The sequence below is a fragment of the Punica granatum genome, chromosome 8 (assembly GCF_007655135.1).
Source record: "Punica granatum isolate Tunisia-2019 chromosome 8, ASM765513v2, whole genome shotgun sequence".
NCBI lineage: Eukaryota > Viridiplantae > Streptophyta > Magnoliopsida > Myrtales > Lythraceae > Punica > Punica granatum.
This window is the reverse complement of record NC_045134.1, coordinates 19,738,256-19,795,367: the sequence shown is the minus strand read 5'-3', so window position 1 is coordinate 19,795,367 and position 57,112 is coordinate 19,738,256. Positions and strand designations below refer to the sequence as shown.

Here is a 57,112-nt window from a genome sequence, read left to right as displayed (position 1 = left end):
ATGCATAGCTAATTTGATTTGCCGATGTTCCGTCAGACCAGTCTCCGGATATGATTATAATTTGAAATGTATGCTTGTTTGCCGCTCGGGAGTCGTTTGAGGGGTCGGTGTGACTTCCGATGAGCAATCTGAAGCAATGCTCATACTCTGTATAATTGTTAGATGTGACTGCATCTGACATCGGGCACTAACTTTTCTCTGGTGAACCGGTGTTTTTGGACTCCCACTGAAAAATTGTCTGTATATAGAAAATTGCTCTGTTTAGAGCCAATGATATGCGAAATGTGTTTGAAAACACTTTTCATCTGTTTGGCACCACAAGGGATTTTTAGAGTCCAATATTGACTATCTTCTGATGGTTAAGCGAACCAGCGAAAAATAGCACTGTCGGCGATGTATTATGAAAACACCGGTTTGGCAGTTGTCTAAGCTCCCTGTTTGCTCTGTATGTTGTTAGATGATTATGTATGTTCTTCAGTCATGTGCATGAATCATATGCCTATCTCTGTTGACTTGAAAATGAATAACAATTTGCTGCTCTGTCGAGCCTTCTTCCGTATCAATGCAAAAAGTCATGGTCTGGATTATTGTTGATAGGCATTGCCTGAACTGGTGAGTTAAAATGGAGTGCCGACAGTCCATAATATTGTTGACTTATTTAAGTTCTATAAGTAACAATTCCTATTTAAGTACTTAATCAGCCAATAAGATTTAACTAAGAACAATTATATTATATTATATTATATTATATTATATCAAATCATATTATATCATATTGTATTATTTTAAATTTTATTACTATTATTATTATTATTACTTACTTCATATTTAAGTAATGACTATATTTATGTTAATTTATTTGCAGTTCTTTTAAATAGAAGAGAAACTTCATAGTATGAAAAATAAACGTACCCTCCACGAAAACTTCCGAAATGCTTTCGGTCTATACATATAAATTATATTTTATATATGTTATATTATTATTATTATTGTTATTATTATTACTACTACTACTACTACTACTACTACTACTACTACTACTACTACTACTACTTACTTACTTACTTACTTACTTACTTCATGTTTAAGCAATATCTATATTTACATTAATTTATTCCAATGTCTTAAAAAATACAAGAGAAACTCGAGAGTATGAAAAACGAACGTACTCTCCGCGAGAACTTCCGAAATACTTCTGGTTTATGTACATATATAGATAGATATAGACTTGTATCGAATCTTTAGGAAGGGAGATGCAATTTTTAAATGGGAAAGTTTAGAATGGTACATTAAAGAATAATTTTTATTTCACAGGACGTTAAAAAGAAAATAATAGTACTTTTTTTTCTCAGCAATCAATGATTGTCCATTAATAACAAAAACGAGTACAAGGCAAAACATTCAAGAGAAGATTATAAAGACAGAAAAATACAACAAATCACCGATACAATTGTAGAAATCCTTCCAGTTGTTGTACGTCTGTTTCCAACCACTTAGAACTAGACTCTATATGGTCCCTCTACTAGAATTGTCGGATTTTCTGACGGAAAATTTCGACAAATTGGCCCCATTAGAAAGCCGTCAGAATTTTGTGGGAAAACTTTTCTGACAAAAGAAATACGTTGGCACTTTCTGATAGAATATTCCATCAAAAAGCCATCGGAGAAGAAAATGTTGTTGACCGTTCAACCGACAATAACCTTTCTTCTCCATTTAATTTTCTTATTCTTTCTCTGCGCTCTCTCTGTAGTCTACAGCTCCCTACCTCGCATCTCAGCTCTCAGCTCTCTCCCTCTCTGCTCTCAACTCGCTGCTATTTCCCTTTCTCCTATATCCTCGCTTGCAATGTACTCTAATCCACTTGTCATCTCCCTGCGCAGCAGCCCACCTTTGATTTAATCGTTTCCAGCTCTCTCCAATCGGCTCAGTGCTATGCATAGTGCTCTTGCAAGCCTCCAGCTAGCGCACGACCCCCTGTCTAGCTCGATCCAGCTTGCAACCCCGAGCCTTGCTCAGTCGACACAGGAAGCTAGCTCCTACACAGCTAGCTCCAAGATCCAATGATCGATCCCGTGCCTCCTCGCTCATGCAAATCCAACCACACCATGCACCCCTAGCTCCAACTCTAGCACGGCCCAGCTCCAGCTCTTGTCACCTAGCTCCAGCTCCAGCTAGCTCCTAAGTCAGCCACCACATGTCTAAGCAAGGCCCGGAGGTACACCCAGCTCCACCTCCGCCGCGTGCGCCAGCGCTGCTCGCCGCCACGTCCGAACCTGCCCCTTCTTTCCCCGACATTGAGTCGACCGTCCATATCTGTAATTATTTTGAAATTACATATAATTTTAATTTATAATAGTTAATTTCAATTTTTTAAAGTAGTTTTCTGAATTTATAATTTTGTAAAAAATAATTCTTGAATTAATTACATATATCAACTGCTGTAATTAATTAGAATGTGTACTGTGCGCACCCGAATTTTATCTCGTCGGGGCACGCATGCGCGAAGCCTATGCAACGCGGCTCGGGAGTGTCCACCTTCCCGGGGACGCGCGACGGACGCACGTGAGAAGGAGTCGCCACTTACTATTTACGACCCGTAGATCGAGGGCCGTTGAGTCGCCCAGGTCTAAGGGTACGGGGTACACCTAAATACTAAGGCAATGGTCATACGGAACCGGAAATTCTGAATTCGGGGGTTCTGTTATATGCGGGCCTATATCCCGCACGCCCTTTCGATACTCTAGTTTACTAGGCTTGCCATTTTGTTTATTTACCGCGTGATTTAGGGTTGCACTTGACTCACCCATTTTGACACCGTAAAGTCGATGAATTGATCAAGTTGAGCCAATAATCCGAAGGATGAGTAGGCTTGTGCGTCAAGGAATCGGTTCACTATCTTAGCGTTACAGTTCATCGAACCGTGATGGTCGATTCCCAGCGCGAATCGAAACCACGAGTATTCAAGCTTACTCATCTCTTGGTAACAATAGGTCGACTTGACAGGTTCGACACTCGGACCTCTCGCTCGCCGATCGGGGATCCTTACAAATGAATAAGTGAATGTACAAATAAAATCCTCGCAATGTTCTCTCGAATAATTATAAAGTACGACTGAATAAGTAAATGGATCCCGATCGGTTTGCATTGGGCCAATATTCCACTCCAGCTCTCCGTGTGTTTTGAATAACCGATAAATAAATTAAGGCAACGCGGGTTTGAAGAGCCGGGGGTCGGGTCCAATCGAACCGACGGTTTGCAGGAGAACCGATTAGTTCCCACTGTAACTGTTGGACCGATCGAGCTCCCGGGTGATATCTAAACACGTTTCACACATCCAATCTAAATTGCCTTCCACATAGGCCACATTTGGAGTGTGATAGTTACTCGAGGCTAGATCCCATTCCACACTCGGGTTGCACGCGCTCAATGAGTCAGGAGGCGTTGGACCTCGTGTTCGGTGATTTGGGGCGTTGGGCCCCGTGCAACACGTAACCTATGGGCTCGGACCCGAACCGCAACAAATTAGCAAAAGCAAAGGGAAAACAGAAGAAAACTAATAAAACTGATGAAAAACAGACGACAACTGACAAATATAGGTAAATACAGACAAGTTGTATATTAAGTCGAATGTACGTGACTTAATCAGTTATTAACCGGGGTTGATTAGCAAACAATGTATCTAACCTAAGCCAACAAAGAGGTGGGCTGGGATGTGGTTCTAGGCCAATTAAATGTGTGAATTTGTTTTAGAACTCTATTTTGTGAGGTGTCACTGCGGTTTCACCGAATTCGCCAAACCCGTATTTTGACTCTAGATTGGAATCTAGCATTACGCCTATCCATTATCTAATGTTTGATTAAGCCAAATGCATGATTAATCCGGTTTTTCGTGTTTTGCAACATAAATAAAATGCTCACCACCGAATCTACAATAGGGAGATAGAAACACTGAAAGTGAACGGAATGGGCCGTGCGAGTGAAACTCGCACCCGAATGGGTCGTCCTTTTCCGTCCATAGATCGAGGTGTTTCCGACTCCCTAATGCCTAGGATATTTGTGAATCACAGAATGACGATTATGCCCTTGATCGGTAAAACGTGTGTAGTTCACATATAAATTAAAGATCGCGTGACATGAAGAGGTCTAAAATGAACTCGCGCGTCTCGACTCGAGCCGCCTCAAATTGGGACCGGACTCGAGTCATAGTACGCGAGTACTCGCTAGGCACCGATTCTATTCGTGTTACACGTCTCGGTGCTTTGAAATTGTGAGCTTTTAAAGAAATGGGCATTTTCGCCGTTCCGTGAACCATCGATGCGCTTACGGATTAGCAATCAATTTATCCAATTATTTAATCCAAGTGATTTAATTAACCGAATGATACGTCCCGTTTCTCCCATTTGCGAAATTATTCGGTGGTAGTGATCTTATATCGAGGAATTGTGGACTTGACGGATAATCTTCCAAAACTAACTCTCCTAGGAGGCGGTTTGCACATGATCAACGATAAAAACGCAAAATATGAATACACTCAATTCCAAGGGACGATTCCGAAGCAACGAAGGAGACCGTCCTAAACACGGGAAGGGTCAAAGGGCACTCGGCTACCTCTCCAAGGGTTAGGCCGAGAGCTCTCCTTGACCCGACTTGGGTTATGGAGAGTCTCCTACGTCGATTCTAGCCGTACCTTGCTTACATAATACATCGAGCACAATAATAACACATATTTCAGTGAAAATGGAAGGAAACCGACGCCACCAAGATCTCGAAACACAACCAAACACACAAACGAACACATACAATATATATATATAAAGGAATCGGTAAAACGGCGTCGATTCATGCAGTGGTAAAACGCGAAAACACGGGAACCGATCTATTTCGAAATGAAAAAGGTCTCCTTGGACCCGTGTGGTCCAAAGGAACTCTCGGCCACATCCCCTCAAGAGTGGCCGTGAGTTTCCATGGCTCACATGGGTCAAGACGCGCTCTTCAATTCCGATCTAAATCATTTTCCGTCATACTAATACATTACATGCGATAAACGACGAAAAAAAAAACACGGGAACCAACTAACTTCGGGGAAGGAGAGGCCGCCCTAGCCTCGGGTGAGCCAAGAGAGCTCACAGGTCCCTTCCTTGGGACTAGGCCGTGGGTTCCCTTGGTTCGACCGCAGCTTAGACGTCTCTCCTACCTCGATCCTAGCCATTTCCCATCACGGTACATACGTTATATGGACGTGCAACGTGATAAACGACGTACATTTGCATGGGAATATATAAAAACTTGAACTTGCATGCATTTCGGTTTGTTAACCACCCTAACCCCCATAACAAACAAGTATTGAAGATCCTAGCTTCTCTAAGTCGTAGAGGAGTTTTACCTAACCTCGGAACACAAGGAAAGAGTCGGAGAAGTGGCAAAGGGAGTCGGGAGACTCGGCTGGAACGAACAGACCCGAACCGGTGCAGTTGGATCGACAGGCAGACCCGACTGGCAGTCTGGCTTGTCGGGGTTGTACCGGTTGATCGGGATGGAATTTTCGCACGGGGCCAGTTGCGTTGGATTCCCAAGAGACTAAGGATCGTGCCTGTGGTGGTTTCGGGAGGAGAGCATGCGTATATTTTCCGGAAATCAAAAACAAAGCCGGTTCAGTAAAAAAGGACAGACCCAGTCGGGTCAAAACAGACCCGACTGGCACCCGATGAAGAAACAGCTCCACAGGAGGAGGCTCCCGGTGGTCTTTTGATGCAAGGTCGGTGGCATTAGACTCATAACTGACTGAGGATCACGGTGATAGGTGGCTCGTAGCGAGATTCAACCCGAGCTGACCTGTACGTTCCTGCAAAGTTCGGGTCAGAAAAGAAAACCAGAGGAACAAACCCGACTGGCACCCGATGAAGAAACGACTCTACGGGAGGCTCCCGGTGGTCTTTTGATGCAAGGTCGGTGGTATTGGACTTCTAACTGAGTGAGGATCATGCCTGCAGTGGTTTCATGAGGATTGGACATGTCAATTTTCCTGAAAGATGCAATGACAACCGGGAAAAAACTAGAAAAATCTGTGAAGGGAGAAAGGAGAGAAAAGGCGGTGGTACACGGTTGAACGGCTCTCGGCACGCGACCACCTTGTCACGAGGAAGAGTGAGGGTCGTGAGGAACCCCTAGGAAGTGATGGCACGACTCGCCATGGTCGTGGAAAGAAATGGCATGCCGAGGATCCCGGGGTGGCTATGGAAACCCGTTTCTGTACTGTTTCTTTTACCTGCTGAAACGGTGTGTTGGAGGCTTCAAATGCTAAAACTAAGTTCGAAAATGGATTTAGAAGGTCGAAAACATGTGGGGTAAGAAGTTTGGTCAAGGCTCGGGCAAAGTCGGGGGACGGGACTCGCCTAGGAACCGGGAAAGTATCTAGAGACCCTATTCTGGACTGTTCTAGATCTGCATCCTGGAAGCTTCAAATGCCGAAACTAACACCTGAAATGGACTCGGGAGGTCAAGTACGTGTGGGATATGAAGTTTGGTCAAGTTTGGTTCGGGTTGAGTGGCGGTCGCCGAAAAACGGTTGAGTTTTCCGGCAATTTTGGCCTTGAACCGGGCTGTGCTTGGGCTGAACGAAGTGTTGAAGTTTGAGAGGAATTTGAGAGAGTTTTTGAGTGAGAAAGCTAGAGAGAGAGTGCAAGAGGAGTAGTGATTAACTTAATGACCCAAGAGGCTTATATGGGAAGGCTAATTATGCAAAATTAGTGAAATTAAGTGTAATTAGAGGGGGGTGCTTAGGGCATCCGAATTTTTAAGAGGGATTAGGGAGGGGAAGTTGTCTTGAAAAGTTGATGGGAGGTGATGGATGGAAGAAGAGAAGTGATGGGGTGTAAGAGATATTTTGAAATGGGTGGATGGGGGAGACTTGGCTTGCTTTTAGCCACCCCTAGAGAGAAGCCATGGCTTGTGGCTTGGCTTGGCTCGGCTTGGCTTGGCTAGCTCAAGGGTCCCACTTGACTAGGAAGAAAGCAAGAAGAAGCTTGGGGCTCGATTGGTCACGCGTTTGATTTTCGTGGCTCGTTTGAACGACGAATTATCGATGTACGTGCGAATGCGATTTTAACGAGCCTAATATTGACATGCTCCGTGTAAGTAAATGCTCGGGTAGCCCAGGGACTCAAAAGCCAGTTTTGCTCCGTTTGGATGATCGGAGCGAAATTGTCCGTTTCTGTCGCATGTTCGCGCCTCTACGTGTTGTATTGCTCGTGTCGGTGTGCTTTGTGCTTTGGGCAGAACAGTTTACTCGTCAACGCCGGCTAGAGATCGATAACCGGAGACATCCTAGGAATCCGCGAACGAGGCTCTCTTAGTGTTTCCCAAGTGTTTTGATGTGTTTGGAGACCACTGCGATCTCCGTTTGTCCAAAGCGAATCCCGAAAGTTCGCCGGAAGGCGTTTGGGACCATTAAAACCTCACTCGAGAAATCATATATGCGTTGCTTGGTCCGAGCCAATATGATTTCCTGGGCCCTAGGGTTTGCTGGGAGTGGGTGGTGCAAAGCTCGGACGTCAACATTTCCTCGAATGAGCTCTAAGCGCAAGATTCCGCTTGAAAGGGGCCCTTTTGTTGCCGGAATGGTACTCGGGAAACCTAAATGGATTGTGCAATGCGATCAGGGTTCATTTTCCCAGGCCTTGAGGTCCTCGGGATTGGTTGGTGCGGATTTCGTGCACTGACAGTTCATTAAAAGGGTCTCTGGCCACGTTTCTGTGCAAAAAGGGGCCCTTTCTCCAGGTCAGGATCCACTCGGGAGACCAAGACGAACTCCGAAAGGCAGTCTGAAACCTGTTCCTTGGTCCCGGTGGTCCTTGGGTGTGTGCAGGCCTGTTTCCGGGTGCCGTTTATCTGTTTGTGAATCGGGCCTCTCGGGGGCCCCGTTAGGAAGGTGTCTGTGAATGTTCGGGAGTGCCCCGACTTAAACAGGGCGCTTTTGAAGTGTGCCCGGATGTGCCATTGGTCATTTTGGCACCAAGAGTGATTTTTAGAGTCCCATATTGGATACATTCTAACGCTCCAGTAATCCGGTAATGAATAGTGCCACAGTGCCGACCCCTGCTATTTTCGGGGTTCGCTGTTCATTCGTTCTCCTTATTGCCCTTCTGTGCTTCTCTAGCGATTTCTGCTTCTCTTCCGTAGTCAGTGCCCCCATGTCCGTTCATTAGCCTCCAATTGCCGAGTCACGAATAGTAACCTGAGCTTCAGTCAAGAGTCCTTGTGTCGGGAGCCAATGGGCCAAAATGGGGTGCTGACATGTACAATAAGTTTAGAAATTGGAATGTAATTATAGTTTATTTGATGAAAATTACATTCTGACATAAAAATGTAATTAGATCAATATAATATAATATTATTTGATTAATATTAAATCCGTACATAACAAATGTAATTAGAATGTAATTATAAAGTATTTAACGAAAATTATGGAGTTGTTAATTATGTTTGTGAAAATTATGATATGTAATTAAAAATTCGATGATGAATTAATTTCACAAAAAAATATAATTATAATATATGATGAAAATTAAAAATAATTAATTTAACTGTGAATCCATTTAATTTGAAGAAAATTTATAAGTTTATTTGATGAAAATTAGAATCTAATTAATATGAATATATGTATATATATATGTACATATGTGAAATTGTCTAATTATATTGTTGTTTGTTGTATAGATTAGTCGATTGTCTAAAGGAGTCCGACCCCTTACACTTGTTACTAAGCCGCATTGAAGGTATAGTCGAATAATTACATTATATTTATAATTAATGTTAATCTATAGTTAAAACTTTAATGTTTAAATTGATTGTATATGCCCCTAGGTTAGTCACTAGTTTAGAATTGTGGAAAAAGACAGGATTTAGGGAAGTGGTTGAGTCTTCCCGTTATGGATTTGGTTATGTTTGTATTGTTTTCTACGGAGTAATAAGGAGATGTGAATATAAGTTATCATTTATGCTTATGCAATTGATTGATTAATTGATGTGTTGTCTATTGTTTGAATTTTTTAATCAATGTATTTAGATCAATATCCCTCCGAATCAGGAATGGATGTACAATAGGAATAATCCAAATGGTGGAGGAATTATGCAAGAGTTCATTGATAGAGTGAGGATATTCTTGGAGCATGCTTTTAGTTTAGCGAATTGCGTAAGCGGGAAAATACAATGTCCATGCCCAAAGTGCTGAAAGCAAGGGTGCTTTGTACCACTTCTTAATGTTCAAGAACATTTGTATCGATACGATTTCAAGTCTAACTATTGGTATTGGACTAATCATGGGGAAGACAATCCTTATGCAGCATCTAGTTCTACTAGAGTAGTAGAAGATTCGAATGCAATTGGGATTGATGAGAATCCATTTGATAGGTGTGGGAACTTGGATTATGGGAACGAAATGCATGAAGGATCTCCGATGTCTGCTATTGATGAGGGGCCAAATATGGAGGAACATGACATTGCATTGAATTCTACCACAGGATTACTCAAAAGTGATTACAATGTGGCCCAATGTGCAATAAATGAGCTTCTGGCCATGATACACAGTCATTTTCGATGAACGACAACATTCATAAGAACTTTTACAAGGCGAAGAAGTTAGTATCAAATCTTGGATTGAGCACTGTAATTTTTTATTGTTGTCCAAAAGGTTGCATGTTATACTATAAAGATGACGCCGCTTTTATTAGGTGCAAATTTTGTGGTGATGAGAGGTACAAAGAACGTTATTATGCTAAAGGCAATATGAAGGTTGTGGCGAGAAAGAAATTTCAGTGCTCACCTCTCATCCCTAGATTGAAAAGGTTTTATGCTTTTTCGACCTCCACAAGCAATATGAGATGGCACTATGAGAACTGATGGCCTGAAAATGTAAAGTGTCATCCATCCGATGAGAGATCTTGGAAACACTTTGACGAGGTGCACTCGGATTTCTAATAAGACCCTTCGTAATGTTCGGCTTAAATTATGTTAAGATGGTTTGGTGCTTTCAAAAGAGGGTATAAAGCTTACTCATGCTGGTCTGTTGTTATTGTTCCATACAACTTGTCTCCGAAATAGTGCATGACATCGGAGTATATGTTTTTGACATGTATCATACCTAGGCCCATAAATCTGAAGACAATGATAGATGCATACTTGCAGCCATTTATCAATGAGCTGAAGGAGCTGTGGCATATTGGGTTTACAACTTATGATGCTTCGATGAGATAAAACTTCAACATGAGGGCTGCTTTGATGTGGACTATAAATAATTTCCCCGCTTATGGTATGTTATCGGGTTGGATGACTACGAGGAAATTGGCATGTCCGCATTGTATGAGTTACAGCAAAGCACTCACACTTAAATATGGCCACAAGAATAGTTTGTTTGATTGCCACAAAATGGTCTTGCTACAAGATCATCGGTACGGGAAAGATAGAAGGAACTCCATGGCAGAGGCGGAGTCCTTCGAATGCCCAAGGCCCAATATATGTTCTCGTATGATCAGAAACACAAGATTTGTGCATGGGTGAGCAAACTTGAGACACCGGATGGATATTCGTCCAATATAGCAAGATCTGTTGATGTTGATCGATATACTTTTCAAGGATGGAAGAGTTATGATTGTCACATCTTCATGGAGCAGTTATTGTCTATCGCATTAGAGGACCTGCACTATCATATATGGAAACCCCTGGCAAAGCTCAGTAAGTTTTTTAAAGATTTGTGTTCCGCGACCTTAAGGTACGAAGACTTGGACATGATAGAGCAGAACATTCCCATAATAATATGCAAATTGGAGAGATCTCTCCTCCCCCATTTTTCGATTGTATGGAGCATTTGCCAATACATTTGGTAGATGAGGCACAGGACGAAAAGGTTGATGTATCCATTCGAGAGGTATCTTGGCAAATTGAAGCGGACCATTAAGCAGAAAGCTCGTGTTGAAGGGTTAATATGCACGACATATTTAAACATAGAGACAGTTAATTTCTATTCATATTATTTCTCATTTGACGTTCATACTGTAAGGATGCGAGTCCCTCGTAATGATGATGGTGGATCATCCAGTACTTCGCCTCAAATGTGTGGGGTTTTTAATCAACTGGGACGTTATTCGGGAACTAGTGACAAGAGATACTTGAATGATGTGGAGTTTGAAGCCGCATGCTTGACGGTGTTGCTCAATTGCCCCGAGGTTAAGTCATACCTTGAGTTAGGATCCCTTAAACAGTGACATTATATGTGGACAGAACCTTATGATGTATGGGTTTAATCTAACTAATTTGAACCTATTTGATAATGTAGTATATTCACCGCTAGTTTGAACGTTCCTCAACGTCAAGTATGACAAATGACTAAGGATGATTTCATCAAGTGGTTTGAGCAAGTGGTAAGTACATGGTCATTATGTATTCACCACCGTCTTCAACTGATGTATATTTCCAAGCCTATGTAAACCTAAGAATTGGAATGTTATCCTTTTGAAGATACTTAATCCGACTAATGAAATTAGTGATGAAACACTACACGCTCTTGCATGGGATCCAGCAGACGTGTGAAGACATACCGGATGTATTTCGTCAATGGGTATAAGTTCCAAACTGCTCAACTCGGCCAACATAGGACGACCATGAAATCCTAGAGTATCGACTGGATGAAGAACATTCTTATTATGGCCTATTAAAAGAGGTGATACGGTTGAAATATCATTGAATTACCTGTGAAGAAGGTTGTCCTATTCTTTTGTGAATGGTTTGATCCTACTCCTGAGAGGGGGATGAGAATGGATCCTCAAACGGGGATTGCTGAGGTTAAGCGGAAGTGCAAGATTCAGGATTACAACCCCTTTGTTATTGCACAACGAGCAATACAGATTTATTATGCGTCATACTCGAGTTGAGAGAGAAGTAGATCTCAATGGCGAGTTGTTATAAAAACAAATCTGCGAGGGAAAATAGAAGTTCATGAGTCGTTGGAACTTGCTTATCAAATGAAGAGTCGTCGCACGTTGGATTGATAACCGACAATAACCTTATTTACTCCTTAGTCGACATTGATAATCCAATGGAGTATGTTCGACAAGAAAATATGGCTAAAGATTGCCGTAACGAAGTTCAAGAGAATGAGGATGATGATGCAGATTCAAATGATGATGAAGATGAACCTAACGAGTATCGGTATTAGGATTCGGAATGAATGATTCATGAGAAAGCTTGCTTTTTTGTATATTATTTCTAACTTGATGTTTTATACATTAGGTAATTTCATTATACAATCATTCATTCATAAGACTCATAAATACGATTGCTCTTCACTTTATTAGGCATTAATCAAATAAATTTAATGTTTCTACTAATGCAGATGAGTCACAAACGCGGCAAGAAGAAAAGCACCAACTGTAGGGGTACTGAATCGCAGAATCTTGATGGAGAGACAGCCGGTCGAAACTATCCAATCCTGAGGATATCACCAAGCAACCATCCCCGATGTCCTACAATTAATCACTGAACCACCCGTCACCTGCTCATGGATCTCCAATACGTTTATATGGTCGTCCAGATGTAAATCAAATTTTATTGTGTACATTATAAGTGCGTTTTATGACGGAGGGATTAGAGCACCATCGAACGGGACCTTATCAGCCTCAGGTTTCGCCTCTTTAGCAAGCCCATTGCCCATACTTTGTTGATCCAAACGGTACAATCATTTGCCATACTGAGCCGTGCATGATTAATGGCCTCCCCTTTCTTATAGCAGACTTCAAAAGAGGGTAAGCCTTAAGTTTGCTTTGTAGAAATATTTACTGTACGCATACCCGACAATTATCTTTCTTAATACGAATAACATAAACTTTGATGACTACAGATGGATTGATTCCGTCTAAGGCACCCACATGGTTTCAACCGTTCTAAGGCAGTATATCGACCACTTTTATAAGCCAGGGGAGTCGATAGTTAAGTTTCATAAGGATGTCCCAGACGAGGGGACGGAGTTCTTGTTCAAAGAGTGGAAGGTATGATTACTTCGAATACTGAATCATAGTTATTTTGTTGTTCATTTCGTAACTAATCGGTTGTTTATATGCAAAATTTGGTTTATTACGACCCACAATATGAGATTTACATGAGGCAAGCGTTCATGAGCAAGTGCACGTCCCGACTACGAGGGATGTACTATGAGCACAGAATTGGGAAAAAAAAAAGACCGACATCATTAGAACAGCTCATTTGTCTGAGTTGGAAAGAGAATAGCCGAAAGACACATTCGCTAGAGAAGGTCAACAAAACAAGGCCAGTTGACTATCCAATGCCAGAGCTTCAGTACACTATGGAGGGAGTGGATCATACGGTACGCACGCTTATCGAGAGGTGCATCTTGTAAAATACTCAACCTGGTTTTTTTTTGTTATGATAGAAATAATCGTGTTAAGTCATCCATCCATCCTTGGCAAAAGAAATCCACAGGTGAAGAACCTACAATGCCCCACGTGTTTGAAAAATTACATAAGAACAATAAAACTAGGATTGGATTAGTCCTTTTGTGAAGGAGATAGCTGTAAATTAATACATGAAACAATGATTAATTTATATCTCTTGCAGAGAATTGCATATACCATCATGCATAATGGTTTGCTATTAATTCTTTCTATAGGAAAAGGCCGATAAGGTTGCTTCTCAATAGACGAACACCTCATTCACCGACTAATCCTACCCAAGCAGAGACTTGGTGAAAGGTCATGGGGACGAGCAAGAATGGATGGACTTATGGACTCATTTCAGCTCCTCGCCCTAATTGCCATGAGCAGGGCCCTCTGGGACAACACATGTCAGACCAGACCCCTTGGCCCATGTGCATGATGAGATTGAGATATTGAAGGGTATGATCCCCAAGCTGTTAAAGAAGATCGACAAACAGAGCAAAAAATTTAATAAGGGCAGCAAGAAAAATCAATCGAAGAAAAAAGGTAAATCTGGGTCCAGAAGGGAAGACATGTTGTCGAAGAGTCCGACGAGGATGACGATGAGGGTGAGGATGAGATTGACGAGGAGAGTCCTGAGGAGTCTAGCGACCCATCCTCGTCCGATAATTAGTTTGTGATGTTTCTGCTCGTTTTAAGATATTTGTGACATCGGATTTATGCATTTCTCAACTTTACTGCCTATCTTGTTAAATTTATGCATGTTGAACCTGTTGAACATATTTAATTGTTCTGAATGAATGTTAGATAATGTGTGAACATATTCAAATGTGATAATGGGATCTTTTAATATTTTATGGGGAAGCTCTGTCGAAATTTTATTTTTTAAACCCCCACGACATATTTAATTGTTGTACTATTTTTGTTGTTATACATGTTGTTATAAAACTATTGATATGAATACGGTATCAATTTTATTATATAATTGTGTTAGGGAAAAAAAATCAAATATCTAAAAAAAGATGTTTTATTTAATAAATTGGATCAGTAAATAGACCATATATACAATTAGATGTTAGCAGATGACAGGCTGAGACGGCGATAGCTTGGTGGATAAGGAGACAGACATGGATTGGAACAGGTCGGGTGAAAGGTCTCGAGTTCGAAACGTGGAGGCAACTCAAATAAATTGAAATAAATGGAGTGAAGCTGGCCCTGGTCGCGGACAAAAAGATTAAAAAAAAAAATTCTAGGCATTTTTTACGGATTTCCAATGGATCCGTTAGAAAAATTGTAGGAAAAGGGCGTGAGGTTGCACAGGGTCATAGCGGAAAAACCCTAAAATCCCTTCGGGAAACTGTCAGAGATTCCGTCGGGTTTTCCAACCACATCCGTCGAAGATTCAACGGCCACGCAATTGACGGCTTTTCCTACACTCCTTTTCCCGATGGCCTTCTTCAGTCCAAAATTCCGTCGGAAATTACTTTTCCGATGGATCCTCCCATCAAAAAATCCACAGTTTCTAGTAGTGTCCCAAACAATGTCGGGAAGCAGAGCCAACTGCAAACCATATAGAGGTGTTACTGTATAGAAACAAAGGAGCAGAGCCAAGAGGGGTCTGAAATTGATACTCGGCATGGGAACCCTTCACAAGTTAGAATTCTAAATGTAATCAATCAGACTAATTCCTAAACGAGCCCCATCCCTAAATGGTCAAACCAAGCAACCAGACTTCTTTGATCGGTTAAAAAATTAATATACTATGGTAATACATCTCCACGTTAAATCTATGCGATGAAATTTTGTCCATTTATTTTGTAAGTTCTTAATTAATTGGAAACATCCAACAAAATCAAATTTAGGTCCTTTCAGTATTTATATATCAGATTCGTCCACTTATATTTCAGTCATGTCTCATTTTCATCACAAATTCAATTTGATGTTTTGTCCAAATTTAACGTTTTGTCACGTGTATTTATGGCTTGATCCGTTTAATAGGTTGAATTGGTTAAACTATATAACCCCTTGGTTTAGAAAGCTATGCATAATACTGAACCCGTTTAAGTCAGTTAAGTTGGCAGTTAGTTCTGTTGACGGCATATGTTGATGCCGGTGAAAGGAATAGCAGCTGATGGCAAGCTATCGACGAGAATGTCCAATGTCGACCATAGGTTACCACCATCCTATCATTACCGTGGTGGCCACCAGCAGCCGGCATGTCTAGTCCAATATTGGTGAAGGTGATGGCTGACGAATTATGACGTCAATGAAAAAAAAGGGTGTAGTATTGTAACAAGTTCTCGCCTGATAAAATTATAGATTCGATTTTTATATGTGGAACTACTTTTTTAATGAGCTTTCTTAGTTTATTTGGGTCGATAGATTTATAACCAGCAAAAGTTATAACGTCAAACAAACGGACGGCGGATTATACTTTTCCAAATTTAATTCCCTAAAATTAAGAGGTGTAATTCTTTGTTTATAAAACACTCACGATAGTAAGCTAGAGTTCCCCTTTCTCTTGCGTGGATTCTGCCTTTTTTTTTTAATGAGAACTATCTAGATATACTTTAATGGGTAGGTTTCGATTTTTTTTTTCAGTTACAAAAAAAGTTTATAAATCTAATACAATGAAATGATTTTGATTGATTTTCATTATGCTCTTTAATCATGTATGCCCCTATTGAAAATTCAAGTTCGAGTTGCCATGAATTCATACACAAAAGTACTTGTTCAACCACTTGTACCGTCTGTATCAACGTGAGTTGGTTTAAGAAGTTTGGTATTTATTTTGCTTAAGTAAGATCTTGAGTTCAAGTCCTTGTAAATGAAGAAAAGCCACGCTCTAAGAGTTTTACCCATTAGTGTGCCGATCCGGCCCCAATTGGCCAAATTAGGTTTTCGGATACCAGAATTCAAAAAAAAAAAAAAGCAGCCCTGAATGAACTTACAAGTAATTCAATATGAGCCTTGAAAATTAATTGGGTAAATCTTGGATATATACCCTCCTAAAACAAAAGTTCACATCACCAAAATAGAAAAAAGAAAAATACAACAAAATGGTTAAAAGGAAAATCGGAAACTTAATGGGGAAAAGGGATAAGAAATGTCCGAGCGACCGACTAAACATAGACACCATCCTCTTCCTCCCATGAATTTTGCCCCATAAAAAACGTTTGAACAAGTTTGGTCCTTCAATGGGCCGTAACTTCAGCACAACCCTTGGCATAGGAAACCATCCAAAGCCCCCAATTTTTAAGGATCTAACAACTCATATAAATAGCCTCCCAACACAACTCATCCCCATCACCCCCTGCAAAGAGTTCTTGAACACTCAAACAAGCCAAATAAATAAATAAAATAAAATAAAGGCCAGCCCTTTTCAAGATCCAAAGATGGCATTCAACAAGCTTGTTGCGGTGTTCCTCGTCTGCATCGTCTTCGGTGCCGCCCTCAACGCAGAGAAGGCCGCTGCCGTCGATGAGAAGTTCAAGTCGTGCTTCGACAACTGCCTCTCGGAGTGCTTGGCAGACAACCGCGGCTACACCTTCTGCGAGATGAGGTGCGACGCTGACTGCTCCGAGAAGGAATTCATGGGTAAGTCCGACAAGCCTCGATGTTTCCCTACATCATATGACGACGCCATTGATGAGTTATTTCTTACAATAATCTTCCTTGTAATTTTCTTTTTGAGCAGACAAATTGAAGAGCAGGTTCAACTAGAAGGACTCAACATCGGAATTGAAGAGCGCAAACCGAAAGAGGGCAGGGCAGTGTGATGCGTAATAAAAGTCGGAAGAGTCGAAAGACTCTTTCGATGTTTATGTGATCTTGATCACGAAAAAAAAAAGTTGCAATAAAATTGAATTTATAGTATATTCCTCGTGTCGAGTTTAGCTTTTTTGACATATTTCTTTTGAAATTGTTGATGACTCTAAGATGAATCTCGACTATATATCTCACCGATATTAATCGGGTTCCATGTGCAAGCAAGAATAAACATAATAAGCAATTATCTCATAATCCGTTGGTGTACAGATTAACGTTAATATAACCAATTAGTTTTTTTTTATCAACGTTCATATAATTAGTTTTAAATCAAGGGGCTTTTACCAGAGAGCATTTGTTATGAAGCAATTTATATTACCAGTAATCTTGAATTAAATTGCTTGGGCCCACTACATTAACATGTTTGGTTAGGTCAGATTAGCCGCAAAGCACATTGCCTTGATAATCTATATTACACCAAACTAGCAACGTAAAAAGGCTCCATGAGGAGAGGTGTCTAAGTAGATTGTCAAGATTGAGAATGGTATTCAACATTCTATCTATTAACATTCAAGAGATTACAAGATATAGAAGTCCTTCCTACTGTATAAGAGGAAACAAAAAACTAATTCTAGACAAATATCAAAAGATGTCTAATCTAGAGAGTCACAGTAACAAAATATGTTACAAGGTATATCTCGAGATATTATCGACTTATTTGCAATATATAGCTATCTCATAATACTCCTCTTCAAGTTGGAGCATGAGATGGTCGAATGCCTAACTTGCCAAGAAGAAACGTAAAACAATCTCGACCCAATGCCTTTGTGAATATATCTGCGAGCTGCAGCTTGGTAGAGATGTGTGCAGTGGCAATGAGTCCAGACTGAATGTGTTCACGAATGAAGTGGTAGTCGATCTCTATATGCTTAGTCCTCTCGTGAAACACTGGATTAGCTGCAATGTGTAAAGCAGCCTGATTGTCACAGAATAATCGTGTCGGTTGATCCATTTCCACCCCAAGAGAACTCAACAAACTCCGTAGCCAAATGATTTTGCTCACAGTAGCAGCCATCAAGGTTGTCAAAATCGCGATTCTACTTATAATTGGTCGATGGTCGTGGAATCGTGAATCGTAAAATCGAATCGTGAATTGTAAGATTCTACTTGTAATTAAAAAAACAACATATATATATATACACACCAAATCCCATGTCAGAAATAGTTAAAGTAAACATTAACAGTACGTTTGGTTTCAGAGTTAAAAGCAACTTTTTATCATGGAAAATGACAAAATGTTGTGTAGTGTGTTGAGTTAAAGTTAAAGTTAAAATTTTTGACTTGGAAAATGTGTATTTTTGTTATGTAGTGGGTTGAGTTAAAGTTAAAGTTAAAATTTTTGTGATTTTAACCCTGAAAACAAACGAGCCATTAAATGATAAATCTTGCTACCTCTTACTTCGTTTATTAAAATCAAATGATGCTTAGTCTTCACAAGAGAGTGCTCCCACTATAACAATCTCCAATGAAATTTGATATAATACCGTCATTACAGATCCTGTAGGTGAAACTGCTTTCTTCCCTAATTTCTTCTTGGCCTATCCCTTTTGGAATCATATTTCTCTGCACTTAAAAAAGTCGAAAAAAATTACAGCCTAAATCATCTCAAACCATACGGCAATCAGGAATCGGTTAGAACCCAATTCGAAGCAGTTGCAGAAAATTTTCAAGTCCCTATCACTTACAGCCAAGATACAAGTTTCAAACTTTTCATAAAATAAGAAAATCAAAGAACAACATTGTCGCACAATGAGAGAGATGAGGAGGGAGAGAGGGAGGGCATATAACTTTGGGTTGAAACTAGAATCGTAGAATCGGTAGGATTCTATGATTCTACGATTCGAATCCGATATATCGACAATTCTACCTTTCCGATTCATGTCATAGAATCGGAATTGCTAGTTACAAATTAAATCGTAGAATCGTAAGATTCTATGATTCGAATCACGATTCTAATAACGATGGCAGCCATAGCTCTATATTCAGCCTCTGCAGACGAACGAGAAACCGTGGTCTGTTTCTTGGTCTTCCATGAAACTGGCGATCCTCCAAGTGTGACAAAGTATCCCGTAACTGATTTCTAGTCATAGGGCAACTAGCCCAATTCGAATCACAATAAGTTACAAAATCCAGAGAGTTGGGCTGTATAAAAAATCCTTGTCCAGCAGACTGCTTCAAATATCGTACAACCCTCATGGCTGCATCCCAATGATGTTGACGTGGATCCTGCATGAATTGCGCTAATACGTGAACCAAATAGCTCAGGTTAGGTCTTGTAATAGTCAGATAAATTAATTGACCGATTAAACGTCTGTATCTATTGGCATCCTCAAGTCGTGGACCCAAGGTGGCAGATAATCCGTGATTCTGTTCCATAGGAATATAAGAGGGTCGAGATCCCAGCAGACCGCATTCAGTGAGAATATCAAGTGCATACTTCCTCTGGCATAAAAAGAGACATGAATCAGTACGAGTCACCTCAATTCCCAAAAAATACTTCAATGGGCCAAGATCCTTAATTCGGAAGCACTAATGAAGATATTTCTTAAAAGAGGCGCAATGAGCAGTGCTGTTACCGACCACAATGAGATCATCCACGTAGACAAGAACATCCACGCACGAACATCCTGGTGATTCGAGATGATTTTCGAGTTCATCCCACAGTCTCTTGATGCCCGAGTAATATTTCTGAATTGTCTTCCCATCCTACCTGTATGTACTGATATCGGACTTCAATTGATAAATCCTCATCTCATTCCCTTGTGAATATCTTTCCTTGAGGTCATCCCAAAGAGTTTCGCTTCAATGGCGTAGGCAGCACTCAGCTGAAGTTCTTTCTCTAACCCATTGAATATCCACGCCAACACGAGGGAGTTGCACATCTCCCAGCTCTCCAGATTTGGGTCTTCTGTTGGTGGCTTTGGGACTCTACCTTCCACGAACCCCAATTTTCCTTTGGCCGTGAGCGCAATTCTCATCGCTCTCGACCATGTCAGATAGGTATCCCCATTAAGAAGACAGGAAGTGATTTGCAAACCTGTTGAATCCAAAGCTCCAATCTTGTATATCGCTGAAGTCTGCATCCCTTTCCCAGTGTCTGCAGCTTTGTCTTCATTCCTTGTCATCCTGTCTCAAACAAATTTCCGATCTCAATGGTTTTCTTGAAAACCTTGCTCTGATACCATGTCAAGATTGAGAATGGTATTCAACATTCCATCTATTAACGTTCAAGAGATTACAAGATATAAAAGTCCTCCCTACTGTATAAGAGGAAACAAAAAACTAATTCTAGACAAATATCAAAAGATACCTAATCTAGAGAGTCACAGTAACAAAATGTTACAAGGTATATCTCAAGATATTATCGACTTATTTGCAATATATAGCGTATCTCATAATATAGATTACCAACCAAGTGGTAATCTGAGAAAAATGACAATTCCAAAACGACCCTCATGTCTTCTGTCTTCACCCTCGCTTCAAACCCTACCGTAGATGGCCGGAGAAAGGGCGGCAACAGCAGGCACCATTTTCGTCAGCAACAGGACCCTCCTTTTCGTCATAGCTGCCACTCTCTTCTTCCACTCTCGATTTTATGCTTCGACTTCGAGTCGAAGCATCTAGGCCTCGATTCTGAAGCGACTTTGGAGAAGCCCAATTGCTTCGAAAGGAAGCATTATTTTGGTTCGAGGAAGGCAGACAGAGGAAGACGACACCTCGGTTTGAATTCTATCGAGACAGGGGAACACGAGAACGAGAGAGAGAGACGGAGGAATATAAGCAATGGCGGCCTTAGCATTCAAGGGAGGTGAAGAACAGAGAGACAAGGGTTGAGAAATAAACAATTCTTTTAATTAATTTCAGTTATTAAAAAGAAGGGTATAATACGAATTGGGTATGGATTTCTTACATTGCCACTCATATTATTGTGATACCAAACGTGATAATATAGATACCGGCTAATCCGATTGTTATATGCTAAACATTGTAATTTCACATTACTGGTAATTTAATTGAGAGCAATCTATGTTGGTGGTAATCTAGATTGCTAGCAATGTTATTTGGCAATGCACCAAATGCCACCTAATGAAAGTGAAAATCGAGATTATCTCAATTTGGTAACGGAAAATTCACTTAAATAGTTTAATCATAAAAAGAAAATTCACTATGGGTTTGAGGGGCGAAAATCACTTGTTTAACGATAAGTTGTCGCTGTTCATGTGGTCTGGTGATCGTCGAACTCATAGTTCGCCATCTCGCCGCAATACCGTGAATCAAAAACATTGAGAGACAATTCAAACTTTTCAAAACTTGTGGCTAGCACGAAATAAAGGAAAACGCCTAGAAAATTTGTACCATAACATCATCGTTGAGTGCTCTCACATTTTATTTTATTCTATCAGTCATGTGGTGTCTGATTCAACTTTTTTTTTTCTTTTTGGCGAATGGCACCACATAGCTTTATAATTTTGTTGAATTGAACTATCCAAGATGGTCATCCTTTTCAAACCCCCTATCGTGGGTAACTTTTCTTATTTCGAAATTGTCTGTTTAAAGGAAAGTAATTACAAATTTAAAGTACTTAAATTAAGAGGAAGTTAAAAGGATAAAATAATAATTTTAATATTGCCTTTAACCATCTTTTTTTTCTGAATAAAAGGCTAAATCGGATTATTAGTCTGCTGTAGCTGTCATAAGTAAGGAACCTAATCGCCACGGAATGTTCATTTTACCATAACTCGCTAAGACTTAGCGTAACTTGAATGCCGCAGCCTCACCAACACACTAGTGAATTAAGTCTAAGGCCTACTGAATCAAATATTATGGACTCATATTGGCGAGCTCTACGTCCTCAGTGAGGTTCGAACTCGTGATATTCACATGGAACGCTTGAAATTTAATCACTCAACTACGGTAGTTACTTTAACCAACCATTTAACCACCAGATTCGAGCTTCCATCTTTCTATTTTCGCTTTTCTCTGTCTCTCTCTCTCTCCTTCCTCACGTCATCTCATTCTCTCTTTTCTCCATTCTTTTTAAAAAAAATTATTTAATTACATTAATTATTAATTTATACTACTTAGAAAAGAAGAAGGAAGTCTTTTGGTCTAACATTTGTTTTCCAAAAAAACCCATAGTGCACAAATGGTAGTTGATCTGAGCCATTAATTGGAGGTTAAAATGGTAAATTTCAATTAAAAAAACTTCCACCCCATTTATGCCCTTTCCTCTTACACGTCCGCGCCCTCCTCCAGTGTATTTTTCTTCTCCCACCCCACGTTCCCTTTTTCATTTTTGTTTTTATTTTTTGCATTTTTGATTGAAAATGAATTAATATAATTGTTTTAATTAATGTGAAGTTGAATCAATGTAAATTTTCATATACCCCAATATTAATTTAGGTCCTATCCAATAAAAATATTAAATCAGGAATAAAACTATACGTGAATAAATATAATTTACACATAGTATAATTCATTTTTTATCTTAAAATTCTAGACGTTGGGTGAGTTTTTTTTCTAGTCATTATAAAAATTAAAAAGAAAATTACATTCTATCGAGAAAATTCAATAAAAAAACAATTATAATAGACCGCGCATTGTATGCGTCTTGTAATAATAAAGCAAATGCCCATATTTTCGATCCAATAAATGCAATGCCCCTCGAGAGAATGACAGGGTTTGCCATTAATCGGTAGAGCCAATTCTGCTTCATTCAGCTCCTCTTCACTCAATATGTTCATTATGGATCTGACGACATGCTTTCATGCATGGCTTCTAAAAACTTCTCTTCAACCCATACAATCAATCCGGTGTTCGAATTAGCGTATATGCGTGCGCTTGAACTAATCTTTCTCACCGAAGAAGATAAAGGCAGGCTATAGTCCACATTTGGAACTCGATAATTCTCCACAACCGTTCACTTAACCATCAAGCCAAATCCTTCGGCTTAAGAACAGTCGCATTTACATTGTGTAATACTTCAACCGAGAGAGGGTACCCGACCCACCAAACGGCGGCGTTTCTGTTAGTCAAATTGAAGCTCCGCTGGGGACCACAGTAGCGTATAAATACCCGCCCCCGCATCATTCTCGCCAGCAGCAGCAGCAGCAGCAGCAGCGAAGCAACTAACCGAACTTCTCGCCTCGCCCCGCTCTCTCTCCCCTTGCGAGCAATCCCCAGTCGTCCGTACACTTCCGATCGAAACCCTCATCTCTCTCTCTCTCTCTCTCTCTCTCTCTCTCTCTCTCTCTCTCTCACTCTCTCACCCACGCATTTCTTTCTCAAAACCCTAGCCATGTCAGTGAAGCGCTCCCGCATTTCGCGATCCTCGAGCTCCACCGACGTCGTGCTCAGCCGCCGCTCTTCCCCGGCCGCCGACCCGCCGGAGCTCCGGTGGGCCGCGTTCTACGGAAGCTTGAGCACCGCTGCCGCTGCTGCAAGGGCCGCGAGATTGGAGGCCGGTCGCCCTCGCCCGGGGATCCTGTCTGTCTCGTCGCCGCCGGTGGTTGAGGAGGAGCTCACGTGCGAGCCGCCGAACGGGAATTTCCTGGAGAAATGCTACTACTGCAAGAAGATGATCGGGGAGGACGATGAGGTTTTCATGTACGGGTAAGTAACGATTTGTCCTGGCTGCTTCTTTGTTATTTTCTCCATGAAATGAGATGAATTAATCTTTGAGGAGGATTAGATAGGTACTCTGGTTTGTTGCTGATGCCGTTGTCCTGTCCTTGTTCTTGTCCGCCTCTTATCATCTGCGTTCATCGATAGCATCTTGATTTACTTCGTGATCGGAATTTTTAGCTCTCGTCTGATGGCTTTCTCTAGCTAATATTTATCGTATTATGCCTTCAAACATGCATAATGTATCGGTGATCCTCAAATGCTTCTGTACCTGTGAAGGTGGAAGCTGCCGATAATCGAGCGAGTTATGTCGGAAAGAACAGTTTGGAGCTTTGGTGTCCTTTGAGAGATCATTCTGATCATAATTGCAGTACACTGTTGTATGCCTATACATCTTTGCCATCTGTGCATCAGAGCTAATTATTTTTATCATTTGATTGATGCAATTGCAGCCACTTGCGGGCGTTCTGCACATCTGATTGCCGTGATAAACAGATTGCCATGGACAGCTTGCGGGGAATATCGTCTGGTAGATCAAGCGTAACCCGGAGTGACTGCTGCAAGAACAAGAAGAATTAAGATCAGTGAGGCTCTTACTTGTGAGCTCGCTATTATGTGCTCCTCCGAAGTATATTTTAGGTAGTCTATTCTAATGATTCCGATGGTGCAGCTTTCTGGTTTTTGTTATAAGCATGCACTTCTACATAGGATGACAACTTTTGCATCACTGGCATAGCCTCTTGGTCCGTACAGTTAACAACCTAACCAAGAGTTTGAATTTTTTGGTCTTGATCCCATATCTTGGTGATGATTCTCTAATCTGATACAGTTGCAAGAAAGTTCGATATGTCGTCTAGTTTTTGGATATTTCGGTATAGTTTGCTTGCTCTCCTTTAAGGCCGTCTTAGGTGAATTATGCAGGAGCATGTTAGCTTTGCTTCCAGCAGACAGGAAAGGATAACTTAAAGATACTTCACTGCTGTCTATTTTTTCATGCCCTGCTTTGTCCAGTGATGTTTGCCAATAGTACAATCATTAGATCTGATAACATTTGCAGTTTGAATGATAATTGAGTATCCTCATTCATCTTCACTTGCCTTATCTGGCGAACATTCTTAGTGTCAAATTTGCAATTTGCCCAGCAATTTTTTCATTGGCTGAGAAAAGCAATCAGGGGTAGTTCTAAGAATTATCACTTGGTGGCTTCTTAACTTTTGTATCCTCTAACTTAGTGTACGAGTTTATTATGGCTGCCCTTAGTTAAGAAACAGCTGTTTTAGTTTTTCCCATGTTTCTCCTCGATATGTTCAGTCTAAGGGAAACATTTTGCCAGTTAGAGAATTACTTAGAAGCTGTATAGCGATCTCCTCGCTACCAACACATTTTGTTACATCACAAAAGATCCACAATGTTTTCATCCCATTTCTCTGTTTGCTCGTATGCAGTCTCATGCTTTCCCACTAGAATGAAGGTTCAGTAATCCCGCCCTTAGATCCTGCACTATACTGTATTAAGTTGGTGATTCATTTTAGGGAAAAGATAGCAGGTTGATTTGAAACTGTTCAAAGTTACAATTTTAGACGGAACTGTTCATCCTACGGTTGTCTCTGAACCTACTATCCCTTTTTTTCTCACTTTAAAGAGACTAGTGCGACACCTGAGTTATCGTTATGATTTGGCCAATAATTAGTCCAGGAAGTACAGGCTAATCTTGAAGGTAAATTGAAGTAAATCGCGCGTCAACTTTTGTCAGAGTCCTTAGTTTTATTTCTGACAATGGTTAGATAGACCGATATGTAAAATAAGTACTATTCTGATAATTCCACGCATATTGTCTGCTGTTGTGCACAAACTCAACATTGGATGAAGTTGTTATGTGAACTATCTCAATAAGATGTCAATTCATTTGGAAAGAGCTGTTACGCATTATAGAATTTCTATTCCAGTTCATAGCAGCTCTCCGTGTATGTCTGTCCTCCTTTTCGGTTCTTGCAATACATCTAAAGATCTTGTTCCGGATGTTCATACCATTCTAAATTGTTGGAAGTTAAACCATTCATATTCAATAGGATAGAATTCCTTCATCCACTTTGCTAGTTCATGATCTTTTCATTACTATCTACGAGTCTGCATCTTCTGAGAGAAGCCATGCCATATTAAGACCAGCTGATTGGAGGAACTTCATATGATTTGGGGTGCGTGATATGTTTCTATAATGTTGATAAGAAGTAAAAACCCTTTCCGTGAGCCGATTACGCACGCATCTATACTAAGTTTCTTTCAAGGTCTTCAAAGCCAAAGGATGAGAATGTTTGCTTTTCTTGCCCAGATCTATGAGATAAAACTGGGTCCGACTCTACTCGTCACCTGACTCTCGATCCCTGCAATGTATGTCTTGAGATCTCAACTCTCGATTATTTCGATTGCAAAGAACATAAGGAAACACAGTACAAGATGCGACAAGTGGCTAGAGCATCTCAATCTACCTTAGATGTAAATCCGATATTATGAGCAAGGAAAAATTAGGACATATTTGGTGGTTGGGATATCATCTGGGTTGGGATTTTAAAAATCCCCATCATATGTTTGGACACACTGGGATTGGAAACGGGTTTGGTATAAGGTAGAATAATTTGTTGAGGAAATTATCTCGATGGAGTAGAATAAATGCAGATTGGGAATATTTTTAGGCGAAGATAAAAATGCCCCCATAATTGCTTTGAATTTTCAAAATCTGCCATTGAGCTTCAGCGCCCCAAAAAACAAAAACAGCCATGGTGGGCCCTTGACGCCGGCCACCAGTGCCCCAGCAAGGTCACCGACGGCACCAAGAGTCACCGATGATCTTACATGTGGCAGTAGTGGCCGGCGTCGGGGCCCCATTGCCCGAGATCATCTCTCTCTCTCTTTCACTCAAAGAGAGAGAAAGAGGAAAGATCAAGGTTGCGGTGGCCCAATTCTGGCCACCATAGCCCGATTAAGATTACTAGTGACTACTCGAGTGACCAGTGACCTTGATGGGGTTATGGTGGCCGGAGTCATGCCACTGCAGCTTCGATCTTTCCTCTTTCTCTCTCTAAGAGTGAAAAGAGAGAGACTATCCTAGGTATCGAATTGAATTTTTTTTAAATTTTGAAATTTTTTATTTTAAAAATCAAAATTATTAAATTATAGGATAAGGTCATTTCTCTCTTTTATCCCAACCCCAAACCATGAAAACTTGATTAGGATAATGTAAACTTATAGGATTTAAAATATCCTCTCATCACATCTCAATCTCCATCCTAAATCTAGTGACCAAACGTAGCCTTAGAGTTATTGGCCGGAAGACGATTCCTAACCAATTAAAGAAATTAAATTGCTCAAAACGATGTCCTAGGATCCTGCAATTTGAGGTGAGATTAAGAAAGTTTGATTGGCTACTATTTACTAAATCCTCAGCATCACTCTAGGAATAAACATCGAAACTTTGTTTCTTGCAAGAGGGCGGACGACGTTGCATCTCGTTAACGAGATCAATATTGATACTTTAGTCTTTAGCTGGGATTTGAATTGAGTTGAATGACGATGAGTTTGCGCTAAACAGCCCTAAATTGGTATTGCAGATCCCTCTTGTACTTACCTTGGACCTCACCTAGAAAAAAAAAAAAAAAAAAATAAAAACAGTGTAGTATAATGGCACATATGCCTTCCCCTGATAATCGAGAGAGTCCATGTTCGATTCTAGTGGTAGGACTACTTGTGTCATTTTATTAGTTATTAAGATTCATATTTCATTGTAGTCGGCGCACGAGCTCAAAACCTTTAATTAGCTGGTGAATGGGTAATAATGATTATATTACATGGAATGGGGGAATTAGGTGTTTCTGACTCTAATAAATGTCATAATTAATTTTTATTGAAAAATCTTATTAGTTTGTTTTTTTTAAAAAGAACTGCGTTAATGTGAGATGTAAATATTTAAGATTTTCTCCTCATTTTGAGTGTGGTGCCAAACCTTCATCAGTTCTCTCTGTCTCCCTTAGAACTGATGCTGATGCCTTTTTGACAAGTAAAGGACTCGTCCATTTATCGAAGGAATATATATCTATAGAGACAACAAGAACAACTCCTCTTCTAACGAGAAAATTTCAACTGATCATATATGGTGAGGAAAAATCAATAAAATTATTTCAATTAAGGAAATTTATCACAATTAATCGAGTGATTAGTAATTATTATTAAACTTACTGTAATTTAATTGGTGATTCATCACGTCACGTGACGAGGTAGAATCACCGAATAATCTCTCTCTTCTAACAATTTTAAAAGCTCGCCCTATTAGCAGCTCTTTCCTTTACAGTTTATAAAAATAGAAATACATTTCAATAAATTGAAAATAGAACTACATTGAGAAATGTGAGTACAATCATACGAGTCACGTATAAAACGAAAAGGTCTGAGTTTCCTTTCTCTTATGTATCTCTCCAGTCCTCCTTACTAATTAGGGTTGCAATGGCAGACGCGTTCGCGTGAAAATCAAGAGATTCGGATTCATCCTTTGGGACTACCTGTATCATTTCTTTGGCGTTATATATTTGGTTATTAGAACTGAGTCCCTTTGTAATAGAAAATTACGAAATTTTATATTTATTTTTCAAATCTACAATGCGATCACTTTTTCAATTTTATGATTGACGCAGATTGAGATTTCAATTGTCCCGAGGTCAATTTCAAGACTGACGGCGGCTGGCGAGACCTACAGGAGGATTTATCATGTTCGTTTTGCACCTTTCACTGTGGCTAATTTCACATCACGGCTAATAAACAGATTAGTACATGTTATATATATTAAAATTAAATTAAATGATAACTAGAAGGAGTATTTAAATTAAATTATCAAATGTCAAATCCTTGAAACTATTTTTTCACTGTTGTACTTATCAAAATTCACTTTAATTAATTACTAGACCACATGCCCACGCTTCACTGCGAGTCTAAAAATTACCTAAAATAATTGTTAGATAGATGTAATATCAAGAAATTATATTTCTCTATGATTGTAATATTTTAAGATAATAGATATAAATTGTTTATGGGTCTTTGAAGAATGAATTTCTCGTTGTCAGATAACTATCATTATTATCTTCAACTAATCTTATTATATAAATTCACATATTTGAAACAATAAATATAAAAATGATTGAAAACATAATGTAGTACTTTGTACAACCCGTGCTTCATTGTAAGTCTTTTTTTTACAATTACAAAGATTTTACAAATTATATATTTAGACAATAAAAAAACAAAATTATATTTATAATTCTACATTATCCTTAAATGTGTTCTTTTTATATAGACATATTCAAATTAATGAAACTTTTCGATATATTAATGTCATGATCATTATTAAATCATTCTCTTTTTTTACTTATTTTTATTGAACTAAACCCGATGTGAGACCTTTGTATTTATTATAATTTATCATGCTGATTCTATTAAGTTTATTCTATATATTTTTATATAGGAGATTTAATGAGGGATAAATCTTTGACAGATGTTCGATCTAAAATTTTAAGTTAATAGATGGTGGAAACTCATTCTTCTTATGTGCCAAAATTTTCTTCTTAATTTTTAAATGTGAATTTTAACTTATAACTCAATTGCATATGTAATTCATATTATCATATACAATATTATTATTTTTATTTCACGAAATGTGTCTTGAATGCGTTAAATGGGTTGACTCAATATTAAGTAAAATAGAACATGACGTACTTTTAAGAAAATGAAAATGCTTGCGTTTTATAGATTTATGAAAAATAATTAACAGTGAAATTAATTTTCATCTCTGAGTCTTCTAGTATGGATAAAGGACGAAAAAATGTTATCTGTATTTCAAAAAAGGATGCGTATAATTAGTATGCTTTCTTAAAAAGATACAATAAAAAGAAAAAAATTGTAAAGAAAAACAAAGTATAAGGTATATGTATAACTCTTTAAGAAGGTAATATAGATGAGAAGAATAATGTAAAATGCGTGGTGTCTCATCCTACAGTAGTCATCGAAAAAAGGGAGAAAAGTTTGCACATCATATCGGCGAAAAACGTGACGTTATATTTACTTGTGAGTGCTAAATGTTTACTTTCATAAGTGACATTATTTCTATATATAGTAATCATAAAAAAAAAGGGAATGTGCATAATAGAGAAAAAATATGCATAAAAAGGGAATTAAAAAAATTGGTCTAAATATGACGAGTCAATCGGGTTACATCGCTACGTTGTAGGAGAGCTCAAAACCAAAAGAAAGAAGTTTAAAAAAAAGAAGATTTTTTTGCATATATCCTAATTTATATATATCTAGTACTTCTAATACCAAAGTTATTCTAATTTTTTAAATGAAAAATTGGAGAATAATTTTTTTTTTGTGAAATGAGTGGTCCGGCTGTAACAACCAAATCAACTACCCTAACGGGTCGGCCAGAATATCTGGTACCTTATTCTAGTCGGATTTCAAAACACTAAAGAAATGGAGAAATTTAAAAATAAAATGGACATTAAAAATATATATTCTAAATAATGAAAATAATTGGTCCAACTATAGTGATCAATTTATTTGGCCTAAAGCGTCGATAAGATTACCAACAATAATGGGTCGACCGGATTACCTAATACTTTATTCGAGTCAAATTAAAATACAATAAAGAAAATGTAAAATTAAAAAACATTTAAAAAAAAAGAAATCAGTGAGTGGAAGAAAAGATCTCCACTCGCTCCGAGGTCCCTAAGGGACCTCGATTCACTTCTTTATAATAATAATAATATATAATATTATTATTATTATTATTATTATGGGAAGTGACGACCAAAGCAATATACTAAGTGATAATCGATTTTATCTCCTGTAGAGTTTTATTATTAAAAATACATAAGATTAATTGAAGGTATTATGAGAATAAATATTATAAGTAATTGATATTTTTTATCATTCCATACAGAGATTTGATCTCTACACATTTCATAAATCAAGTAAAAATTGTATGCAGCTTACTAGCCATGACATGCATAGCCAAAGTTCACATGCATGTGTCACCGACGGATCTTGCGGCATGGACACCAAGGCAGGTCCTGAACGGATGATGGATTGCGAGGTTCATCTGACGGCCCTTACTCCCGGCTTTATGAGATCTCGGGAACCTCGGGGAGGCGTGTCCTTCTAGAAGGTTCCCCATAGAATATTCTAGACATTCTAGAACCTTGTACATACTTTTAGATGCTCTAGACTCTTGTACATTCTTCTAGACCTTCTAGAGAGTTCTGAAATTAATGTCGGTAGGAAGACTTGTACTCTATATAAGGGGGAGTTCCCCTCATTTGCAATACACACAAGAAGTTAAGCAATTCAGAGAGTATCTCTCTACTTTCTCTCTCTAAAGGCGTTAGGCTGACTTAGGATACGGTCCTAAGGCCGCACAAGCAAGGGAGCGTTAGATAGAATTTACAAGCCCAAACAAGTGGTATCAGAGCCTAAATTCCGAGCGTGATGGCTATATCCCACAACCAGTCATTAGAGGTCGCGGACGAGTGTCTGGCCAAGGCTCCAAGGAGGCATCGTGAGAGCTCTAGGGATATCATGGCATCATTTGAGGAACGCATGATAAAGGTAGAGAATGTCATTCCGAAGGTCCAGGGAGAGGCTGTGAACGCGTCTGAAAGTGTCAAAGGGCTTACCTCCGAGGTGGAGGAGCTTCGATGGGACATGAAGGGCGCACCCCAATGTTGTCGTGGATGAGCTCAATCGATGGGATGATACTTTGGAGGCGCTTGTGACAATCATGCGGGCGAAGTTGGATGAGTTCAAGGGTGAGCTCGCGCGGGTTAAGAGGACACATGGTGTAGGAGCAAGCGTTGTCATACCTGGTTCTCAGTTGGACATCCCCAAGCCCAACGTATTTAAGGGCTCGAGAGTAGCCAAAGATGTGGACAACTTCTTGTGGAGCATGAATACGTAGTTTAGGGCCGCGGGGGTCGAGGACGATGAAGTTCGTGTAGGTATCGTTTCTATGTACTTTGTAGACACGGCTTTGCTATGGTAACGGCGGCGTTGGTGTGACGGTTGGAGTGGTGCACCAATTAGCACTTGGGAGGAATTCAAGGATGAGTTCAAACAACAATTTTGTCTGAAGTATGCCGAGGACGAGGCAAGGGCCAAGTTTCGTCGCTTGAAGCACAAGGGTGATCTTCGAGAGTACGGGAGGACATTCTTGGACCTGATGCTACAGATCACATCCATGAATGACAAGGAGGCATTCTTCCAGTTCATGGACGGACTCAAGCCGTGGGCTAAACAAGATCTTCAGTGCCGCATCGTGCAGGACTTGAACAAGGACATATCCACAGCTGACTCCCTCGGGTTCCGGGCGAAGAAGTCAAACTGGAAGGGGAAGGCAAGGCCAATGGTGGAATAGACAAGTCCAGCAAGTTGGATGAAGGGAAGGCACAAAAGTCAACTCCCAAGGACAAGAAGGAGTCTAGCAAGTCTTGGAAGAAGGAAAAAGAGAAGGGGCAGCTTAAGTGTTTCCTATGTGACGGTCTCTTCTTGGCTCGTGAGTGTTCGAAGAAAGGCAAACTAGTGTCCCTATTCCGGGATGACAAGGAGGAGAAGGAGGAGGGGACGCAATTGGGTTTACTGCGAATCCTTAGCTCCATTCGGACCAAGTTGGACAAACCTAAGGGTTTGATGTTCGTGGACATTAAGCTTGCACCGGGCTCATCCAACCTATTCATTTCCAGGGAGGGCATGGAGAAGCTAGGACTCTGTGTAGAAGCGGCTAAGGGACACCTCAAGATCGTCAATTATGCGAAAATGCTCGCTGGGGACGTAGACCCATGGATCGAGCAATGAAGTGACAAAGAGACAGTCGAGGTAATCCCTCCCGATGATTATGACTTCATTATTGGGATGGATTTCTTGGATAAGATTGATGCCTTGATTGTCCCATTCGCGAATTATATGTGTGCCAGACGTCCGTTGCCAATGCATAGTACCGGTCACACGGTCGTCGGGACATGGGGAGAAGACTCTCTCAACCATGTAGCTCACAAAGGGGTGGGGCATGGCGAAGTTACTTACCTTATGGCTGTGAAGATCATGGAACCAGCAGGTGACTAGGTGGCATACCCCCAAAAGTAGCCCAAGTCCTCGAGTCCTTCAAGAAGTCATACCAGCGGAGCTGCCCAAAGTTACCACCGAAAAGGGAGGTGGATCATGGGATCGAGCTTGTGCCAGATGTTCGATCACCAGCCAAGGCACCATATCACATGGCACCGCCCAAGCTCGAGGAGCTTAGGAAGCAGCTGAAGGAGCTATTGGATGCCGGTTTCATCCGACCCTCAAAGGCACTATATGGAGCTCCCGTACTATTCCAAAAGAAGCACGACGGTTCCTTGCGAATGCGCATCGACTATCGGGCTCTCAACAAGCTCACGATCAAAGATAAGTACCCAATTCCCTTGATCGCAGACATTTTCAACTAGGTGGGAGGTGTGGAATGGTTCACGAAGCTAAATCTTCAGTCATGATACTATCAGGTGCTGATAGCGGAAGGGGACGAGCCGAAGACAGTGTGCGCGACGAGTTACAGCTCCTACAAGTTCTTGGTGATGCCTTTTGGCCTCACTAACGTGCCGGCTACATTCTGCACTCTCATGAAAAAAGTATTGCAGCCCTCCATTGATAAGTTCATGGTTGTGTACCTTGATGATATCGTGGTTTATTACCAGTCGTCGGCCGAGTATGTTGAGCACTTGCAGCTAGTCTTCAAAACATTGCAGGAGAACAAGTTATATGTGAAGCAAGAAAAGTGTGCCTTTGCCCAACGGGAGGTCCCATTCTTGGGACATGTGGTCAAAGGAGGACGGGTATGCATGGACAAGAGCAAGATCCAGGCCATCCTTAAATGGGAGCCGCCAACCAAGGTCACGGACTCGTGTTCGTTCATTGGACTTACCAACTATTATCAGAGGTTCATCAAGGGCTACTCAAGCATCATCGTGCCACTCATGGACATGCTGAAGAAGGACGTGTGTGGAAGTGGACAGATCGATGTCAGGCGGCGTTCGACCGCTTGAAGCGGGATGTTATAGAGGTGCATGTGCTCATGTTGCCTGACTTTGGGAAGTCGCTCGAGGTGGAGATGGATGCCTCGGGCTATGCCGTCGGCGGCGTGCTCATGCAGGAGGGGCATCCGGTGGCGTACGAGTCAAGGAAGCTCAGCGAGGGGGAATGGCAGTACAGTGTCTAAGAAAAGGCAATGTTGAGAATTGTGTCTTGAATTTTGACCCGATTTTACTTTCTATTTTGTAGAATCGAAATCTCTATCTTTTGGTTTAATAATATCTTGAGAATATTATATTTTGGGATATTATTGATAGATATTATAGGGAATATTACGTAGAGAGAGAATACGGGTTTATATATATGTGTCGAGTGCTTTGATGGAAAGCGTAGGAGAGCATTTAGAGAGTGGGAGTATTCCTGAGATGGGATACCTTTTCGAGAGTTAGGGTTCCTCGTTTGTGGTCGGCCATTGTGCCTGTGAGGGACACACTTATATTATATTTCACTCCATGATTGTTGCTCAATAAGAAGTCACCGCCGAGCCTCCTTTGCCTATGGATGTTTCATTCAAACATTTTTACCGTGTTTGAGGGTTTACCACGTATATCTTGTATGCAATTTCTTCTTGTTTCCGCATTATCTTCGTCAATTATTGAGTCAATTTCAACAAATTGGTATTGGAGCCAAGGTTTTGGCGTTTCCGCAGATCAACATCGAGAAGTTCCAAGCAACACAAGATTCAAGTTTTGGCTTTTTGGAGAAGGCAACTAGTGTGTGAAGATTTTTCCGGCTGTCTTGGCTAGTTGAAGAATTGACTATTGAGATAGGCGGTGTTTTTTATTGCTCTCAAAGTTTTAGAGAATTCAAGAGAAAGTGGAGATTTGTTGAGAATTGTATCTTGAATTTTGACCATATTTTGTTTTCTATTTTGTAAAATGAGAATCTCTATCTTTTGGTTAGGTAATCTCTTGAGAATATTGTATTTTGAAATATTATTGATAGAGATTATGGGAAATATTATGTTGAGGGAGAATCAGAGTTTATATAAAATGGAGATTTTTTATTAAGCAAGAAATATGAAGTGGAGTACAATATGAGTGCTTCCCTAGCAGGCATAATGGCCGAATACAAATGAGAAACCCTCACCCTCGTAGAGATATCCCATCTTAAGAATATTGCCACTTTCTATACGCTCTCCACGTTATATCAAAGCTCTCGACACACACACACACATATATATATATAAACCTCAATTCTCTCTCAACGTAATATTCCCTATCATCTATATTAATAATATCACAAAATACAATATTCTCAATATATTACCTAACCAAAAGGTAGAAATTCGATTCTACAAAATTGGAAACAAAATCAAGTCAAAATTCAAGACACAATTCTCAACGAATCTCCACCTTGTCTTGAATTCTTCAAAGCTTTGAGAGCAATACGAAACACCTCCTATCTCAATAGTCAATTCTTCAACCAGCCAAGATAGCCAGAAAAATCTTCTCACCCTAGTTGTCTTCTCCAAAAAGCCAAAACTTGAATCTTGTATTGCCTTGGAACTTAACGATGTCGATCTGCGAACGTGCCAAAACCTCGGCTCTGATACCAATTTGTTGAGAATCAACTCAACAATCGACGAAGATAATGCAGAAGCGAGAAGAAATTGCACACAAGATATACATGGTAAACCTTCGAACGCAGTGGAAACGTTTGAAAGAAACACCCACGGACAAAGGAGGCTCGACGGTGACTTTTCATTGAGCAATAATCATGGAGTGGAGTACAATACGAGTACGTCCCTCACGGCACAATGGCCGACCACAAATGAGGAACCCTAACTCTTGAAAAGATATTACATCTCGGGAATACTCCCACTCGTTAAACGCTCTCCCGCACTTTCCATCAAAGCTCTTAATACATATATATAAATCCTAATTCTCTCTCAATGTAATATTCGCTATAATCTCTATCAATAATATCCCAAAATATAATATTCTCTAGATATTACCTAACCAAAAGATAGAGATTCTATTCTACAAAATAGGAAACAAAATTGGGTCAAAATTGAAGACACAATTCTCAATAGGAGATGATCGCGATAGTACACTACATCTGGACGTGGCGACACTATCTACTTGGCTCCAAGTTCGTGGTCAAGACGAACAACGTGGCCACGAGCTATTTCCAGTCCCAAAATAAGCTGACGCCCAAGCAAGCTCAACGACAAGATTACTTGGCGGAGTACAACTACGTGCAGTACAAGCCAAGGCGGGTGAACTTCGTGGCGGATAAGCTACATAGGAACGCGGAGCTTGCTAACATTGTGAGCCGCGAGTGCATGTTGATGGATCGAATCAAGGAGGGGCTGAGGCATGACACCAAAGCCATGGCCCTCCTTGACTATGCTCGGGAGGGGAAGACTCGGCAGTTTTGGTGCGAAGGCAATTTGCTATACACTATGGGAAACCGCTTGTATGTGACGTTTCACGACAAGCTAACGAAGCGTTGGTAGACGGAGTACCAAGTTAGGGACCTTGTGCTCGTCAAGCTCCACCAGATTCTAAGGCATAAGCTTGTGCACAAGGGACTCGTTCAGAGTTACAAGGGTCCTTTCCTAGTGATTGAACGAGTAGGGAAGGTGGCATATAAGCTAGAGCTCCCGAAGAAGTTGAAGCTTCATCCGATGTTCCACGTGAGTATGCTCAAACCTTATCATGCGAATGAGGAGGACACAAGTCGAGGCGAACCACAGCGAGCTCCACTTGGGGCTAAGGCTACCTACAATCGTTTCATCGAGGCCATCTTGGCGAACAGGGTCTTGAGGAAGCGGTATCGCAAGCCAAAGCACGAGTACTTCATCTATTGGAAAGGACTACCTGAGACCAAGATGAGTTAGGAACCGTGGAGGATCTTTGGCAGTTCACAAAGGAGATCGAGGCATTCCATGCCGCGACGAGGGCATCGCGAGATTAAGTGGGCAAGAATGTCACTGACGGACCATGCAGCATGGATACTAGGGCACGTCCTGAACGGACGATGGATTGCGAGGTTCATCCAATGACCCTTACCCCCGGCTTTACGAGATCTCAGGAACCTCAGGAGGCATGTCTTTTTAGAGGGTTCCCTACATTTGTAAAATATTCTAGACATTCTAAAACCTTGCTCATACTTCTAGATGTTCTAGACTCTTGTACATCCTTCTAGACCTTCTAGAGAGTTATGTAATTAATGTCAGTAAGAAGACTTGTATTATATATAACTCATTTGTAATACACACAAGAAGTTAAGCAATTCCGAGTTTTTCTCTCTAAAGGCGTTAGGTTGACTTAGGATACAGTCCTAAGGCCGCATGGGCAAGGGAATGCTAGATAGTATCTACACGCTCGTGACACATGCATGTGATATAAATATATCGCAAAAAGATCAACTAGTTCATCTAATAGGATAAGCAACGGACGAAGTAGTTGGGTCAATTTTAACCAAAGGCGTTAGGCTGACTCAAGATATAGTCCTAAGGCCGCATGAGCGAGGGAGTGCTAGATAGAATTTGCACACTCGCGACACATGCAGTGATATAAATATATTGCAGAAGGATAAACTAGTTCATCTAATAGGATAAGCAACGGACGAAGTAGTTGGGTCAATTTTAACCAAAAACTCAACATCTGCCTTTGGTGCTAATGCTTATTGTCCATATTGTCAAATCCCGATGTCTATACATACTAGGAATAAAAAGGTCCAACGAAGCATGGCCGCGTACAAAAATGAATCTGGTTGAATAAAGAGAAAAAATCTAAAATGGAATAAACAGTATGTCCATTAGTTTTGGCGTTTAGGGATTGATTTTTAGTTTGGACTTAGGTCCTGGGAGTAAAATTCCTAATGAGAAAAAAAAAGAGAGAGTATGAAATTATTATCAGCAAAGAAGATATGTTCTTTTTCCCCCTTGAAATCATAGGATTTTCTATAAAAGGGGATTTTAGCGACGTGTTTGACAACCTGTTGTTATTCAAAATATAACAGTTGTCTCCATTAGCTCAGGTGTTTCCAGTTTGATTTCAGTTTGGACTTAGGACCTAGTAGTGAAAATCTATATAAGAAGTTAAATATTTGTTATTCAGTAAAATCATGAAATGTACTAAAAGGGGGCTCTAATGACGCTTTTCGGGAATTTTTCCGACGCTTTTTGGCCTAGGCAAGTACCGGATGCTTTTATCGTTGCTTTATTTAGCGTTGGAAGTATCTCTATCTCACAATAGGGGTTAAAGTCCAGTTCTGCCTTATTCATTCCTTAATTTACGATGAGATAAAGTATTCCTATCTCACAATTAACCAGGAAATTGACCAACAATAAGTTGGAGGCGCATATTATATTAAATATCGCAAATTAATATTAGAAGCTTCTGGCTAAAATGCAATGATATTTTTTTAGATTTAAGAAAATGACATTTTGAAAAGAAAAATATACACTTACTCCGATTGACTTTAACCAAACTTTTATTATTGGAAAAAGAATACCAATTTCCGGTCATAATATTTGGAGAATTTCTTCTTTAGGCCGTAACATTTACTTTTTAACTGAGTAAGGCCATCGCGTTACAACAATTGCTCATATAAGGTTCTTCATAATTTTTAAAATTACTTTTTAAATTTGACAAATTGAAAAATTTTTTTAAAAAAAAGCTAAAAGCTTCGAACGGGGTGAGAAATAAAGAAAGAAATATGTATCTTATCTAGATTAAATTAAAAGATTCTTCCATTATTATATGTTTGATATATATAAAGAAAAATTCAAAATATGCACGATATAATAATACTTAGCAATTTGAGACTAAGAATGAAATGATACATATACGGAATTTTTTATTACATTTTCTTAAATCACAGTACAAAATCTTATTAATTTTGATATTTATGTATATAAGTATATATATACACAACTACAAATCCCAATACCATTTGCTCCTCTTCCAAGCTCTTTCTTTAGCTTTTACTCTCCCTCCAAACTCTATTATTGTCTTCATATTTTGTGCAAGCTTATGTTTACAAGTAATTTGTCGTTTTATTTTAATGACTAATTGCATGTTTTACATTAAAAAATTAGCTGAGTATTATTATTTTTTTCTATTGGGTAGTATACTTTTTTTATCTAAATTCATATAACTAAGGTTATATTGTTTAGAGTACAATTGAGTATTGGAGTGGAGTTCATGAGTCAATATTGAAGGGAAGCAAATTATAAAAAATACAAGGTTCTTTATTTTATTTTTAAATTAGTTTCAACTAAAAGCCTATACTTTACTCTTTCTCTTAAATATAATAAAAAATAAAACTTGTTAGAAATAAAAGCACTTTATCTTCAAAATCATTTTGTTTATAATTAGTTCTGCATATTCCTTTTAAGTCTTCCGTTTAGTTTTCCCTTTTTCATCCATTTTCCATCCTGTTTCTGTTAGTTTCTTTAAAAGATTAATAATGAAATAACATTCAAATATAATAAAAAGAAAAAGATACAAAATAATAGACGTAAAGCAAGTAGAGGCAAATGAAACACGACGTTATCACAAGTTATGACAACCTTCCTTAGGCAGTTGCCAGCTTCGGCGACATAGCCGAGGTTTTATTCTCCTCTTCTCCCTTAGACTAAATTGGCAAATCTCGTCATGGTGGCAGATTAGGGACCCCCATCACCTCTCTAGCTCCACTTCGAATATATTCCTTTTTATTGATTTTTTAATATTCTCTATTTTGTATTTTCTAAAATTATTCTTTATTTTGTTTAAATTTAAAAAAAATTATATTCTAGCGAAGAAGTTAACAAAAATTAGAAGTGAATATGAATAAAACAATTTTTTAAAGTACGCGTCTTGATTTTTATTAACTTTTGTTTTTCCTAAATTAACCCTTCTTTCCACTATACTCTTCTATTGATAATACTTTTATACGGGATCGATATATATCATTTCAAAATATAGAAGAATAACCTACTTAATAATGATTATTATCATTTTTACCTTTGTTCTGGAATTTTCTTTTTTTTTTGGAAAAGCATCTTTGTTCTGCAATTACTCACTTGGTAATTTTTTAAAAAATATTCACTAAAATATTATCAAATTTTTTAAACATTTACTAAAATATTATTAAATTTATAAGCATTTTTCGGTTTCTCAATTCCATGCATAACACGGTCATCATCTAGTTTTTGAAAAAACACACCGCCCATCAAAACTCTAATACATTTTAAAACCCTCTAGAAGTAATCTGTAGAAGGAATTAAAAAAAGGATGAATACATCTACGGAGAATTATTAACGCTTAAGCCGCTTCGGCATGCCATGGACCGAGAATTACCAGAGGCATGTTTAACAGAGGGGAAGGCCATTAACACCTGTATCCAATCGGTTATCAACCATGTTCTTTCACTGTTACCATTTCATTCCATAGCAAGGAGCAGATTTCCTATTTGAAACACTTTTAACCAACTAATTCCCACAGGATATTCCATAGAGAACCACATAGATATCTGGTAAGATCATGAAAGGCATATTCGACTCAAAGCTTACCATTAAAGTAACGAAAAGATAACATAGGAGCGAATAAAGCCAGCAGCGCAAAAATTGCAGGCAAGCAGAGTCCCCAAGGCCAAGGATTTTTTAGTTGGGAGAATGGAAGGTTCATTCCTTAATCTGGAAGTATTTGCTCTCCATCCGCATCTGCCTCTGTCTCGACGTTTGGCTTCGGAGCCTGGCTGGCTCCCGGGGGCTGCTTCTTCTTGATACCACTTACAATGTCATCAATCCTAAGCAGCATGCAAGCTGCTTCTATGGCAGTCTTAAAGGTCTGTGCCTTCACATCGTATGCATCCCATATCTGAAATAGCCCAGAAATACAAATCAATCACGAGCTAACATGCCGAAGCACTTGACCAAACACAGGGTGAGCAAAGGGATTTAGAAATATAGTACTGAAGCAAGCCCTGCCAATCCACACTTCCACTATTCTTTACTACTTCCAGTTTCAGAAAACACATCCAGGGACAGCAGGGGCATATTGGTCATTTTACTCAAGGTTTCTGTCTTATGTTGACTTGGTTGTTATATCGACTTGATGCTTCCATACAAAAACCCAACCAAAGATCATATACGTATGCACGGAGCATTATTTCTTTTTGTCCTAGGATATTGTCTAGTGCAAATGTTTAGCTTCCAATATGGGTTATGAATCCTGTCGATAATTATGAAATTGCGATGCCAGTGAGAAAACCCCAAGCGTTTTAACAAAGTGCCAAAAAGTTTCCACTACACACCTCTCGTTCCTTCATATCAGCAATAGCACCAGTGTTCCCATCAATGCCAATCCATGCATTTTCTCCATTTGCATGCTGCACAGTGTGCCACATCAATTCACTAAATTGTCACTCCAAACTGACGGAAATAGAATAATTCCAATTGAAACAATTCCTAACCTTTCCCTGCAGAGCAGTCATGGTTCTAATCACGTTCACGCCACAGTTTTGTGCTAGAGTCCGAGGTATAGCCTCAAAAGCAATAGCTGCTGCTTCATAAGGCCACTGTTTAAAGAGCATGAGCCACTCACATTAGCATACCATACCACACAGTTCAAACATGAACAAACCAGACACCACAGCTTCTTCTGTTGTGCCAAGACAATAAATGGTAACTCAAGAATCAAAATTATGCCCCAATCCTGTCTCAGAAACAAAGTAGACAACAAATTTCACCTTCTCTATGCCTTCAATAGATGAGCTCTTCTGCTTGAGCATAGCTGAGACAGTCAACTCAGTGGCCCCACCACCAGGGACAAGCTTCGGGTTCTTAATAATGTTTCTTGCTACAGACGTGGCATCCTGTAAAGAGCACCGCTTCAGAAACCAAATTAGAAAAAGCACTATTTTGAACGATCGATTATGTGTACTTTACCTGCAGGTTCCTTTCCACTTCATTAAGCAGATCCTTGCTCGCACCCCTCAAGAGCACAGTGCAAGCTTTTGGATCCTTGCATTCAACAATAAAAGCAAAGAACTCGTCCCCGATTTTCTTAACCTCAAAGAGTCCAGCACCAGTGCCCACATCTGATTCCTGCAATTCATCCGGCCTGTTCACAATAGTGGCCCCACAAGCTTTTGCAATTCTGTTATTGTCCGTCTTCCTCAGCCTCCTGATGGCACTGACTCCTGCCTTGCTAAAGTAATGGCAAGCCAGATCACTAAGGCCCTTCTCAGTGATCACCAAGTCAGGCTTAAACTTCAGAATTTGCATGCAGAGACTCTCAATATACTCTTCCTCCATCCTCAATAGGACAGCCCAGTCTTCTTCCCGGACCAATTCAGCATTCGTCTGGTTCTCGCCTTTCTTGTACTCTAGGGGACTATCGAACAGAATGATTCGTGGGTTGACAATCTTTCTTCTCATCTTGCCAGGAGCAACAACATCTTTGTTGAACATAACTCCTTTGAGGACTCTCGAATCTTCCAACTGCCCACCAGGGACCTTTTCTACCTTAATATATTTCTTAATATCTATTTCCCGCAAACCTTGACCCAGGTCAACACCAACAATAGAGGTAGCATCAATAGCCAAATCCTGAAATAGTTAAAAGTAAAAGACAAAATCAGACAAAAATAAATATAAAAACAAAAAAAAAGGGAGAACAATCTTCAAGAAAGCATGCAAATGCATCAATTGTGGTTTAAGAATAGAAGTAGCATGGCTGTACAAAATAACCTTTCAGCCCCAATTTTTCAAATTCATCAACAGAGTCACCATGAAGGTGACAAATCCATGGATTTGGAGAGGACACTTATAGACATGAAGACAGACTCTGATGTGCAGTATGGAAGCCAGAGCAAATTCCAGTGCTCTTGGCCAAGTTTGGAAGATATTTGTTCTCATAGCCTACGCAACAAACCTCAAGGAATCTGACATATCTGGCTTTTTAGGGTGCTTCTCTAGTTACTTTGTATCTTATGAAAAATAGTAACACCAAATGTTGAACACAGTGAAGGAGGCAAAACAACAACCAAGAACCATGGGACACCATAACTTCAGTGACAGTCTTTATATTTATAGTACTATAAGAAAATGCTCTTTAATCAAGAAGACATATGCTTGGAGAAATTATATATATATATATATATATATATATATATTATAACAGCTTCACAAAAAAGACGGGCATCATCAATTCTTGAAACTGAAATCACAAACTACAGGACAGCATTAATAACAAAGCATCAAGATGGATGAGCAATACTTACAGCAATCAAATCCCCATATTGACTGGTGAACTTTGTACCAATACTACTCTTAACAAGACCCAACAAAGCTGCACCTGCAACAGAGTACAGAAGATATAATCAAAGACAATAACAAAATAGTTCAAAATGTAAGAAATCAAAGATTTTAGATGCATGAGCTAAGATACTCTCATACATGACCTTTCTCAGTTATTTTCATGTAAAACAGCAGATACCACCAGCAGAATCGTATAAGACATAAGAAACTCATGCAGATGCAAGCATAGGAAGAACAAATACAGAAAGGTTTGAATGGAAAATGCCCCAGGAAAATCTGCCTGAGAAGAATAATAGCATGTCTTTCCCCTAGTACACTATGCAAAGCCTAAATAAGTCATCAAATGGGATAGGCTCATAAATTTTCCATGAGACTCGGTCAGATAATCGTACAACTCTGGCTTCACAAATACTGGTTCAGGCCAAGTTCAGCGCAGAGACAATAATAACAGTTATACAAATCGACGACCGCAACATCTTATATATATCTATCTATTTTTACATGCTTAATAAGTTTTTCACATAAATTTCTCAATCATTCATAACTTATGCATTTTCACTATATTATTAAATGATTTTTTCTTGAGATCGACTTCTTCTACAACCTATATTATAATTTATGAAACAGTTCTCAACACTAGTTGTAGGACACCCTGAAACAACAATTATACGTCTGGAAACTAGGGTACATCAGTGTTTTAGAAAGGAGGCTGAATGCTGGGCTTAAGGCCTTCAGGCGCCGCCCTAGCACCTACATAGATATCAGGTGCAGCGCCATGTCACTTGAGCAAGGGCTGAATATGTTTCTGCACCAGATAGAGGAGGCACAGAGGCACTCACCTCTTCAACCTATATTATAATTTATGAAACACTTCTCGACACTAGTTGTAGGACACCCTGAAACACAATTATACATCTGGAAAATAGGGTACATCAATGTTTCAGAAAGGAAGCTGAATGCTGGGCTTAAGGCATTCAGGCACCAGCCTAGCACCTCCATAGATATCAGGTGCTGCGCGATGTCACTTGAGCAAGGGCTGAATATGTTTCTGCGCCAGATAGAGAGGCACAGAGGCACTCACCTCTTCAACCTATATTATAATTTATGAAACACTTCTCGACACTAGTTGTAGGACACCCTGAAACACAATTATACATCTGGAAAATAGGGTACATCAATGTTTCAGAAAGGAAGCTGAATCCTGGGCTTAAGGCATTCAGGCACCGGCCTAGCACCTCCATAGATATCAGGTGCTGCGCGATGTCACTTGAGCAAGGGCTGAATATGTTTCTGCGACAGATAGAGGAGGCACAGAGGCACTCACCTCTTCACCTTTTTTCTTTCCCTAACTTTTCTTCCACCAAAACGGCCTTCTCTTTCTATGATGCTGAGCAAGACTTGAACACCTCTCCAGAAATTGAAGGCCACCATGACTGAAAACCAACTGAACAATACTCCTCTTTTACCTCAATTTCTTCAATTAGTTTTTCCTTGCTTTCAGTCTTTTTGCTTATATCAGAGTTCTCAACTCTCTTACACTGATTCCTCTCTAGTTTGTAATGGAACAATTGATATATTACTTTAAAAAGTTAAAGACAATGCAATTACTATATTCCAGATACATCTTTTAAGTACAATATCAGTATATATTAAAACTCCAGAGCATATATCCATACGAATAAAGCCATAACGTTTTCAATCAAGATGCAGTAGTTATATGAAATTAAGGAGACAAGGAATTGTCCATTAACCGCCAAATCCATCACCCCAACAGGAGAATAAATGCACAGCAGACTGAATTTCATTCTTGCAATATAACTGAGAAAGTGGAAAAGAAATGGAACTTACGATCATTAACATCAATTGAAATTGCGATTTTGTTTAGAGCTGAAATAGCATCCTCCAGAGCTTTATTATAGGCTGCAGATGAAAGTAATTTCATTCAACAAAGACTATGTCTGATCTACTCAAAGAGTAGAACCAATATCAAAATTTATTTCAATCTTACCACGACAAATTACAGTGGGATGAAAATTCTTTTCAATGAATGCTTCGGCAACATGGAGCATCTCACCAGCTTCACATACAGAGAACTTCTTAGATAGGGTAACCAATGTAGTAGATATACGTCTGCTAGAAAATATAGAATAAAGTTTCAACAAATATATAAGAAACATACCAAGAACTATGACAGATGTTGTTCCATCTCCCACCTCTTCATCTTGTGTGCGACTGAGCTCAATCATTGACTGTCATTAACCAAGCACCAAATGTTAAATATGAATATGAAGCAATTAAAATTAAAGGGTACATACCAAATGAAGTAAGGTGAGATGATACCTTTGCCGCTGGGTGTGCAATATCTAACTCACGCAGAATAGCATTCCCGTCATTCGTCACAACTATTCCTGTTGGCGTTCAGAAGTGTATAGACTTAGCAAAAGAAATGAACAACAAGGGAAAAGAACAAAAGATATCTTCCGTCCTGCCGTCTTAAAGGACCATCACGTTGAGTCGCTTAGCAATAGGCAACATTAGCAGTGTCTCCAAATGCTTTTAGCAAAGAGGAGGTATCTATTTAGCTAGTGATATATTTCTACAAAACCGGAAACGTCTAGTTACTATTTCGAGCAAGAGAGGCTGACCTCCACTAGCATCCAGTAGCATTTTCAGCATCGATCGTGGACCTAAGGTTGTCCGAATAATATCAGCAACAGCCTGCCATGTACCAATGTAATGGTCAGAAATTTAGCAAAAAAGTTGCAGCCCCAACATGCTTAATGCATGGTCTGCTACAGCAGAAAAATGGAGAGCAAATGAGAGGGAATCGGGGCACATTTTTTACCTTGGAAGCTTGAATGTTAGCATGATGCACCTTTCTTCCAGATTCCCGTTTCAGAGAATCCTCTGTTCATCAAAATCGCAGAGAAGAACAAACGAAAAAAAAAAAAAGAGCAGAGATTTTTGAGACGGCATTTCGTTATCAAAATGAAGATCAATCTGCAGCTACTACACATGGAGATACTCCAAAGAACATCAAACCAGATTCGCGGAGAAAGAGAGGCACGGTGAGGAGATAGACGGCACTTACTGAGAACAAGCACCGGCGCGTGCATCCTTGAATCCGCGCGTTCTTAGGGAGAAGGGGGGGAAGTGGCTGGCGAGTCACGAGCTGCTACTCCGTCAGTCGCACTGAGCTGCAGCACGAGGGGGAGACGTCGAAGAGGGAGACACTGAGCAGGAGCGAGCACGACGAGCAAGCGGCTAGCAGGAGGCAGGGGCGGGCTGCGAGCACGAGCAAGACGGGAGCAACTGCGGCTACCGGCTAGGCTTTCGGAAGTGCATATAGCCGGCGGGCTGAAGTCGGGTCATGTCATGTGGGCCGGATCATGGGCCTTATGGGCTCTTACTGGGCCGAGATTGGGCCTAATAAGCTGATAGGCTACTTACATCTAATGAATGCTCTTCGATGTCGATGCCATTGCAACAGTTCACACTCTGGAACTGGATATTATATGAAGAATAGACGTTTCTAGATATACTTTATTCTAAAGGATCTAATCAATGTAGAAAGCACCGTGAGCATCCATTAGTGATGTTTTGGTTCGGTACATTTAAGAACCGTTTACTTAATTTTTTTTTTTTTTCCGACGGAGTCGGAACCACAGCCCAAATTCAAATAAATTAAATTACACAAGAACGGGTATGGAGACCCCAGAGATACCACCATACAAGAGAGTATTATTACCCTCAGGTGAAAAATGAAAAAAGTGGAGACCCCACGAAAGATCTAGCGCCCTCCAAGCAAGCCAATCCGCGCATGAATTACTTTTTCTGAATGTGTGGACAACGTAAACTTTCCAGTTCTTAACGAAAAGGCTTCGTAATGCTTGGACTAAGGGTGCAAATGAAGGCGTGACTTCTCCTTGTCCGAAAACTAGAAGCTGTACTACCTCCGAATCAACCTCAACGATGACCTTTAGAAATCCAAGTGCCCAAGTGAGGTCTAAGCCGGCTTTAATGCCCCACAACTCAGCCAATGTTGCTGCAGCATAGCCAACATTTTGGGCAAATCTTCCGAGCCACTTGCCATAATCATCACGGATTAATCCTCCAGCTCGTGAAATGCCATCGGTGTTGTTAGGAAAAATCCATGAGCTTACTTCAGACTCTGGCCCATCCGCAACCCAAAAGCTTAAGCCTATGGGTTGCTAGACCATTATCTCTTATAAACCTATGGATTTCCTCTCAACTTTTCCATGTGGGATTACTTCCAACACCCGCACTCACCATTCTCCATATAGGAGAGAAACCGGCCCAACAATTCCCCCCATTCTCGACTATATAGAGGACTTCGAGCCGGGCTTTCACTTCTGGACTCGGATACCAATTGTTAGGCCCTTCACCAGCCACGAGTTCCACACTCGGGCCTTGGTGCGGTGTGGGTTTCCACGCATAGCGTGTGCACTTCCTTAGGATCGTTACCTTGGGCTCTGATACCACTTGTTGGGAAGGGATGTACTCAACCAAACAATAACACAACGATTAATCTTCCTCCCCTACTAGTGTAATCGAGATAGGAACTAATCAAATCAACCAACAAGCAGTAAAGTAAAAGAACACCAAGAATTTTACGTGGAAAACCCAGATGTGGGGAAAAACCACGGGACCAACTCCGAATCAACGATCCACTATGTATGAAGGTTATACAATGTCTTTCATCAAGGGTAAACCCTTGGATCACCAAACTCAAGAGAAACACTCTCTTGGATCACCCAAACACTAAATTCGTCACCCACACCGGGTGGTTCACAAAGTCAGCTGAAACAACACCTACAGAGCTCGAATAGAAATTCTGATAGTCCAGAACTTAGCCCCACGTGTTGTGAAGCTGCTGTCAAAATTTCATCCCAATCGGAGTTCGTTTGACGTCCCGATCGAGGTTTGATCTCCAGCTGCGCGCTGCCCCTGTTGATCCGAATTCTGCTATGTTCTTCTCTGTTATTCTGTGCTGATCTACTGCTACTATTCCTCAGCTAGTTTGCTGAAAAATAAACCCTAACAAAAGTGGGTCCTTGGGCCTATTAAAGCCCGATAAAAGCCCAATACAATTTGAGCCCAACTTCCTCCAAATTGGAGGGATACCCAACAAACTCCCCCTCCCGACTATTTGGAGGCTTCGAGCATACCGGCTATACTTCGGCAAACATGAAGTTTCTCCCTAGCGAGAGGTTTTGTCATCATATCAGCTCCATTCTCATCAGTGTGCACTTTGTCTAGCTTCACCAGCTTGGACTCCAACACATCTCTAATCCAATGAAACTTGATATCGATATGCTTCGACCTCGAATGGAAAGTGGGATTCTTGCAAAGATGAATGGCGCTTTGACTATCACAGTGTAGAACATACATTTCTTGCTTCAAGCTCAACTCCTGCAAAAACTTTTGCAACCACAACATCTCCTTACAACTTTCGGTCACCGCAATGTATTCGGCTTTCGTTGTAGACAAAGTGATGCACTTTTGAAGCCTTGATTGCCATGAGATAGCTCCCCCTGCAAAAGTCATCAAGTATCCCGAAGTGGATTTCCGGGAATCGATATCTCCTGCCATATCCGCATCCGTGTAACCCACTAACTCCGGCTTACCAGTGCTAAAGTGTAAACACACCTTGGATGTTCCTCTGAGATACCTCAGGATCCACTTAACTGCATTCCAATGCTCTTTCCCCGGATTGGAGAGAAAACGACTAACCACACCAATAGAATGAGCGATATCTGGCCTTGTACAGGCCATGGCATACATTAAGCTTCCTACAGCTGATGAGTAAGGAACTTTCTTCATCTCTTCTTTCTCCTTCTCACTTGTAGGACATTGCTTCGAGCTAAGTTTGAAATGAGAAGCAAGTGGTGATGAAACTGGTTTAGCATTACCCATGTTGAACCGATCCAAAATCTTCTCGATGTACTTCTCTTGAGAAAGCCAAATTTTTCCACTTGATCTGTCACGAGAAATATACATCCCAAGGATCTGCTTTGCCGGTCCCAAATCCTTCATGGCAAAGGACTTGCTGAGCTCTTTCTTCATCTCTGCAATCTTGCGCATATCATGACCAACAAGTAGCATATCATCCACATATAACAGTAAAATGATAAAATCACCATCCGAGAATTGTTTCACGAACACACAATGATCTGAAGTTGTTTGTGTGTAGCCATGGCTCAACATGAAAGAGTCAAACTTTTTGTACCACTGTCGAGGTGCTTGCTTAAGCCCATACAAGCTCTTTCTCAGCCTGCACACCAAATGCTCCTTACCTTTAACTCGGAATCCTTCAGGTTGCTCCATATATATTTCTTCTTCTAAGTCACCATGCAAGAAAACTGTTTTTACATCGAGCTGCTCGATCTCCAAATTCAGACTAGCTGTCAGTGCGAGAACAACTCGGATCGATGACATCTTGACAACGGGCGAGAAGATCTCCTCGAAGTCAACTCCTTTCTTCTGGTTGAAACCTTTCACTACCAGTCGAGCTTTGTATCGAGGTCGCGAGTTCTCTGTCTTCAACCTGTAGACCCATTTGTTCTTCAATGCTCTCTTACCTTGCGGTAGCTTCATTAGGTCATACGTGTGATTTTCAAACAAGGAGTTCATCTCTTCATTCATCACCTTCAACCAGTGCTCATTGTGCTCATGTGCCACAGCTTCACCATAGCACTCAGGTTCTCCCCCGTCAGTCAAAATTAACCCTAACTTCATGTGTTGACCTTCACCCTATTGCTAGGAGGATATAGCCATTTGATCCACTTCCATTCTCGTGCAATCTGTCCAGGATCTGGCTTGACACGTCAGTATTAATCCGAAAATTGTCAACAATCTTGCGGGTAGCGGAAAGAAGTTCGGCTGGACGGACAAAATTCTGCTTCCATGGCCAAAGGAGCCAACCGCCCACCCCGAACATCAACGACAGTGAGGTGAAATCATGCTAGGAACAAGATTCTAGTAAAGCTAGACCTCAAGGGGAAGAGTAAAATAATCGAGGAGCTCTCTCAACCGTAACAAAGCTATTCCAGATCCGATGAGTTGAAGGCACAATCAGGGAGGACATGGAGAGTAGTCTCGACATCTTGACGGCATCGATGACACAATCCGGAATAAGAAAGAGAACAACGTGCTTTGAGAACATTTGTATGTAGCCGATCGCGAGCGACAAAACATAAAAATTGTCGATCTCTGTGGTCCAAGGCACTTCCTGATCTCCATATCGGTTTTTGAGCTCCCCAAGATTTGGAAGCCAGGAGGCGGTAAGCAGACCTTACTGAGAAAGAACCTAAAAGTTCAAGGCTTCAGTATATAGGGCTGTGCAAAGGTACCGAGTAGAACGAAATCGATTGGAACCTATCCGTTGGTAGATATTATTCAAGCGCTTTCAGTGAATAGGGCGTTGGACCTTGTATTCGATGGTTAGGGCATTGAACCCTAAGTGCAATGCGTCCTATGGGTCGGGCTCGACTCGTATGGACAATCAATAGCAGAAAAGTAACAAACAACATGCATATTGCAGACAATGTATTTGTTATTGTCGAGTGTACGTGGATTAACAGATTATTAACTCAGGGGTATTTTTGCAAGCACATGCCATATGCTAAACAAGAAAACATGTGTAAAACATTGTTTGCATTCGGTTTTGTTTCAAGGACTTGACAGATATGATATCAGTAGTCAAGTCCTTTGTGTGTGGATTGCTTTTGAAGTTGTTCTGTATTGTGACACTGAATCACCACTGAATTAGCTAAACTCGTGTTTTGACTCTAGATTTGAAACCTAGAGTTCCACCTAACCATTATCTAATATTTGGTTAGGTCGAGTGAAAGGTTAATCAGTATTTTGCATGTTTTGTAACAGAGATAACCGTTCTAGTTATCCGAGTCTACGATAGGATGACAGAAACTAATCAGTGGAGAAGAAAAGGCTTTGCAGATGAACTTGTACCTGAACAGGTAGCCTATTCTTATCATGATATTGTAGTGTTTATGTCAAGCTAACCCTAGGGGTGTCGCTGAATTGTGAAAAGACGATTATGCCCTTTATTTGAAAATTGTTTTCATAAAAGGGAAACATCACAGTGCGGGCTACCTCGGCTTGTAGCCGATGTCGACCACTTCCCTGGATCATCTAGGTTTGTGCAAAAATCTCAAAAAAGCCAAAGAATCAGTCGATCTAATCGGAAGTAATCTAAAAAGATCTTTTGTATCCTGACATGAGTTACCTGAAATCAGGTAAAAACTCAAGTTGAGACGCAAAAGTCCTTTCTAGACGTCCGTGTTAAATCAGACTACGCGTTTCGGGTTTTGAAATAGACAAGTTTTGAAAATGGCATTAACGTCATTTGACAACTCACCGACATGAGTTATCAGTTAATTATCAATTCATGCAAACTTATCAGTGCCAAGTGGGTTTAATCAAGTGAGCGTCCCGATTAACCCGTTGGTGGATTTATAGTTTAAAATTAAATGTCGAATTTAGTAAATGTGCGGGTTACAGACAATCAAACAGATCATAAATTGATCTACTAAATGAAGTCTGAGTACCCGAAAAACTTAATTTAATGAAAACAATTCATGATACGGCAACCAAGACGGTCCAGAAAGGTAGAGGATAATTTGGTCAAAATGACCAAAATACTTCGGAACCCAAATGGCCCCGAAAGAGTCACCGATACATGAACCCATGCATTTTGCTTTAAAAATAATGTTTTAAAGTTGTTAGCATGCGAGATTTGTGACAATGTTGAAATTTGCAATTTACACCAAATCTGAGAAATGGATTTCATCGAGGTAAAGAGACCGTTCTTGACCCGGATAAGATCGAGGAACCTTTGGCTCTTTCTTCTTGGTAATAGCCGTGGGTTTCCTTGACCCGTTTCGGGTTTCAAGCGTTCTCTTTAACCCGATTTCGACTCTTTCCCGCATGCTCAAACATTAAACACGATAAATGACACGTGTTTAACAAAAACCGGTATCACCATGAGTTTGAAAAGCGCATTTAAACATACAAACATGCACAAACACGTTATTTATGGAATCGATAAAATAATATCGGCTCCATGGATGTGGGAAAACATAGAAGTTCGGGAAACTATTTAAATCGGGGCAAGGAAACCGGTCTTGACCCGAAAAACCAACAAAGGGGTCACGGTTACCTTTTCTCAAAGGAAACTCGTGAGCCTCTTTGGTTGTTCGGGTTTAAATCGGTCTCCTTGACTTCAATTTAAACATTTCCCGGCATTCTAGCACGTTAAACGATGATAATCATGCATGATATAACTTGGAAGTTGCATAAAAACATAATCTTGGAAGTAAATCATGCTTAAAACCCCTTATAACTCCATAAACATAACAAAAACATTTATCAGTCCTAACTCCTCTAAGTCGGAAATGGTTATACCTAGTCCTGGAATGCGGGATGAGACTGTAAAAAGTCGGGTTGGACCATTGGTGGGTCGGGCTTGGGTTGTTTTGGCTTGAACAGACCTGAATAGCATAAACAGACCCCGCTGGAAATTTCTGACCCGACTGAGCAAGTTTCGGGTCGGACGTCACCATGGTGGCTCCCAATGGTATTTTGCTGCAAGGTTGGCGGCTCCCGACTCCTAACTGACCTCCGGAGATGATTGTGGTGGTCGTTCAAAGAAAAGAGACTCGGGTCGACCTGTATAGCCCTGCAAAGATCAAACAAAACAGAGCGTGCCCAGGAACAAACCCGACTAGGGCAAGTCTCGGGTCAGACATAACCACGGTGGCTCCCGATGGAATTTTGATGCAAGGTCGGTGGCTCCCAACTCCTAAGAGACTCCCGGAGGTGGCTGTGGTGATCGTTTGCTTCCAGAGTTATCGAGTTGACCCGTATAGCCTTGCAAAAATCACGGAAAACAGAATACGTCCTAGAAACAGACCCGACTGGACAGTTTTCGAGTCGGACTTCACCACGGTGGCTCCCAATGGAATTTTGAGGCAAGGTCAACGGCTCCAGACTCCTAACCGACCCCCGGAGGTGGCTGCAGTGTTCGTTTTGCAAAAAGACTCTCGATCGACCTGATCTGTAAGAAAAACCGCAAGTCAGGCAAAAAATTCGACCCGACTAGGCAATCGGGCTGTTTCTTCATGCTGGGCTAAAACCAACAGGTTTTTCTTGGATTTCTCCACTCCTTTACACCCTGGGGTTGTGTGGGGAGGTATTTGATGGGTTTTGACCACTCAAACCGATTCGAAAATGCTTGAAATCCGGGTTGCCATTTTTTACTAGAGAAGAGCAAAAATCTATTCGGTTTTGTAATGAGCTGGTTCTATGGTTTAGAGGCTTCAAACTTAAAATCTAAGCTTGGAAATGGATATAGGAGGTCAAAAACATGTGGGATATGGAGTTTGGTGAAGTTTGGATTTAAGCCGGGATGGTGAATACCATGATTTCGCTTGTGGGTTTTTACTTGGTTTTCTCCCTGCTGAATACTTGCTGCGGTTTCTTCAAACTCTTGAGAGGATTTGAAGAGTGAGAAAGCTTGAGAGAGATGGCTAGAAGGTGAATGATTAAGTTAATGACATTCAGGCAATATATAGGTGAAGATTAAGTGCAATTAAGGAAAGAAAAGTGCAATTAAGGGCAAGGATTAGGGGAATTTGAATTTTTAATCAAGATAGGGATGAAGACTTCTTCAAATGCATTGATGAAGAAAAGCCAAATGCATTGATGAAGGTGGAGTGTTGTAGGCTTGATATTTTGAATAAAAGATAAGGCAAGTCGCATGGAGAAGAGGCCAAGGAGATGGGCGACATTAGGCAAGGTTATGGCTGCCCTAGGGCAAGCCGTGGGTCCCACGACCTTGAGGGAAGTTCGGGACAAAGTTCGAGTCTCGATTGATTGCATGTTCGAGGTTCGTGGCTCAAACGAACGTTGAATTGTCAATGTGCGCGCGAAAAAGGTTCAAACGAGCCCAAAATCATCCATTTTGCCCAAAAGAATGTTCGTGTGATTTTTGGGATCGAAAGCCGGTTTTGCTCATTTCAAGCAATCAGAGCAAAGTTAACCATTTCTGAGAATGTATCTCGTGTCTGCATTCCAAATTGGTCGTTTTGACGTGTATTGTCAATCAGACTAAATAATTGACCAATAAGCCGGTATTGCCAATGTGAAGCCGGAGATGTCCTAGGAGTCTGAAGCCGGATTTCTCAAAATACTTTCTGAGTTGCTTAAATGATCTGGAGATCGCTACAATCTCTATTCGTTGAGAACGGACTCCGAAGGATTGAAAAAGTGCTTCTGAGACCCTAAAAGCATTATTCTGAGGGCCTAGATGGGTTGTGAGATTCCGTCTGAGGATTTCACATCGAACCTTGGGATAAGTAGCACTGGATTTGCCAACCATCCGACGTCAAATTTCCATTGAAAATAGTCTTTTCTGCCATTCGGATGTCACTCGAGAAACTGAAATGGATATTGCAATCTGATTTGCCCATTTGTGTAAGTCCGCTATAGTTTTTGGGGAAATGCATGGCTAACTTGGATTGCCAATGTTCTGTCAGAGCAGTCTACGGATATGATTTTCTATTGAGGGGTATGTTTGTCCCGCCACTCGAGAGTCGTTCGAGGTGTCTGCGTGACTTTCGAAGAACAATCTGAAGCAATGCTCATGCTCTGTATAATTGTTGGATATAACTGCATCTAACATCGGGCATTAACTTTTTCTTTGGTGAGCCGGTGTTTTTGGACTCCTGCTGAAAAGTAATTTGTATACAGAAAATTGCTTTGTATAGAGCAGATGATCTGCGAAATGTGTTTGAAGACACTTTTCATCCGTTTGGCATCACTAGGGATTTTTAGAGTCCAATATTGAATATTTTAGGATGGTTGAGCGAAACAGCGAAAAATAGCACTATCGGCGATGTATTTTGAAAACACTGGTTTAGATGCTATTTAAGCTCCTTGTTTACTCTGTATGTTGCTAGATGATTCTGTATGTTTTTCTCTCATGTGCATGAATCATCTGTCTGTTTCTATTGACTTGAGAATGAATAGTAATTTACCGCTCTGTCGAGCCTTCTTCTGCATCAATGCTCAAGTCATAGCCTGAATTAATGTGGATAGGCATTGCCTGAACTGGTGAGCTAAAATGGAATGCTGACATCCTTGAATAGGATTCATCAAAAAAGGTAATATCCTCATCTCCTTCACCAGGTTTTAGGTCCAATGCTAGCGGTGACGCGTTGTCCGAAACATCCTCCATTTTATCCTACGTGTTCGCTACTACAATCGAAGTTAATGGATTGGAAGTGGCTCTAGTCTCCTAATTAATTGCCAGAGCAATAAGTAAACCTGGGGCCATATCGATAATCTTCGAGTTGGCCTTTCCCTTTTTGCCTGAATTCATTCTCTCCTCATGGAAGGTCGAGCCGACCAAATACTCAGATTTGGTTGGATCGGATTAGAGCTCGAAGCATAAGCTGAGCTTATTTGAACTATACGAGACTCTTGGACCATTTTGATTGACTTCTCATTTCGCGGCTTGCTTGAGCCAACCTTAATTGTTTGGCCTCTGGCCTTGAAAGTCATGACCTCTTCAATAGGCCTCGGATCCTCCTTGGACTCCCCTTTCCCTGTGTCATGTCTGTCTTCATTAGTCTGGCCCATATGGGATTGATTCCGGCATTTAATGCATCCATCTCCGTCTCATTCTGATCGGCACATGCATCAATCCTTCCCAAATTGTGATCCCTTCTGCGATATACCTTCCTGAATTACCACCCCTTTTCCAGCATTCTTACCAAGATTACAGTTTCTATCGCGGGAAGTCTTTGGCTTGCCTTTTAAAATCATCCATGGACCAAACATTGTTCTTGCAGCAACATCTACTGAACGACCACCTTCCGCTGGACGACCACCTTCTAACTGACCCTTGGAGGGTAGGGAACCCATGGAATCTTGCGGCACCGTCGAGCTAGGGCTACTAGATTCCTTGCTAGCCTCAGACTCTTCAGAAGCCTTATGCATTGATCCTTCTTGTGGCCGATACGACCGTAGTCGAAGTAAATCATATTAAACCCTTCATACTCCACATTATAGACCGTACCAAGGACCTGAACAGTAGGTTTCAAGGGTTGATTCAAATCCAGTTCAACACATATTTGTGCAAAATTACCTAGTGAGGTATTCGGTGTGTTGTCATCAATCTTGATTGTTTTGCCTAAACCAAAATCCAATCTGGGGAGTAGAACTTTGTTTTGATATTCCACAGGTAGGGTCAAGATTCTTACACAAGCGGTGGTTTTATCAATTCCACGGGTGGAATTCCGGCACCCATTAGTGAGCCTGAACAGTTCAGGGGCCCGCGGAATGGGCTCGATCCCTATCTTCGCAAACAAAAAACTTCGCAATATAGAACTCGTTGCCAGGTCTGTTAGCCACATTCACCTTTTGGGTTCCGAATTTGTCGAATCTGCCTTTGGAGAGCAGCGTAGCCAACGTTCTTTCCTAGGAACTTCAAGATCGGAGCATCTCGCCATGTTTGCGAAAGCGCACAAGGTCATGTTCAGTAATAAGTATCTTCGGACATTGCACATTGGAGAAATCTACCATAGCACGTAGATCAGTCCCTGTGCTCTGGTTATCTATTGCTTCCTCCTAGTCCTCCATATGATTCTCGTCCTCAATCATCCGGTCCCCTCTAAGAACACTTTTGGACGCCAGCTTCCTCGAACTTGGATAGCTAGCCTTATTAGTCACTGGATCTTCCTGCTCATGGCAG

At 40.4% G+C, this 57,112-nt stretch overlaps 3 protein-coding genes across 3 annotated transcripts; 2 read left to right on the top strand and 1 right to left on the bottom strand.

Annotated features, from left to right (window-relative positions):
• Positions 1 to 16,744: 16,744 nt before the first annotated feature.
• LOC116189044 (major pollen allergen Ole e 6-like) lies at positions 16,745 to 17,465 on the top strand. Its single transcript, XM_031518538.1, has 2 exons — positions 16,745 to 17,039; positions 17,140 to 17,465. Exons 1-2 carry the CDS (start codon positions 16,838 to 16,840, stop codon positions 17,163 to 17,165), a joined length of 228 nt encoding a protein of 75 aa, XP_031374398.1. The 5' UTR covers positions 16,745 to 16,837; the 3' UTR covers positions 17,166 to 17,465.
• A 5,924-nt stretch (positions 17,466 to 23,389) lies between these two features.
• LOC116187503 lies at positions 23,390 to 24,716 on the top strand. Its single transcript, XM_031516246.1, has 2 exons — positions 23,390 to 23,882; positions 24,347 to 24,716. The coding sequence occupies exons 1-2, from the start codon at positions 23,569 to 23,571 to the stop codon at positions 24,471 to 24,473; spliced, it is 441 nt and encodes a 146-aa protein (XP_031372106.1). The 5' UTR covers positions 23,390 to 23,568; the 3' UTR covers positions 24,474 to 24,716.
• Positions 24,717 to 40,361: 15,645 nt separating this feature from the next.
• Positions 40,362 to 46,637, bottom strand: LOC116188538 (T-complex protein 1 subunit gamma-like). The gene is made up of 13 exons (XM_031517965.1): positions 46,406 to 46,637; positions 46,160 to 46,221; positions 45,960 to 46,032; positions 45,655 to 45,722; positions 45,494 to 45,563; positions 45,323 to 45,391; positions 45,163 to 45,234; positions 43,278 to 43,351; positions 41,941 to 42,603; positions 41,742 to 41,867; positions 41,466 to 41,570; positions 41,307 to 41,381; positions 40,362 to 40,870 (listed from the first exon to the last, which is right to left on the bottom strand). The coding sequence occupies exons 1-13, from the start codon at positions 46,428 to 46,430 to the stop codon at positions 40,682 to 40,684; spliced, it is 1,671 nt and encodes a 556-aa protein (XP_031373825.1). The 5' UTR covers positions 46,431 to 46,637; the 3' UTR covers positions 40,362 to 40,681.
• Between the last annotated feature and the right edge of the window lie 10,475 nt (positions 46,638 to 57,112).

What these genes read in the sequence shown, in the direction of transcription:
- LOC116189044 (XM_031518538.1), top strand. Translation starts at nt 16,838, where the DNA reads ATGGCATTCAACAAGCTTGTTGCGGTGTTCCTCGTCTGCATCGTCTTC. An exon ending in CTCCGAGAAGGAATTCATGG is followed by an intron (nt 17,040 to 17,139) that starts GTAAGTCCGACA and finishes CTTTTTGAGCAG; the next exon opens with ACAAATTGAAGAGCAGGTTC.
- LOC116187503 (XM_031516246.1), top strand. Translation starts at nt 23,569, where the DNA reads ATGTCAGTGAAGCGCTCCCGCATTTCGCGATCCTCGAGCTCCACCGAC. An exon ending in GATGAGGTTTTCATGTACGG is followed by an intron (nt 23,883 to 24,346) that starts GTAAGTAACGAT and finishes ATGCAATTGCAG; the next exon opens with CCACTTGCGGGCGTTCTGCA.
- LOC116188538 (XM_031517965.1), bottom strand. Translation starts at nt 46,430, where the DNA reads ATGCACGCGCCGGTGCTTGTTCTCA. An exon ending in TCCCACTGTAATTTGTCGTG is followed by an intron (nt 45,235 to 45,322) that starts GTAAGATTGAAA and finishes TTTCATCTGCAG; the next exon opens with CCTATAATAAAGCTCTGGAG. An exon ending in CTGATATGAAGGAACGAGAG is followed by an intron (nt 40,871 to 41,306) that starts GTGTGTAGTGGA and finishes GGGCTATTTCAG; the next exon opens with ATATGGGATGCATACGATGT.